The sequence below is a fragment of the Balaenoptera ricei genome, chromosome 3 (assembly GCF_028023285.1).
Source record: "Balaenoptera ricei isolate mBalRic1 chromosome 3, mBalRic1.hap2, whole genome shotgun sequence".
Lineage (NCBI taxonomy): Eukaryota > Metazoa > Chordata > Mammalia > Artiodactyla > Balaenopteridae > Balaenoptera > Balaenoptera ricei.
The window spans coordinates 169,908,101-169,976,289 of NC_082641.1; the positions used below are offsets into that span (position 1 = coordinate 169,908,101).

The 68,189-nt window shown below is 56.1% G+C and overlaps 5 protein-coding genes and 2 long non-coding RNA genes across 8 annotated transcripts in view; all 7 read left to right on the forward strand.

The window, feature by feature from the left end:
- The first annotated feature begins 988 nt into the window (after positions 1–988).
- Positions 989–13,042, forward strand: LSM4 (LSM4 homolog, U6 small nuclear RNA and mRNA degradation associated). The gene is made up of 5 exons (XM_059918095.1): positions 989–1,098; positions 5,148–5,189; positions 7,295–7,393; positions 10,253–10,436; positions 12,393–13,042. The coding sequence occupies exons 1-5, from the start codon at positions 1,096–1,098 to the stop codon at positions 12,482–12,484; spliced, it is 420 nt and encodes a 139-aa protein (XP_059774078.1). The 5' UTR covers positions 989–1,095; the 3' UTR covers positions 12,485–13,042.
- Positions 13,043–21,010: 7,968 nt separating this feature from the next.
- On the forward strand, positions 21,011–24,273 carry LOC132364001 (uncharacterized). The gene is made up of 3 exons (XR_009502681.1): positions 21,011–21,052; positions 21,778–22,116; positions 24,012–24,273. It is a non-coding gene; the product is annotated as an uncharacterized LOC132364001 (long non-coding RNA).
- A 4,445-nt stretch (positions 24,274–28,718) lies between these two features.
- On the forward strand, positions 28,719–30,546 carry JUND (JunD proto-oncogene, AP-1 transcription factor subunit). Its single transcript, XM_059918096.1, has one exon. The coding sequence runs from the start codon at positions 28,836–28,838 to the stop codon at positions 29,874–29,876; it is 1,041 nt and encodes a 346-aa protein (XP_059774079.1). The 5' UTR covers positions 28,719–28,835; the 3' UTR covers positions 29,877–30,546.
- Positions 30,547–42,855: 12,309 nt separating this feature from the next.
- On the forward strand, positions 42,856–52,782 carry IQCN (IQ motif containing N). Its single transcript, XM_059919159.1, has 2 exons — positions 42,856–46,329; positions 51,832–52,782. Exons 1-2 carry the CDS (start codon positions 42,856–42,858, stop codon positions 52,747–52,749), a joined length of 4,392 nt encoding a protein of 1,463 aa, XP_059775142.1. The 3' UTR covers positions 52,750–52,782.
- An 886-nt stretch (positions 52,783–53,668) lies between these two features.
- CIST1 (colon, intestine and stomach enriched 1) lies at positions 53,669–57,799 on the forward strand. Its single transcript, XM_059918098.1, has 4 exons — positions 53,669–53,843; positions 55,934–56,335; positions 57,396–57,541; positions 57,659–57,799. Exons 1-4 carry the CDS (start codon positions 53,729–53,731, stop codon positions 57,704–57,706), a joined length of 711 nt encoding a protein of 236 aa, XP_059774081.1. The 5' UTR covers positions 53,669–53,728; the 3' UTR covers positions 57,707–57,799.
- Positions 57,800–59,749: 1,950 nt separating this feature from the next.
- On the forward strand, positions 59,750–62,776 carry LOC132362921 (uncharacterized). The gene is made up of 3 exons (XR_009502519.1): positions 59,750–59,819; positions 60,209–60,273; positions 62,175–62,776. It is a non-coding gene; the product is annotated as an uncharacterized LOC132362921 (long non-coding RNA).
- A 5,047-nt stretch (positions 62,777–67,823) lies between these two features.
- The window catches only part of PDE4C (phosphodiesterase 4C), a 16,834-nt gene continuing 16,468 nt past the window's right edge, over positions 67,824–68,189 (forward strand). For both annotated transcript variants that reach the window (XM_059918099.1, XM_059918100.1), the window contains exon 1: positions 67,824–68,084. In XM_059918099.1, coding sequence (XP_059774082.1) covers positions 67,843–68,084 — 242 coding nt within the window. In that variant the 5' untranslated portion in view covers positions 67,824–67,842. The remainder of the gene's footprint in view (positions 68,085–68,189) is intronic.

Genomic DNA, 68,189 nt, shown 5'->3' on the forward strand with positions numbered 1-68,189 from the left:
GAAGAGTGGCCCCTGCTTGCCACAAATAGAGAAAGCCTGCACGCAGCAATGAAGACCCAACGCAGCCAAAAATAAATATAAACAATTTATAAAAAATAAAAGATAAAAAGAAATAAATAAACCAAAGACTACAAGGATTGCTGGGAGAGAGGCATGGGATGAATTGTGCCTCAGATCCTTCAGAAGGAACCAACCCTGCCAACACCTTGATTTCAGACTTCTGGGTCAAGTTTTATGGTTTAAAGCCACCCAGTTTGATCACTCTGTTACGGTAGCCCAAAGAAACTAATACATTTTCCGAACGATTTGTTTACCATCTGTCTCCTCAATGGGCTCCTAAGCCTCAGGAGGGCCTGGAGTTTTGTCTGGTTTATTCACGTCTGTGTTTCTAGGAGCGGGTCCATAGTAGGTGCTCAATGTTGCACACCCGTGTATCAAGTGCTTAGTATGTGCCAGATTCTGTTCTACGTGCTTTTCCGTGGCTTAACTCGTTCCGTCCTCACTGCAACCTTCTAGCGCAGACACTATTATTACGGCCATTTCAAAGGGAGGCAAACTGAGGCTCAAAGGGCACAGCCGGGATTCCAACCTACCAAAAGACGTGCCTTGGATAATGGTCAACTACAAATATGAGACTCAGGAGAGGAGGGGCCCGAAGGGAGACATTAAGCACATCCCAATAAGAACCAAAGAGCTTCCATTTCTGTCTCGAAACTGGCGGTAATAACCGCCTTCGCCCACAGCGTGGAGCCGAGATCCGCGAGGGTTTCGCCTGCGCATGCGCCCTTACCCACAAGGCCTCCTGCGCCTGCGCATATTGCTCCGCCCCCCCTTTTGCAGCACTCACGGCGGCACTTTACGAGTCTGTCCCTTATTTCTCTTGTGAGAACACGGCCCGCCCCGCCCTCGTGCTTAGCAGGCCTCGCCTTACTCTGCGTGGATTGGTTGTTCTTCCCACGAGCCCCTCTCTGACTGGCTCGCGTCGCTGCCACTCCATTTCAGCCTAGTGGCGCGCAGCGGGGCTGCTACCGGCGGGAACGTGAGCGGCGGCGGCGGTGGCGGAAGTGGCCGGGGAGCCCGGTCCCCGCCGACACCATGGTGAGGGCAAGGCGACGGGGGAGCCGGCCGCCAAGGGCTCTCGGGGCGGGTGCTGGGGCTGGGGTGATGCGGAGCGAGCGTACCATCCGGGCCTCGAGTTCCCCCCCCTCCCCGGCCCGAGGGGGTGGTAACTGAGACCGCGGACGGCAGGGGCTTCTCTCAGGACACCCAGCAAGTCGGTCTCAGGGGAACTTGTGACTGAACGAACGTGTAATCATAGTATAGCGGTCTGGCCGCAGTCTTCCCATTTTTCAGGTGGGGAAACAGGCCGGAGAGGAAGGGGACCCACCGAAGGGCCCGGTGAATGCAGCAGAGTGATTTTTCGGGCAGGGAAGTGACTCCTAGTGCATCCGACCCAGTCTAACCTCATAGATTGTAAAGCTAGAGTGTCAGGAAGTAGGGGGCCGGTGTGCGTTCTCAAATTAAACCAATTTAAGGAATTTCAGGGCTTGTAAGGCCCTTAGAATGCTAGCCGCACAACCTCCTGTGCCTGTCTTTTTCAGGCTGACAGACCCGGAGAAGGGTTTGCTTCTTCCTGTGTCATACAGTATGTCGTTCAGAGGGAGAGGGGGTATTTTGAGCTAAGGATGGACTAACTGCATCCTCCCAGTTCACAAAAAGAAAAATTGAGGCCCTGACAGGAAGCCTCCCCAGGGCCATGGCGCTCACAAGTTGTGGAAGTTGTCGATCTAACCCAGAGAGTGCCTGTGCCCCCTGCGTATGACAGGGAAACGGAGGTCCACACAGAGGAATTGAGAGCTGGGAGCTTCTTGGGAGAGTACTTGGCCCATCAGCACCTGAGTTGCTCTGAGATGGTGGCTGCACATTTTTCAGAGTCGACCATGAGGATTCACTAAATTCTCCTGGTCAGTGTAGGGATGGAGAGAAGGAAGCAGGTTCCTCTCAGCTGGAGGGTAGAGTTGGTCTGAGGGACTGGGCAGAACTGGAAGAATGCATCTTTTAAGTTCCATGGAGACAGGATCTTTGTTTTTTATCCTCATATAGTCCCAGAGCCTAGAACAGTGTCTGTGCGAAGTACAGATTCCTTCATTCAGCCTGTTCCTGCCTTCTGAGGAGTGTTCAGGAGTGGACAAGGCATGACACACTGCCTGTTCCCTGTGGTCAGGGCAGGGCCGGAAGCAGAGGTCTGGGCGAGGGAGTGGGTGGTCTGCAGCAGCTTCCTGAGTTGGGAGCCTCAGGATACCATTAGGTCTAGTCCTGGATTGGCCCAGGCCTGAGGGTCAGACCCCAGGCGTTCTGAGAAAGGCCAGAAAAAGGAATTCTCATGCCTGAAGCTTTTTTATGACTTTCCCGACTCCAGATGACCCTGTCTCCCACTGAACTGTGTGTTTGGCCCTTTCCTGTCTCCCTGGCACCTTCAAGTGTCTTCCATTCCCCCACCCCTGCCGCCGCCACCCCTTCCCCTTGGCTTTCAAGTTCACCGGGATCTTCCCCTTCCTTTCGCCTCTGTCTCCAGCACAGTTTGGGGACAAGGACGTAGAAGATGGCAAGATGTGACCACTGCTTGGCATTGCTGCCCCAATGCCACCTCTCCTTTGAGCAAGAATCCCCCCTGCCCCAAGTGCCTCCCTTGGTGGTGTGTGCCGTATTTGTTCAGAAAATATTTACTGAGTCCTTCACGTGTGCCTGGTCTGGTGTTCAGTGCTGGACAAAGTCCACACCCTCTGAATTTTCCAGTCTAGCAGGAGGGTTGTGGCACTTCCAGTCTAGCCAGGGAGACATAATAAATAAACAAGTTAATTAGAGACTGGCTACGTCCTATAATAGAAACAGCAGAGGGTGGCCCAGGTGGAAACCTCGTTCCCTCGATGGGGTTATAATGAGGGCCTGGCTGAGGGAGCAGCCACCAGCCTGGGGAAGGGCACCCCAGGCAGAGGGAACCGAGGAACAAAGCTTGGCCAGCAGCACCGGGCATGGTGTGTGAGGAGCAGAGTGGGCCAGTTTGCTGGAGCTGTGTCAGGCCTGGCTCTGTGGCCCGCCTAGGGAGCGGCTGCGCAGGCGAGGGTTGTGAGCAGGTGCTGGACCCATCTGTGTCGCGGCCGTATTCTGAGGGCACACTGCCAGCAACAGCTAAGGAGGCTGTGGGTCCTTCAGGGCTGTGCTGCCAGTAGCTGGGACAGGGTGGCAACCTGAGAGGGACCGGCATAGAGGCTCTGTATGCCATTGAAGGACGTCTGTGGGTCCCCTGCTGACAGGCATCAGCCTACTTTCCCCGGCTTTAGCGGGATCTTGCTCCGTGTCCCTGGGCAGGTCCCATCTGCTCTACCGCTGGTGCCTCATCTAGAGGGGCCTTGAGGGTACTGCTGTGACCCTTCCTCCACCTCTCAGCACTGAGTCCATCTTCATTCTCGCCTTCCAGGGCTAAGCTGGCCCTGTCCCCTCTCTGGTGGTCTGGGAGGAGGACCTAGGTGTGTCATCGCCCTGGTCCAGATTCCCATTGTGGACACAGAACAGGCTTGCCTAGCAAAGTGGGAGGCTTCTCCGTTGTAAAATACCCCCTGGGTGTGTGGCTCCCGCATGCGCGGCTGAGCCTCCAGCTCTCCGCACCCGGCAGCCTCACACAGATGCATTCCAGAGGAGAGGGCAGGAGCTGCAGGTTGGCCACATTGGGACCCCAGCCTGCCTGCCCACCCTCCTCGGAGCAGCCACCTCCTCTCCACGTGGCTCCTTCCTCCTTATCGTGCCCTTCCAGGAAGCCAGTGCAGGAAGTGGGCTTGGGCCTGGCTTCCTGCCGCCCCCTGGATCTTCCCCGGGTGGCTCTTAGGGAAGGCCCGTGGGATGTGAGATATCCCCCCCACCAAGCCCTTCCATAGGGAGCCATCCTCTGGGGGTTGAGGGCCCCTTGTGGCCTCCTGAGAGAGGCCTCACAGTCCCCACCACCTGGAGAAGCAGCTGCCCCCTATTGGAGGGTGAGGGTGGGCTGGGACTCCCCTGCCAAGAAGTCCTGGGGCTCAGGCCAACTTAGAATTCCAAAGTTGCTTGGGCAAGGTGTGGTCCTTGCTGAGGCAGTTTCCCATCTTGTGGGGCCCTTGGTCTAGAACCTTCACCTGGCTATACTGGATAGGCTGTCACTGGACCCTGGACCCAAGCACTGCCACCTGAGTCACTGTTCTGGAGACCCAGAGACAGGCCCCAGTGTATGGGTTGTGATTTGTGTACCCAAAATGACAAGAACTGATTTTTTTTCCCCAATTACACTCTATGTTTTTTATAAAAAAGAAATTCAGTAATAATGGGAAAAGAACTATCTTGAAAGTTCACCTTATCAGGAGGAGTTTTTAAATCCCATCCTTTATCTGCTCTCACTTGCAGTAACCACAGGCTTCTTCTGAAATATTTCTTCTTCTCACCTGGTGAATTTCTCTATGAACACCCAGCTCAGATGTGGCCTCCTCAGATCGGGAGGCCAGTTGCGCCTGGCCAAATCACTCTTGGTTCAATCAGGGCTGCCCCCTGAAGTGTGGGCTCAGCGTGAGCTGGCTTCTGGCAGATGGGGTCAAGTCAAGCTCCGTCTCTCACTAGCTCTCTGGTGCCGGGCAAGTTCCTCAGTCTCTAAGCTGCAGTGTCTCTGTCCATAAAGTGGGTGTGATGATAACCACCTACCATGCCGAAAATAAAAGGCCCGGCTAGAGCTGCATGTATCAACCTGGATGTATCTCAGAAACATCAGTGGAGCAAAAAATGCAAGCAGCAGCAGAACCCGTGTGCTGTGATGCTGTTGATAAGCATGGAGGGCTACACCTGGTCCTGTCAGGGGTGGGACTATATGCAGCCTGAGCTACAAAGAAATGCCCGGAATGGTCAGCGCCAAGACCAGAGGGCAGCTGCCTCTGCGATTGCAGGGGTGGGGGTGTTCCTGAGACTCTTCTGTCCTAAACTAGGAGGCAGGTATGTGTCCTGGGCTTCGGCAGAGTTTAGAAGCTGCGTTTTTGTCAGGGAATGTGTGCTCCTGGAGTCCCAGCCCTGCCCAGAGGCCAGGGCTCCACAGTGCTGATGAAACAAGTCATGTGCTTTTGTTTGCCTTTCAGCTTCCTTTGTCACTGCTGAAAACGGCTCAGAATCACCCAATGGTGAGTACGTGCCGGTCTGGGATGGCACATTTCAGCGGGGACCAGCCTCAGCACAGGGACAGGGACACTGGGCAAAGGGTGAGGAGCCTCCAGCCAAAACCACTTCCTGCCTGTCCTCTTTTCCCTCCCACATGTGTCAGGACCTGTGTCATTTCTGCTCCTGATCAAAGTAATAATGCTTATTAAAAGTGTCAAATACTGGAGATTCAGAGAAAGTGGAAGCCCCTCTTCGTTCATTTTCCCAACAGTTTAACTATTCTTTGATATATACACACCTGGACTTTTAATGTGTGTGTAAACGTGAATGATTTTTTAAAATATGGATAGGTTCATGCAATGCTCATTCCCTCAGCTGCTTTTGTCCTTTCGTGATACAGTGTAGTATCTGTCAATATGTTCTGTTGTCTTTTCTTTTTTTAAATTCAGACGTTATTTACATACCATACAATTCAACCTTTTGAAGTACAGTTTAGGGACGTTCAGTACATTCACAGTGTTGTGCAGCCACCACCTCTATGTAGTTCCAGAGCAATCCTGTCACCCCAGAAGGTGACCCAGTCTCCATTAGCAGCTGCTCCCCTCCCCCTACCCCCGCCCCAGCCCCTGGCAACCACTAATCTGCTTTCTGTCTCTGTGGATTTGCCTGTTCTGGACATTTCCTGTAAGTGGGATCACACAACATGTGGCTTTTCGTGTCTGGCTTCCTTCACTCAGCATGATGTTCTCGGGGTTTGTCCACATTGTAACGTGTGTCAAAGCTTCATTCCTTACGGCCAGGTGATGTTCTATTGTGTGGATACATCACGTTTTATTTATCCATTTGTCCACTGATGATGGACATTTGGGTTGTTTCCACTTTTTTGGCTATTTGTGAAGATTTTAGCTGCTGGGAACATCCGTGAACACATTTTTCCATGGATGTATGTCTTCGTTTCTCTTGGGCAGATAGCTGAGTTGATTCCTTTTTTTTCTTTTTTCTTTTCCAAACTTGAAAGTGATGACTTTACAAATCATATTTTAAATCTTAAAGTGGTTGCCAAGGGAAACGGGCAGAGTAGCTGGAAAATGTCTGCAGCACTGCAGAAGGCAGCAGGAGAGCACATGACGTCTGCCAGGTGGCCGTCCGGGGACTCGGCTGTATCGTCCTGCAGGCTCGCCAAGATCTCACCCTCGCCACGTCACTGTCACCCACCAGCAGGAACTTCAGCAGGAAGTCATAGGCACGGACCAGGCTGCCACTGGCGCTCATTATGCTGGCGCCTGCGCCCATGCCCGGCCCACAGAACGATGCAGAGGTGGCGGCTGTGAGCCCAGTGCCTCTCCAGCCCCGAGAGTTGATTTTTTTTTTTTTAAACTTTTTATTTTATGTTGGAGTATAGTTGATTAACAATATTGTTAGTTTCAGGTGTACAGCAAAGTGGTTCGGTTGTACATATACACGTGTCTACTCTTCTTCAAATTCTTTTCCCATTTAGGTTGTTACATAATGAGCGGAGTTCCCTGTGCTATACAGTACTTCCTTGTTGGTTATCCATTTTAAATATAGTCCTGTGTACATGTCAATCCCAAATTCCCTAACTATCCCTTCCCCCCACCAATCCCCTCTGGTAACCATAAGTTCATACTCTAAGTTGATTCTTTTTTAAGTCTCAGCCTTTTCCTAACAAAAGCCTGTCTTCCACATGACGTGCTTTTCCCGAAACACATCAAAATAAGCAAGTAGTTATTGCAATGAAAAACAGTTTTTCCAGACCACCAAGGATCACACGTGTGCCATCACCGGGCACCTGCCCGGCCCCTGGCCACCCTCACTCATTCCTTTAAAGATGTGGGGGCGTTTTTTGTCTGTTTGTTTCTTCCACACACAAAAAAATGGTTTCATCGTAGAAAGTCTACAATGCCCAGCAAAGCGTACCGAGATAACAGAGCGTGTCTCCTGTAAGGTGGGCCCCTGGGGGCCTGGGCACCGTGTGCTGTGGCCAGTGGGTCCCAAGAAGAGCCGAGGATGTGTCTGAATGAGGCCCGGTGGTGGTGGCCTGCTCTTCGGGGTAAGTCTGCACCTCCCTTGGGGCCTGAGACTGACGTGGGACCCGTTTTCTCTCCAGTTGGTGGAACTCAAAAATGGGGAGACGTACAATGGGCACCTGGTGAGCTGCGACAACTGGATGAACATCAACTTGCGTGAGGTGATCTGCACGTCCAGGGTGAGTGCCCTCCGCCCCGAGTCTGCACCCGCTGCCTGGGGGCCTTGGGGCAGCGCCGGTCTGGTGGGCACAGCGAATGGGGGTCGTGTGGCCAGGAATGCGCATTGGGACCTGGGGCTTTACAGAGCCTCAGCATCCTTGCTTCCAAGTGGGGTAGAAGCCCTTCCCTGGACGTGTGGGAGGAGTGGGAGGGTGCCTACCTCAGCCTATACAACCGGTCATCCTGCCAGGGGCGGAGCCCCTTGCAGGGGTGGGGCCCGAGGGACTGGGCAGGATGTTGTGGGGGGGGACAGCCGGACAAGGCTCCAAGTCTCTCTAGTGCCCTGGACTTTGCACCTGCGGGGATGCTGCCCGGCAGGTACTGAGCTGCTCCCGCACCCCCGGGTGCCACCCCTGACCAAGAAGGACTTGGGCCTGGGGGGTGCTTCTGGCCATAAATCCCTGCTCTACAGGGAGGGGGTGGCCTCCAGGGCAGGCCCCACCCTCCTTATCAGCCTCTGCTGCCTTTGGTCCTGGCTGTGGGCATTGCCCACCATGTGGGCCGTGGTGGCGTGACCATGGGATGTCCGGGTCACCACAGGGCGTGTTTCCCCTGAGGCCTGAAACCAGGAAGTGCAGGGCCGGGGTGGGGGAGAATGTTCCCCAGGGTCACTGGCCTTCCCCGCCTTGGGGTGATCCACAGAGTGATGAGGACAGTGAGGAAGGCAGGACTCCCTCCCCCTAATCTGCACTGGCTTCTGCTAGAGCTTTCCTCTCACCTTATTCCGGTCTCCGTCCCCCTGCCCAAGATAGCCCCTCATGTTACGGGGAGGAAGCTCCTGGGGGGCCCATGCAGGGCCCAGCTGTCTTGAGCCACAGGCAGTGTGCCCCCAGGGCTCGCCACGCCAGCATACAGCAGAGCACAAGGCAGCCACTCTCGCCCCGGTCTGTGCTCCTGGACAGTTCACACCCCAAAAGGCAGACAGAGGGCTGTGACCCCCTGCCCTCACCTGCTCGGCTCTGTGACCTGCTTCTTGGGACCGAACTCCTGGTGGCAGGCGTTTCCAGTGTGCCTGTGGCAGACTGTGCCGCAGTGCACAGCTGAGCACTTGTCCTTCTGCACACCGCCGTTAGGTCTGTGTCCGCTTCTGTAACCTAGAACCAATCACTGGGTCTCGGGGCAAGGTCCGTCCGGCACGGCCAGCCGAGACTGGACACGTGGCTCCCCCTGGGGAGTCCCCCTCTGTGACCCAGCGGTTGGGAGGAGAGGCTGGTGGGAGGTACCGTCTCACACAGGCCACCCGGAGTCCTCATCTGGAAACAGGTGATGGCAGCCCCTCCTTCCCTTGGGTAGCAGGTGGCTGAACACAGAGACCCCAGGGGCTGAGAAAGGACGGGAGAGCAAGGGTCGGGAGGCATTTAGCTGACCCCATGGAAAGCACAGTAAACCCTGTTCCTACAGGGAGCGCGCTGGGCTCGGCCTGCCCTTGGCTGAGGGAAAGCCTCGCGCTGAGCCGCCGGCCCCAGCCCCAGCCCTGAGCTTCCACACAATCATTGTTTCTGTCTGGCTGTACTTTGCATCCCCACGGACTTGGCCCCTCGCCTACCATTTCTGGGAAAGGAATGCTCTGAGGCCTCTTGGGGTTCCTGTATGGGTCGGGGGCTCTCGTGTGTGTTCCTGGGAAGAGTTGGCCCGCAAACATTCCATTTGTCCCTGCCGAGTACCTCCACTGGGCTGGACCAGATCGGCCCAGGCACCGCTGATGAGTGTCATGCAGGAGGACTGGGGGTTGCAGGGAGGCTGGAAGCAAGGCCTGTTGAGCGCTGGAGTTAGCCAGACATGAAAAGGTGGGAACAACGTGTGCAAAGTGCTGGGGGCCAGAAGCCCACTGTGTGTGTTCCAGAAAGTTCCATCTGGAAGGCACATCGAGTGCCGAGAGAGGGCAGCCAGGGTGGGGCTGGATCTCAGGCCCTCTGGAACCACACTGAGGAGTTTGGACCTCGTCCTTGGGCCAACGGGGCGCTGATTGGGATCTAAGCAGGGAGATGTCTTGGTCTGATTTCTAGGGGTGTGGGGGGAGGGGTTACCCAGGCTTCTGGCCTGGGCAACGGGTGGGGCCGGAGAATTCATCTGATGGATGAGGCTCCGGGCTCCCGCCCAAGGGCAGCAGGAGGTAGCGTGGAGGGAAGGCCTTGTGCTGGTCGCTGGGTATGTGGTGGTGGGGAGGAAACAGTCAGCATCCTAAAAACTGCAGGTTCGGCGTTGCTCAGGAGTCTGCAACTTTACAAGCCCCTTGTCTCTCTAGCTTCCATTAGCTCCCCTGAAAACTGGCATCACTGGGAGCTGCCCCTGGCTGGCCCCAGACCTGGCTCCCCACCCCCTCCTGGCCCTCTTCACCCATCACACAGGGTCTCTGTCCTGCTCACCTGTGTCCCAGGCCCAGCTCAGACCCTGCCACGAGATACTTGTGTGAATGAATGAGTCAGGGTGCCTAGAGAGGGTTCCAGAAGGTGAGTTCTGGAAGGCTGGGGGCAGGAGGGGGAGGAGCTGGGCTGTGGCAGCACCTGGCGCGTGGGACAGCCTCACCCCTCTCCAGGCTTCGGGCTGCATCCCCCACTGGAGGACAGGCTGAGGACGCGGAGGCTTCTCACGAGGCCCTGCCCCACCCTCTCTCATGTGTGAAGGGCTGCCAAGGATCTGGAGAGATCCTGCTGGAGGGCGGCCCCTCCAGTGTCCCGTCCAGGACGAAGAACTTTGCAGCCCGTGGGGGCGATGCCAGGTGCAGGCGGCCTGAGGGGACAGATGCTGCCCCGGCATCTGCACCTGCTCTGCAGGGACCCTACCCGCCACAGATCTGACACACACCCCCTCTGTCACAGGACGGGGACAAATTCTGGCGGATGCCCGAGTGCTACATCCGCGGCAGCACCATCAAGTACCTGCGCATCCCTGATGAGATCATCGACATGGTCAAGGAGGAGGTGGTGGCCAAGGGCCGCGGCCGCGGTGGCCTGCAGCAGCAGAAGCAGCAGAAGGGCCGCGGAATGGGGGGCGCCGGGCGAGGTATGCCCTTCTCTCCCTGCTTCCTCCCTAGCAGGCTGCTGGGGCCTCCCCATTGGCGGGGGTGACTGCAGCACGTGGCATCCGTCCCGGCCCAGTGTTGACATTCTTGGCTGGTGCCGTCATGGTGCCGAGGGCCTGGCTCTGAGCCCCTCCTACATGGAGCTGGGGGGCTGTGACTCATGGGGCTCCTCTGCGGAACAGCTGACGCTGCTGGTTGCCGCCTGCCCCGCCGCAGGAGCCCAACCCGGGGAGCCCAGCTGAGTCCTGGTGGTCAGTGCTGACCCTCACCCACCTGGGCCCTCGTGCCCCGCAGTGGCTCTCAATGCTCCCGTAGGTCCAGGTCCAGGCCCACGTAGACCTGGGACTTGAGCCCTGCCTGTGTTTCCTGGCAGGTGCTCTGGGCACCTCGCCAAGGCTTAGTTTCCCCTCTGCAGAGAGGGTCCCGCGGTGCCCACCTCACTAGACTGCGGGTGAGGACCCCAGCGCGGGGCCCCGGCATGGGACCCTTCCCTGCTATGACTCCTTTATACAAAGCCAAGGTCACGCCTTTTGGATAGATCCCACCACACCACCCTGAGATTATAAATCTGGCATAAAATTAAACTTGTGCAGTCAGCTGGGGCCTCAGCCCAGAGGCCATCTGCAGACCCTGCCCTTCCCCGCCTCCCCCGCCTGGCTCCTGTTCTTGGAGGGACCTGGCTTTGTCTCTTGCATCTGGAGGGGCCTCCTGTGTGCCAGGCCCGGGGCCCACCTTGGGGGCTCGTGGGCAGGGCTGGGAAGGACACAGGAGCCAGCCATGAGCTGAGGCTCACGTGACAGTCAGAAAGGAGCCAGACGGAAGAGGGCAGGAGGGCACCCCAGGTGGAGGGTAGCCTAGGATGGGGGTGAGCAGGGCCCCAGGGGTCCCAGGACCTGTCCCCAGGGCTAGACTCTTCACTGGGGGCCACCACTGTCAAGTAAACTGCCTGAAGGAGCAGGGAGGACGGGGAGAGCGGCTTGCTCGGGCGGGTCCGAACCGAGGCCACAGGGCCTTCCACAGCCAGTGGAAATCTCACAGGGTCCCCGCATAGCCAGGCTCCCCTTGGCAAAGCTGGTCTTGCCCCATGAGACATGAGGTTAGGCAGACCCTGCCAGCATTGGCTTCTGTCCCCAGAGGGCCCCCTGCACGTCTGTGGAGGAGGGGGGCCTGTGTGTACATTTCCATGTCCCCATGCTGCCCTGATCCTTCTGGGACCTCCCTGGGCTGGGGGCACGCCCTCCCTCCGACTACCCACCTCCCCCAACAGCAGTGCCGTTGCTCCACGTAAAATGTATTTTGGAAACAGGCCCACCACTGACTGCAGAGGTCAGGGCTCAGGAGGCTCCCCTGCCCCTTCTCCAGGCTGGACACACACAAACCACCCAGACGCTTCTCTCCTGGGCCAGATGCGGGTGGTGCCAGAGCGAGGAAGGCCCAGGTCCCCTGGTGCAGCTCCCAGCCTCACAGCTGGGGGTCATTGCCCCATCCCTGGACTGAGTCCAGGCCTTGTCCTAGCTCATGCCCCCCCTCTCCTCCTGGAAGCCCTTCTGGCTTTGTCCTTCTGGTTACTGCCCTCCACCTTGGCCCCCAGCCCTCTCTTCCAGGAAGCCCGCCCCAAGCCCCAGTGTGACTTGGTGCCAACCTCTGTCCTCCCTGGCATCCTTCGCACCCCTGGGGGGCCTGGTCTGGTCCCTTGTCACACTGAGAATGTTCTGGAGCACTGCCCATGCCCAGCCCTGGTCAACACTCCACCTCAGATTCTCAACCTGCCCTTCCCGCCAGAGGTAGGATCACTGCCCCCACTTTACAGAAGTGGAAGCTGAGGCTCAGAGGGATTAAACAACTTGGCCATAGTCTAAGGATTCCAGTTCCTGTTCCCAGTCCACAGTGGGCCTCCCAGCCCAGCTCTGCTGAAGCCCCTTTCCCCTGTCTCACAGGTGTGTTTGGTGGCCGGGGCCGAGGTGGAATCCCAGGCACCGGCAGAGGTCAACCAGAAAAGAAGCCAGGCAGACAGGCGGGCAAACAGTGAGCCGCCCCTCTGTTCCCCAGAGACTGAGCCGCCGCCTCCGAGCATCTGCTTCCACCCGCAAGGCCGCGTTTCTACTCTCCAGTTTATGAGTCTGTTCAGAACAAAAAGAAGAGGCAGGTGTTGGGGGAGGACCCCCTGCCTGTCATCTTGTGATCCTCCTCTTTTTTTGTCAGCCAGCATTCTACAGTTGGAAACGTTATTCTGTGCTTCTGGTTTTGTGAAGTCGCAGCCAACTTGATTCCTGGAAGATTCTGTGTTTAATGCATCTTTAAAGCCCTCCCTCTTGTTTTAAGGGCAGGCATTTTCCAAACAGGTTTGTTTTGCATTTTGTGTTAGATCCCTGTGTGGTGAACAGACGGGAGGTTTTTATTTTAAGCTGTTTGCACTGAGATTGACAGCCTGGAGAGTTTCCTGAAACACGGACCCCAAAATTGCCTTTTCAAAACGAATCCAGGCGAACGTATGCCTCAGAAGCTGTTCTGGGGGACGACGCTGGGCCCTGTCCCTTCACTTCCTCTGTCTTTGTGTTACAAAAATAAAAACAAATACAACTACAAACTGTAAGTCCATAATTCCTTTTGAACCACTGGGTGCATCTAGTAGGTAGTGTCCTCAGGAAATCACAGCCCCATGCAAGAAGTTTCCTTTTGTACCCTGTGGCCTCTCACTGAGGGGAAGCATTTCGTTGGGACACTGGTTCCCATGTCCCTCAGCAGCCTCTTAAAAAACGTGGAAGGCAAGACTGGGCTCTGGGCAGTAGGCGACCCCCTCCTCTCTTTGTGGGGAGGAAAGTCCCAGGTGGGAGCCAGCGGGACACCCACCCCGCCTGGCCTTGCCACCAGTGTTCTGCCCTCCGTCCCTGTTTTGCAAGCACCATTAACACCAGAGTTCACCGAGAGAGAAGCTATGACAGGCGGCTGCTTCGAGGAACACATGAGGAAGGTTTTCGTGAACCTTTTACCTCTTCTTCAAGTCAGGGTACTGCCTCTCCACAACCCCGTGATTTGCCTGAGACGCTGAGCCAGCACTTGTGAAAATGTTTCCGGTGACGTGGTCTGCTGACCGATATTCCTGGGAACCGCAGAGACAGTGCTGGTGTTAGGAGGCCGATTCCTGTGGGTGCAGGTTCTACCTGTCACGGGGTTGAGACCGGTTCTGAGGGGTGATTGGAAGAAAAGGTGGTGGTGCCTGTAAAACTGCCACTTATCAGGTCTGCAAAGTGCTGGCCTAGCTAGCTCGAAGACCTCTGACTAAGATTTCTCAGCCCCATCCTATCTGGAGAGTGCCGTTCCCTGCCACCACTCTCGCCCCCATCATTGCTTCTTCCCCGGGCCCCCCCTCCAGGGACCTGCTGCTGCCTGAATCCTTGCCTAGTGACAAAGCAACACTTTGGCATAGGTTGAGGACACGGGTGTGGGGTCTGAGTGTGACCTGGGCCCTGAGAACCCACCTTCCTCATCACAGACGTGGGCTGTGCAGGGGCCCGGCTGACATGAAGGTGCAAGAAGAGAAGGACGGTTGGGGAGGGAGGGGGCCGTGTTCACAACTCCCCTCCCCCATGGCCCTGGACGCAGAGTCCCATTATGGCCTCCGAGGCCTTGGTCTGGGGGGCTAGGTCTCGCCCCTGCCGGGTGCGGGTCGTCTCCAGTCAGGCTTTGATGAAATCCGTGGGGCTCTGGTGTCCTGCGCGGTTGTGAATGGGAAACCCTTTAGGAGCCCCGCCCCTTCCTGCTCTTCGCAGTTTGGTTTTTCTTCCCTTACCCAGCTCTGGACCCGGAACGTGTTCAGACGTCCCCAAGGGCCCATTCGCAGCTCAGGGTCGTGGGTCCCAGACGCGCCCCGTCTCCGCGCGGGGGCGCATCCCCGGCGTGCGTAATCGCGGCTTCCCGTCGGCGCCGCCAGCCGCGCCAGGCAACCCTGACCTTTCCAGCCGGGCAGTCCGGGCTCCCAGTTCTCTCCTTGCCCGCTGGTGATATGAGCCGCTTCCCCGGCCCTGGCCGCTTAGGTGCCGTGGGCTTCCGGAAGGCGTCGTCCTCCTGAGCTGGGTGTCAGGACAGGCCCGTTTTCCAGTCTTCCTGGTTGGTTTCAAGAAACCAGCCTCAGCCCCTTCAACAAGAAGAGAAACCAAAAGTGCTGGCCTAGTTCCCACAACTCGGCCTCCTTCTTTCTGCCCTTCTGATGGTCTGTCCCCAGGGATTTTCACCACCGTCAGCTGACTGCTGCATGACCTGCAGCCTGCGGGCTACCTTAAGTGTAGGTGGTTAAGTGTAGGTGGTTCCTGTAGGCCCCGACCTCCTCCCCTTGGAGTTTGCTCCAGCTGCTTCAGGTCAGGGAGACCCACACACCCAGGGTGTGACTCAGCCTGGGGCCAGTGCCAGCCTGGATGGCCCTGCTGCCTCACCCTGGGGCCCATGAGTCCATTTCAGAGACCTGGATTCAGCGGGCAGCCTCAAGCGGCAGCCCCGCAAGCTGGTGGCGGGTGGGAGGGTGTCTCTTGCTTTCCCGCCTGCACACACTTCTGAGCTGATTCCTCCTCTCTTGGGCCTCACCTGCTTCTCCAAGAGCACCTCCCCCGGGAAGCCCTGCCCCCAGACTGCTGCCTCCCACATCCTCCAGGCAGGCTTGACGGCCGGTGTCCTCCCCACCCATTCAACTGGACCCTGGGGTCCGCATGTTCTGGCATCAGCAGCATGTGGGCCCCTACTGGCTCAGCATGTGCTTTGCTGTCCTCTGACATCTCTCTGTGGACAAAGGGCTGCTTGGCCTGTGGGAAATGGTCTGATGTCCACTCAAACGATCTCAGTGGGAGAAGCTGCCTGCCACAACGGGAGCAGAGGGCTGGCCGGGGGCGGAGGAACTGGGGCCACAGCTCCATCCCAGGCACTGGAGACTCAGCTGTGAATTAGGCAGAGAGTCCCCACCATGGTGGCCCTTACCTTCCACGGGGGTGAGCTGGCAACAAACAAGCCGAATGCATAAATTCAGAGTAGAAAGCAAGGGTGGGGGAGAGAGGTGGTCCGGGCAGGCCAGGGGGTGACCTTTGAGAAAAGGGTTTGAGGGAGGCAAAGGAGCCAGCCATCTGGGGGAAGAGTGTTCCTGAAAGGGGAAACAGCCTGTGCAAAGGTCCTGTGCCAAGTGGTGACAGGAGCAAAGTGAGAGGACAGGAGATGGGGCGGGTGCAGGCCCTGAGCGAAATGGGAAGCCACAGAACGTTCTGGAACAGACTGAGGCAAGGGTGAAAGCCAAGAGACCAAGAGGAGGCAGTGCTGGGGGCTCAGCCCAAGGTAGAGGCCACAGAGGTGACAGAAGGGGCAGGGGTGCCGTGAGGGCCCAGGCAGACAGGCTTGTTGTTCTGCAGGAAGCTTAGGATGCTGGGGTGGGTCCTCTCCAAAGAGTAGAAGGGGGACGTGGTCAAACCAATTCCTGAACAACGAGAAGCCTCTGGCCTCGAAAAGAGAGCAGGGAACAACAGGTAGAGGGAACAGCAAGTGCAAATCCCCTGAGCTTCCATGGCCTGCTTGGGAAGGGCAGAGAGGATGAAGAGACCCAGGGCCGTGAACTAACAACAGTCTAGCATGTGCCAGGCAGTGCCCAGGCGCAGACACAGAGAGGGTGAGCGACCCTCCCCAGGACACACAGCCCCCAGGACACACCGCTCCAGAGCCTCCTCTGAGCTCCTCCCTCTGTCCCCTCCTTGAACTTGGAGGATCCATTTACCTTCTCTCTGGTCAGTTGTGTCAGGTGTAGAATTAGGAATGGGGGCAGGTGAAGTCGGCACCTGTTTGTGTTTTTTTTAATATTTATTTATTATTTATTTTTGGCTGCACTGGGTCTTAGTTGCAGCACACGGGGTCTTCGTTGCAGTGTGTGGGGTATTTAGTTGCGGCATGTGGACTTCTTAGTTGCGGCATGCATGTGGGATCTAGTTCCCCAACCAGGGATAGAACCCGTGCCCCCTGCAGTGGAAGCGCAGAGTCTTAACCACTGGCCAGCCAGGGAAGTCCCTCATACGTGCCTGAAAACATAGGAGAGGCGCTTCACCGAGCACCTGTGGAGTGTCTGAAACCTCACCCGGGACCCTCTTTATCTCCATAAGCCGTGGGGTCAACGTGATTTGCTTGCTGTCCAGAGGGGACCTGGGCAGTGGTGCCACGCTACAGGGAATGGCCAGGCCACTGTCCTCTGTACCCTGGAGCCCAGCACCAGACGCCTGGCCCCGGGCCAGGGAGCCGTCACCCTACAGGCCCAAGGTCCTGCCCTGAGAGCCCCCTCCTGGTCTTTGCCCAGCCACCCAGCAGTGACTCACCCCCACTCTGCCCCCGCTGGGACCAGGCACCGAAATAGTCACCCAGCTCATCCTCTAGGAGTGGCCATGGAAATATTTCAGGGCTGCATTCAGTGCCTAAAAATACTTGGCGAGTTCTCATGCATCTTCCCCTCCCTCATTCCCTTCTCTGTTCCTTTGAAGACTGTCCCTGTAAACACCCCCAGGACCTGTCCCTCCAAGCTGCACCCCTCCAGCACGTTAAGCGTCCAAGGCCAGCAGGGCTGTGGGATGTCCCCAAGTGCCCAAGTCCGTGTGAAATGTGGCGAGGTGGCCTCCCTCCCTCCCTGTTGCCATGGAGAGACTCGACAAGGTTCCCCAGAACTCTCTGGAAGGGCGAAGCCTTTTCCACAACCCCCAGAAGTCTCGGTTCCTGGATGGGGAGGCCCAGGCACAGCAACACTGTCCAGGGAGATCTTCATTACTCAGCAGTTTTCCTTAAAAATTAGAAAATGGATCTTGTTGTTTGTGTTCATGAGGCTGCTAGAAGCAGGCCCCTAGGACAGGGCCCCCAGCTGGACTGAATTCCATTGCCTTCCCTGCCCACTTGCTTTGGGACCCCACATAGGTTACAGATCCTTCTCCCTCCCCCAGGGGAACAGACCGTTCCCTCCAAGGGACCCAAATATCTTTGATGTCATCCCAACCACTCAGCCTCCCGGGCACACTCCATCCTAACCACCAAGCCCCTTGACCTTTCTTGTGGCCACAGGAAGGTGAGGGAAGCAATTGGAGTCAGACTGTGCCTTGGCCCCCTGGGGTCTGATCCAGCTTCTATGTCACTTGAAACCTCCAGCTAGAGGTAACAGAGGGCACAAAGGCCCTGGGGAAGATGCATGCTGGGTGTCTTGGAGACACAGCAGGTTGACCATTATTGCCTAAAGTCCACACTTTTTTTCAGATTTCCTTAGTTTTTACCTAATGTCCTTTAAAAAAAAAATGGAGGTAACATTCACTAACATAAAATCAACCATTTTAAAGTGAGCAATTCAGTGGCATCTAGTACATTCACAATGTTGTGCAACCACCACCTGTATCTAGTTCCAGAACATTTTCATCACCCCAAAAAGAAACCCCACACCCACTCCCTCCTCCTCAGCCCCTGGCAACCACTAGTCTGCTTTCTGTCTCTATGGATTTGCCTGTTCTGAACATTTCACATAAATGGAATCACATACTATGCAGCCTTTTGTGTCTGACTTCTTTCACTCAGCGTAATATTTTTAGGGTTCATACATGTTGTAGTGTGTATCAGTGCTTCATTCCTTTATTTGGCTGAATAATATTCCGTTGTATGAATGGATCACATTTTGTTTATCCTTCATCAGCTCCTGGACATTTGAACTGTGTTGAGTTTTTACTCTGCGTTGGGCACAGTTCTGAGCACATAATCCCCACCCCCCACTATAAAGTCATACTGTGCTCACCATGCCAATTTCACAGTTGGAGAAGTGAAGGCATACCCTGGGGGGTAGAGAGATAATTGGGAAACCAAGAATTAAAGAAGATAAATACACAGGTGAAGACCCTAAGGGTCTTTCAGGCAGGGAGAGCAGCATGTGCAAAGGCCCTGAGGTGGGAATGAGCTGGTGTGCTGGAGGAAAACTGCAGAGGCTGGCGTGGCTGGAGTGGAATAAGTAAAGAGGGTGGAGGGAGGTGGGCAGCAGCTGTGGGGCCTGAGGGGTGTGGGGAAGGGTCTGGGCTGTACTTTGAGATGGAGAGACAGAGAGAGAGACTGAAAGATGCAGGAAGAGGGGGAGAGACTGAGAGCAGGAGGGAGAGAAGGGGGCCTCAGCATCTTGAGGCCTGGACCCAAGTGGCCGGGGGGTTTTCACCCACATCCTCCCAGCCCAGACCCCTCTCTGATACCTTGACTGCATGGGCATGAGGTAACTGCCCTGTGCTGAGAACGATGTGGGCACACAGGAGGTGGTCCATAGATGTTAGGCGGATGTATGAACAAGGGATGGACAGAGAGACAGACAGATGGGCAGGACGACAGGTGGATGCAGGGAGGAAGACCTGGTACCCAAGTCAGTGCAGTGAGAACATTGTCCCCCACCTTCCAGCAGGTGATTGGATGGGGGTTGTGGAGGAACTTATCCAGCTGCCACAGGGACTCACCCACCCCTCTCTAGTCTCAGAAAATGAGTGGAGTGGAGTGGAGGCTACAGGGTGGGGGTTGGGGAGGGTGCTGTGAGTGCAGAGGCGGGCCGGCTGGGTACCAGATGCCGCTACCTGCCTCTGCCTCTGAGTCAGCATCACCATGGCAACACGGGCCCTGCCGGATGCTCCTCTGGGCACATCCCCCATCACTGCAGCCACCATCACTACCGCCTCCTCACAGGGGGCAGGGGCAGAGGGGACAGCTATTTTTACCCAGGTTCAAGGACCCTGATGCCCACCTTCTCCCATTTCTGTCAGCCTCTCTGTCTCCTAAGCCACCCCCTCCCTGCAGAGCTTGCAGCCAAACTGGGGGTGAGGAGGCTGAGTGAGGGGCCCAGTGGCATTGGGGAGCCAGCCAAGGGAGAGTCTTTGGGCTCTGCTCGGTAGGGGAGCTGCAGAGTGTTTCCTGAGGCGAGCACTGGTGAGGGAACATCATGGGCAAGGGTTGGGTGGCTCGATGACAGCAGTGGGCAGAGAGCTAAGGGGTGGCAGGGAGATGGGCAGGGAGCCACAGAGAGTGTGAGGAGGCCAGCGTGGCACTCACAGAGGGCAGAAGATGGATCCCTGTGACCCTTGGCAGTCCCTATGCCCCCTGTGCCTCCCCTGCATCCTCTGGAACATGGACACTGGTGGGGAAACAGAGGCAGGGAGGGTAGTCACGGGCTCTACCTGGGCTGGCAAGGACTCCAACTATCCCCCACTCCAGCTGCTGACAACATGGATGCCCCTGTGATTCCCCCCGACCCTTACCTTCTCCCATCTCCCCTTTCCTCACCCCACTCCAGGCCTCTTCCTTGATTCTCTTCCAACACACCTTGCAGCCCTACCTCAGGGCCTTTGCTCTTGCTGATCCAGCTTTCAGACACATCCTTCCCAGGTGCCTCCTCATGGCACCCCTTTTGTCTGCAGGTGTCAAGGACCCTCTGTATTCACCACTCCCCTCCTCCCAGTGAGATTTCTTCATAGCTCTTGTCACTGCCAGATATTATATTATCTATGTTTTCACTTATTTCCACCCCAAGAATGTGGGCCCCTCTCAGAACCTCAGTTTACCCAGCTTGACAATGGCAGTAGCCAGTGTGCGGAGAGAAGGGGAAGCCAGGCAGTGAAATACCAGTGTCTGGGTCCTCTCCACCTGACCCAGAGCTGCAGGGGCATGGTGGGGACTTGGAGTGACCTACAGCTCCCTGGGCATTTCAGGCCACAAAGCCCTGTCAGAGGTCAACGAGCAGTGGGTGAGCCAGGCTGGGGCCGAAGCCAGCATCAGGGATCCTGCCCTGTGAGCCTCCAGGACAGTTGGGGCCTCCAGCTCCCGAGGTGGCCTGTGAGTCCCTTATCACCACACATACTGATCATCCCTAGGAGACAGTCACTATATTTTCCTTGTACAGATTTATAATGTCACCTTCTCTTCATGCCAACGAGACAGAAGACTGGGTCCAGTCCCCAGCCAAGGGCCCTGCATCCCAGTGAAAAATGTGGCTTGATTTAAAAACAATCATTTGTCTCTTCCTGTGTCTCCTGCCTTCTCGAGCTGGTCTCTCTTCCCACCTCCTTTCTCTCTGGTCTCTGTCTCTGTGTTTCTCCACCAGAAACACTTCTCTTCCCTCCCTCTCCCGCTCTCTCTCCCTCCATCTCTGCCTTTCTCCCTTTGTTTATTTCTCACTCACTATAATTCCCTTTTCCCTTCCACTATGTGCCCGCTCCAACCCCCCTATTAGGAGGCCCTGATAAATCCGGCCTTGCCCAGAACCTTGGGGCCGGCCCCTTAGCCTCTATCTACCCATTCATCAAATGGGCTTGTCCTAGGACCTGAAGTCCTGGGCGGAGGGGAGTTTGGCAGCGGACATGTCCCTCCCTCCCCGGCTGCAACAGCACTTCACGGCCCGGCAGGGAGGGGTTAACCGCGTGCCGTCCCCCTTCCCCCAGCCCTGCATTTAATTAGCGGCCCCGCGGGGCTGCCGAGCTGGGCGTGGGGCGAGGGGGGCCGGGCCGGGAAGGGAGGGAGGGAGGAGAGGAGGCGGGGAAGAAGTGGAGGGGAGAAGAAACGGAGGGAGAGGGACGAAAGGGGGCTGGAGGTAAGGAGGGGGTGCCGGGAGCCAGCCGGGGATTCGAATCCCGCCTGGCTAGTGTCCCCAGCTCGTACCTCAGGGCTCTCGGTTCCCTTCCCCGCCCCTCGGGGTGGGAATCCCCTCCTACCCCCCCTCCCGAAGGCCGAGCCCGGCGCCCGCAGTAAATGTCAGCTCTCTTCCCATTGTCCGGTGGAGGAAACTGAGGCCCACGTAGATGTGGCGACTAACTAGGACACGGCTCGGGGCCGCCCAGCGTTTATCTGCGTTTGTCTGCGTGCTGGAGAACAAAACCAAAACACCAGTTCGTCCCAGCCAGGCGACCCCGGGGGCGGTCTCGGCTTGGGAGACTGTGACCCGGTGGGATAGAGGTGGGCTGGGGCAGAGGGGCGGGGGAACCTGGAGCCCAGAGGCCCAGGGTTTTCCCAGCTAGGCCACGCCCCTCGGGCCTCAGTTTCCCAGTCTATTTGCGCAACGTCGGGGAAACTGGAGGGCCGGGCCCTACCCACCACCACACCCACGGTCTCCCGCGCTACAGGGGCGCGGGCCGGGCGGCCAGAGCACCCGAGTCTACGCCGCTCCGCCTCGCCTTGACGTCGGTGCTGACGCCACCCGCCCCCCTCGCCGCCACAGAGTCCGGTCGCCGCGCGGGGTTAACTCTTGCGCTGCCACCCGCCGTGCCGAGACACCCCCCCCCCCAACCCAGTAACCTTTCTCTCCCCTACCCCCGCCAGAGGAGGGGCCAGGCTGCCCGGACCGACGTGGGACAGGTCCTGGACAGCCCAGCCGCCAGGCGAGGCGAGAGGCCCCGATCGGCATCCAGGTCTTTGCCTGCGCCTGGAATGCGCCTCCCTCCCCAATGCAAGTCCTTGTTTACTGCGACATCCCTCCCTCCGGCCCGGCCCTGACCCCTCCAGGGCTGGGCGTGTCCTTGTCCGGCTGCGTCTCCACGCCCCGGGCTGGGGGCTCCTCAGGCCCGGGGCGGGGACCTGTCACCCAGCAATTCGCTGTTTCAAGGTTCGAGTTTCTTATCCCCATTTTTAACATGAGAACCGTCGAAGCCTAGAGAACTTGTAAGTCACCCAGAGGTGGGCCGTGTAACCCTGGCCGAGTCCCAGCTCGTGCGGCTCCCCTGCCCCACCCCTGAGGGGGCGGGGGCTCGATTCCCTCGACGGGGGAGGGAACCCTGCAGGCCCCGCCCTGCCCCAGGGGAAGTGAGAATGGGGGGCCCTCCCCCGCATCCTCACCACTTCCTCCCGGGGAGAGGCGGTGGCGGAGGGGGCAGGGGGGAAGGGTGGGAGGCGACGGGCGAGGGAGTTCAGAGGAACGGCCTCAGGTTCAGAGTGGGGGGGTCTCCCTGCCCCCACGCCCAGGAAGGGCACGACTGGCGTTAATATATACCTCGCATGCAGTCCCCCCCCGCAATCTGCTCCTTCCTGGGGGGCCCCTTCCCAAGCGACCCGGACTCTGCCTGCTCCTCCCCACCCTGGGGGCCCCCGCCGCCTCCTCCCTGCTCCCTCGGCCGCTTGCTTCACCCCCATTCGATCTACTCCCCTACAGGAGCCTGATCCTGTAGGGCTGCCGACCAGCTGCCGGCCCACAAGGTCCTTCCCCCCGCCCCCCGCAGGCTTGAGGTCCAGCCCCATCTTCTCTCTGCATCAGCCCAACTCCCTGAGCCTTGTCTGCCTGTAGAGATTCACCTGGATTCCAGTCTTCCCTCCAAAGATTGGACCCATGCTTTGCTCAGAGCCTCAGTTTGTTCATGTGAAAAATGGGGACAGGTGTCACTCTTCGCGGTGCTGCTGTGGGGTTTTAAAGGAACAATGTCGAGAGTGGGTTTCCCATCTTGGCAGCATGGAAGCATCTACTCATTACTTCACTAACTCATCCACTTATTCATTTAATTACTTATTAATGTATCCATTGATTCACACACACACCCTCCCCAATCCCAGGCAGCTTGGGAGCGACCTCAGGGGCCCAGAGGACTGTGGGTGGGGACAGCCCCAGGGTCTTGAGGCAGAAATGGGAGCTTCCACTTAACCAACCTGAAGCCTCCTCAGAGAGGCCCCTGGGGTCCCACCCCCAAGAGGCCTCTGCCTGCCACTGCAGCCTCCACCTGTCTCCCCAAACAGGTCGGTACGTCTCAGGGCCTTGGGAAGATTCCGGCTGATGCAGGCAAACCCCACGTCATAGGTGCTCATCACCAAGGCTGGGCACATTATTGAGCTCCTACTGCGTGCTGGGGTCCTCCCCTTGGGGACAGGAATGCTGGGTGGGTCCCTGTGGCCCCTCCTGCCCTCTGGACACACATGCCCCACTCTTGTTGGTTTGGGGCTTCCCTGCTTTTAATGCTTTCTGGATACTGGGACATTCGGGGTCCAGGACGGGCCCAGAGTGTCCCTGAGGAGTGAATGCCTGAGTTTTGCTCTCATTTCATCGTTTTTCGGTTTCTTTCTATTTATGGCAAGAGAAAATGGTTTTCCATTCCTGGTGGTGACTCGAAGCTTCCCTCTTGAAATGAAATGTATTTACTGAAGTAGAAACAGAAAAGGGGTCGACTTAAAGGAAAAAATTGTGACATTGACCTAAAGCGGGCTTCTATGTTATGGTGGTGGTTTCCCATCCCGGGTGAGAGTCTGGTCAGCTCAGAGGTGATGAGGGATGGCCCCAAACCCTCCCCCAGCACACAGGCCTGGGCATACAGCAGGTGTTCAATAGAGGGTGGTAGAATGGATGAATGATGGTGCTTGCACTTGACCAAAAGCAAAAAACAAAAACAAATAAGCTTCTGAAGCTGGTCTTGTGAAATCGAACTCACCACCCTCTGACCCCCAAATCTTCTGGTTCCCCAACGTCGGCCTGTGAAAAGGCCTAACCTGGGTCTGGGCATACAGCAAGTGTACATAAAACGTGCACTGGGGCTTCCCTGGTGGCGCAGTGGTTGAGAGTCTGCCTGCCGATGCAGGGGACACGGGTTCGAGCCCTGGTCTGGGAGGATCCCACATGCCGCAGAGCAGCTGGGCCCGTGAGCCACAACTACTGAGCCTGTGCATCTGGAGCCTGTGCCCCGCAACAAGAGAGGCCGCGACAGTGAAAGGCCCGCGCACCGCGATGAAGAGTGGCCCCCGCTTGCCGCAACTGGAGAAAGCCCTCGCACAGAAACGAAGACTCAACACAGCCAAAAATAAATAAATAAATAAATAAAATTTAAAAAAAAAAATGTGCACTGGATGAGTGCAGGAGTCCTGCCTGTCCTGGGGGGTGGAGCTCAGGGTAGCATAAGAAGTTATTTTCTTGTCCCATAGCCCTTATGGACTCATTCAATCGATCAACAAGTATGGGATCTAGTGACTCTTCTGAGCCTGCGGGAGCCTCGGGACACCACAACCTCGGGAAAGAGTCAACAGGGCCACCGGTCATAAAGCAGGCTCTGCCCGGTGTCCATCTGGTGCTGAAGGGGGCTGCCGGCGCATCAGCTTCCTCGTCGGTAAAATGGTCTTGTGAGACTGGAAAGAGCCAGAGGGCAGGGGCTGAGTCCTCTCCCAGCGGCCTGACAAACACCTGCACTGGACGAGGGAGGAGGGCGGTTCCTGCTCCAGGCGAGGGCGGAGGCGGGACAGGAGGGGAGGGGCCGCTGCCTGCGCCAGTAACCCGATCCTCAGGAATGCGCCGGGGCCAGAAGCGCCCCCAGCCCGAGCCCGGCGCCCTTCCCCCGGCCCACCCGCGGGGTTCTGCCACCCGGGGACGGTCTCCGCAAGTTCCACCCCCACTAGACCTTGGGTCCTAAGCGCCGGGGGACTGTCCGCAGAAGCCCCATCCGGCTCCGCGGTGCTCTGAGCACCCCGGGACCATCCTTGGCAAGAGCCTCTGCCCCAGGACCCCTCCGCTTCACTCCCTTGGGTTTCCTGCTTAACTCTTTTTCTTTGGGGCTTTCCGTTTTATTAAGTAGATTTTAGGTCTCTGGAGCTTCAAATAAAGACTAAACATTAAATCGAATTGCAGGTTGCTTTAAACAAGAAAGCAAATCTCTTCGCGCTGGGGAGAGGGCAGAGCTGCGGAGGTTTGAACGCCGGCGAGGGGGCGTTATGTTCAGCCTCCATTTGGAAGGCTGGGGTGGGAATGGGGCTGAGGCCTTGGCTGTGTGACCCAGGGCAGGTCGCGTGCCCTCTCTGGACGCTGCTCTGGGAAGTGGGATAATGTCCCAAGACTTAAGAAGCTGCAGGGAGAGTAAAGGCGAAAATGAAGAGTCCCGACCTAGCCCTGTTACCCTCTGGTCCCTCAATCCTATCCGCCACTTCTGCTGCCCTTGAGACAAATACCACCTAGGTTTCAGGGGACGTACCTCCACGGCCCCCCTTGCCTTCCTTCTCTCGCTCTGGCTCCCCTTGGCTCAGTAAATCCAGCCCCACTTGCCTCTCTACCCTCCATCGATGTGGCCAGCAGGTTCTGCCCCTGGGCCTTTGCACTTGCTGTTCGCACTGGGACACTGCCCTCAAATGAATTATCTCATGATTTGCTCCAGCTCCTCCTGTATTCAACATCACCTCTTGGGGTGACCCTCCCAGAGTACCCAACTCTAAAACACTACCCCCTTCATCCTCCATGAAGGAGGTACCATTTATTTTCCTTGAAGCTGTGCTTGTCAGGTTCCTCCTTCACACTGTGTGTCTGAGAGGTTGCTGGTGTTTGTGTCACCCATGTGAGTCCCCATCACTAGGCTCACAGTAGGTGCTCAATCATTGTATGTGGAATGAATGAATGAATGGGAGTTTTCCCTAGTTCACTGCATGGGACTGTTGATGGATTTCAGGCCCCCCTTGACCTGCCTGAGAAGCCCCCTGTCTGGGAGTACTAAAGCTGGACACAGCTGCCCCCCAGCTCTATGGGGTCAGCGCTGGTCCAAATGGAGGAGCAGGACTGGAGTGTCCCAGAGGGAGGAATGAGAGGTTGGGGAAGGGCACTGGGTCACAGGGAACAGCAAGTGCACAGCAGAGGAGCCTGAGGCGGGTAGATATTGGAGAGAAGGATGGCAGAGGCTGCCAAGGGCAGCTCCCCACACTTAGAGGCCAAGACAGGTCTTCCCCACCTAGCTCCAAGGACCCTCCTGGGGCAGAGAGAATCAAACACAGAGTGGACAGGGCTTAGTCAGATGGAAGGGTTTAGGGGAGTCGCTGGAGGCATGGTTAAGGAAGACTTCTTGGAGGAGGGAGTACTGGAGGTGGGTTTTGAAGGATGAGTAGGAGTTTGCCAGGAGGCTAAGGAAGGGCACTCCAGGCTGAGGGTACTCCAAAGAACTGCAGTTAAGTTTGGCCAAATGATAATAAAGTAAAACAATTATTATAGAGAACATTTATTGAGCCCTTACTATTTGTTCAAATACTTCCAATAAAAGTCACAATACTCCATGAAGTAGGTGGATTATTTGCTCCATTTTCTTAAGCAGTAAACACACTCAGAGAGGTAACATGCCTTGGCCTTCCTGTGCCTCCATTTCCCAAAGCCTGTCTGTTGGGTGACCTCTCAGCTCAAGCTGGCCCTACCCACAGCTTATCAGACCATCCCTACCTATCAAAGTCAAGGCCCAAGGTCAGGGTGGAGCCTCCCTAGGCCACCCACTCACCCTCCTGCCTTGGGGAGAAGCATGATCCCATCTCCTTCAGTTTAGCCCCACTGCACAGGCCCAGAGAAGGGTCCTAGGGCAGGGCTGGTTACAGGCTGGGGGCTGCATTCGCTCCATTTAGGGGTCCCTTTGCCCAGGCTGATACCCAAGAGGACAGGTCTGGAGGGCACAGAGACCCACATTCCTGGAAACACAGACACATACATCTACACACACACACACAGGTACATAGATCCATATGCATGGATCCACACGGGCACAGACACCCACTCCCATGTGTGAACACATTTGGGTACACTGACCCACGCATGAACACACACAGGCACATGTGGGCACAAACAGACATAGACACATACCCATACCCCCAACCGTCTGCCAGCCAGGCCAGGCTTCTTGCTTGTGATGACAACCTCCCTCATGGCCTTCTTGCTCCACAGCCCAGTTAGGGGCAAGGCCAGGTGAGGAAGGGAAATAGAAGAACAGGTGCTCATGTCCATAGGCCAGTCAGACAAACTGAGGCCAGAAACTGCCACAGCAACCCCACCAGCCAGTGTTCTCCTTTAACACTGGCTATTGGATGCTAGGCCCCATGCAGGAAGCTGGGGACCCATCAGGCTCAAGATAGACAAGGTCCCTGCCCTCCTGGGACTTATGGTCCATCCCATCATTCTAGATGGTTCTGAGAATATAACGGAAACAAGGTGAGTGGGAGGGGCCTCTCTGAGGACAAGTGTAAGCATGGGGTGGGGGGAGGGATCACCAGGCTGAGGGCATAGCACCTATCGAGATGAGGCAGCAATGAGTTGGGAAGACAAAGCTCAGAGAGGTTGAGGGTGATAGGTTAGAGGGGGTCACCCGAAGGAGCAAAGGAGCGTATGGGGCCTCCACCAACTGCTTATGGACTGGGCGCCATCCTGAGTGTGGTGAGAGCCATGGAGGGGTTCTGTGCAGGGGCTGTAGGTCAGATCCAGATGTCCCGAGGAGCTCTTGGGAGTGTGGGGAAGGATCCCTCCCACCTCCCTCATATCCCATCGCCAGCCAGCCTTTATGGAGGCCCATTAAGCCTGACCTGACAGTCATGATAATAGTAATAAACAGGTAATAATTACCAGCTGGAATTCCTGCCTTAACAACCCAGTCCGGGAGTCACCGGGGTACCCACAGGAGGCCCTGGCAGACGCAGAGATAAAACGTAGGCGGCTGCCCAGGGGCACGGACGCCTGGGTTCTACCAGATGGATAAGAGCTCAGACCCGGTCACAGCTCTGGCCCCGAGGGCAAGTCACTCCACCTCGCAGAGCCTTAATTTCCCGTCTGTAGAGTCAGGAAGTCGGACTCCCGCGCTTTAGACCCCACCCAGTGAAGAGTAGCAGGATCAAAGCATTTCCAGCAACTTCTGGCTGAAACCTCCTCTCCCCTCCCCCATCTTCCTGGGGCAAACACACCACCGGGGACTGGGGCGGGGGTGGGGGTGACATGGGGACAGATCTGGCCCACAGCTCCCTCAGGCCCGCACAAAGCCTAGGCAGAGGTGCGCTAAGGAAGGCACAGTCGGCACAGTGGAGCGGGAGGCGACAGGGAGTTATTTATCCATCCGGAGCCCCATCCCCCTCCGGTCTCCGGAGGTCGGCACCGCCCCCGCCCGGCCGGGGCCCCACGCGCGGACGCGGGGCGGGGCCGGGCCGCGGGGCGGGCGGGCGCCGGGCGGCCGGGCCCATCACGCCACCCGGAACGTGCCTTGGCGGGAGGCGGCGCTGGGGGCATTGGTCGTACACAGCACTCCTGGGGCGGAGTGACCGGGCCGGGCGCGCTGCTCGCCCCCATGACGTCAACCCATAAGGCAACGCGCTGTTGTGCCGTTTACCGCGCGTCACCCGGACAACGGCAGTCGGTGGGGGTTGAGGGGGGCGTCAGTGACTTGGCCCCGCCCCACCATGCAAATGAGCGACGTCACTCGTGCCCAATGGCGAGCAGGGACAGTGAGCTCATCGCGCCCGGCCGAGGCTATAAGGGGGCGCGCGGGACGCGCGGCTCAGGAGCCGCCGCCAGCGGAGGGCCGGGCGCAGCGGCCGCGGCGGGAGCAGGGCCGAGCGGACGGGGGGGCGCGGGCCCCCCGGGCGGCCGCGGCCACTCCTCCCCCCCCGGACCAGCGCGGCGGGGGAGGCGGAGGATGGAAACACCCTTCTACGGCGATGAGGCGCTGAGCGGCCTGGGCGGCGGCGGCAGTGGTAGTGACGGCAGCTTCGCGTCCCCGGGTCGTCTGTTTCCCGGGGCGCCCCCGACGGCGGCGGCCGGCAGCATGATGAAGAAGGACGCGCTGACGCTGAGCTTGAGCGAGCAGGTGGCGGCAGCGCTCAAGCCTGCGGCCGCGCCGCCCCCAACCCCCCTGCGCACCGACGGCGCCCCTGGCGCGGCGCCCCAAGACGGTCTGCTTGCCTCGCCCGACCTGGGGCTGCTCAAGCTCGCTTCGCCTGAGCTCGAGCGCCTTATCATCCAGTCCAATGGGCTGGTCACCACCACGCCGACAAGCACGCAGTTCCTCTACCCCAAGGTGGCGGCCAGCGAGGAGCAGGAGTTCGCCGAGGGCTTCGTCAAGGCCCTAGAGGACTTACACAAGCAAAACCAGCTGGGCGCGGGCGCGGCCTCCGCTGCCGCCGCCGCCGCCGGGGGACCCTCTGGCATGGCTGCGGGCGCCGCGCCTCCCAGCGAGCTGGCCCCGGCAGCGGCCACGCCCGAGGCGCCCGTCTACGCGAACCTAAGCAGCTACGCGGGCGGTACCGGGGGTGCGGGGGGTGCTGCGACGGTCGCCTTCGCCGCGGAGCCCGTGCCCTTCCCGCCGCCGCCACCCCCAGGCGCGCTGGGGCCTCCGCGCCTGGCCGCGCTCAAGGATGAGCCGCAGACGGTGCCCGACGTGCCGAACTTCGGCGAGAGCCCGCCACTGTCGCCCATCGACATGGACACGCAGGAGCGCATTAAGGCGGAGCGCAAGCGGCTGCGCAACCGCATCGCTGCCTCCAAGTGCCGCAAGCGCAAGCTGGAGCGCATCTCGCGCCTCGAGGAGAAAGTGAAGACGCTCAAGAGTCAAAACACGGAGCTGGCGTCCACGGCGAGCCTGCTGCGCGAGCAGGTGGCGCAGCTCAAGCAGAAGGTCCTCAGCCACGTCAACAGCGGCTGCCAGCTGCTGCCCCAGCACCAGGTGCCCGCGTACTGAGCTCGCGTGCGGGGCGCATGCGCGGCCTCCTCCCAGAGAGGCGGGCTCGCGTGGTTGGGGGGGGCGTGGGCGCCCCGGACTCGCAGAGGGCGCGGCCCCGGGATCCCCCCCTTGAGGGTGCCAGGAGTCGGAGAGGGCGCCTCAGACTCGACAAGCTGGACCCCCTGCTGCCGGGGGGCGAGCGCATGACCCCCACCTCCCCCGCCCTCGCGCTGCCTCTGTCCCGGGCGCGCGGCCACCCAGTGTTGCACAAACCCGCGCGTCCTGGCCGCCCCTTTGTACACACCGCCGCCGAAGGAGGCTCCGAGGGGGCGCAGCCTCAAGCCCTGCGTTTTCTCTTCTTTTACTTTTTTTTTTTTTTTTGACTTTGGAAGAGAGAAGAACAGAGTGTTCGATTCTGCCCTATTTATGTTTCTACTCGGGAACAAACGTTGGTTGTGTGTGTGTGTGTTTTCTTGTGTGGGTTTTTTAAAGAAATGGGAAGAAGAAAAAAAAAACTCCCTCCTTCCCTTTCCTCGCTCTCGCTTCCCTTCCATCCCTCCGACGCCCCGCTCCTCCCGCCCTTTTTCTTGTGTTTGTTTTTTTGTTTCGTTTTGCTACGAGTCCACATTCCTGTTTGTAATCCTTGGTTCGCCCGGTGTTCTGTTTTCAGTAAAGTCTCGTTACGCCAGCTCGGCTCTTCGCCTCCTTCTTCTCCGGCCGGGGCCTGACGAGGTGGGCGGGGCCTGGCCCGGTCCCCGTCCCCTCCTGCCTCCTTCGCCTCCTCCCTCCGCCCCTGCTCAGAGGAGGGAGTCGGCGTCCGGGAAGAACCTGCACATCTGGCGCTCAGCGAGCGCCATCTAGGAGCGCCTGGGCGCGGGGCCGACTCATGTCCGAGTTGGGCGGGGGACATTGGGGTTTCCAACCTGAGTTTGGAACTAGCCAGCCCGCGGGTGTCCCCTTTGTCTCCCCTTTGCGGAGGAGGGACTGCGGGAGGGAAGGGGGACAACTTCAGCCCGAGGCAGGGAGGAAAAGGCAGAAACTAACTTTCCAGGCTTCTGTTTGCCTGTCTGTAAAATAGGCAGAGCAATGGTAAACTTGTCCTATAAAGTTGTGAGGATTAAGACAGTTCGTTTACAGAGCAGTTCTTGGCTTACAGGTGGTGCTCAATGTAAGCTTGTATTATCGTTTGTCGGATGATACGTGAGTCTCAGGAACAGAAGGAAGGTTGGCACAGGTAGGATCTGACCCAGGCAGTCTGCCTCCGGGACTGGAGGTGTGGTTAGGTTCTGTGGGACCACTGACTTGGAATCCAGGATTTTTCAAGTACTGTCTGAAACACCCATCCCCCAACATCGTATTCTCCCATTTTGAAGAAACTAAGGCTCAGAGAGGTTGAGTGACAGGCTTCAGGTCACACAGCCTTTTTTAGGAGACCGTGCAGGGACATTTGCACCTTGGGTTTCTCACTTCCACAGCCTTGACTGCCAGGTTACCCTCTTCCCCTGCCTGCTTTGGCCTTTGCTACTGTGGGGGCAAAAGACCCTGGACCTTGGGCTTCTGCCTCACTTCGGGCCCGAGGGACATGAGCATTGGTGGACAAGGACACAGGGAAAGAGGGCAAGTGAGTTTTGAACTCCAATTGTGTACCCAACCCTGATAGGGAAGGTGGGCAAATCATGCCTGTTTTACAGATGAGGAAACTGAGGTGCAGAGAGGTGCAGAGAAGAAACGCCTTGTGCCCACAGTCCCTCAGCCATCGAAAGAGTGGGGCTTCACCACATACAAGTTCCCTCTTCCTCCGGATCACCCTGGCTGCCCACCTTTCAAGGCTTCAAGGGCTGCTTTGGGGTTTGTTTTTTTTAACTATGTGACCTCTCTTTGGTACCACCTTCAGGCAGATGTTTCAGGAGAGGGGTTTGAAGTGAAAAGAGGGCTGATGCTGAGTTTGGGATGTCCACACAGAGGAGACCAAGAACCATGCTTGGGGATCAGAGCTTCACTCTTCAGGAGACTTGAGTCCCAACTTGGGTGCCAATTTGCCCAATTTGCCTCTGTAACCTCAGCCAAGTTCCCTCCCCGTTCTGGCCTTTACCTACTGTGCTGTGAAAAGGATATGTTTCCCGTGTCCAGGTAACATATCTCAGCTCAGAAGTTGGAAGTGCTTGGGAGATGAAAAGCAGTGAAATAGAATTCAGGCGAGGCGTACACTGTGCAGCCCCCAACCTATAGAGAAGGGGAGGCCCAGGGAGGTTACGAGATCTACCGGATACCCCCTGAAATGTTTTTACTCACAGCACTTCCGACACCAAATGAGTGGGTTTTTTTTTTCCCCCACACTAACCAGTTCTCCAACTGCAGACACCAGCTGGGTATCCTACAATTCAATTCTGACACTCTCTGCCTGGAGTTAGCACGGACCACACAGGTGAAGAGTTCAAGACTGCCCCACTTCAGACGCCGATCACAGGTCCCAGGTTGCCACCTGTGCTTCTTTTTATTAAAAAAATTATTTATTTTTGGCCCTGGGCGGCATGGGCATGCAGGGATTAGTTCCCCCAGCAGGGATCGAACCCGTGACTCCTGCAGTGAAAGCGCTGAGTCTTAACCACTCCGCGGGAATTCCCCCCGCCACCTGTACTTCTTAAAGACCGGCTATAAACCCGAGGGCTCCCATCAACCCCTCCTTAGGTTCAATAATTTGCTAGAACCGCTCACAGAGCCCAGGAAAGCACTTGACTCACTCTTTCCAGTTTATTTTAAAGAATACAACTTAGGGACAACCAGATGGAAGAGATGCTTAGGGCAAGGTATGGGGGAAGGGCAAATGGGGGAAGGGCGAGGAACTTCCATGACCTCTCTGGGCACCTCATCTTCCCAGCACCCCATGAGTTCACCAATGCTTGTGCAGGATTGATGAAATCACTGGCGTTTGGTGATTAACTCAATATCCAGCCTGTCTCCCCTTACAACCCTCTAATCATGCCTTGGTCTTTTAGGAGACCAGCCCCCATCCTGAAGCTATCTAAGCTTGGCCTGGCCACCGATTATCTCATTAGCATACAAAAGACACTTACCACTCCGGAGTTTACAAAAGTTTTAGGAGCTGTGTGCTAAGAACCAGGGACAAAGATCCTGCTAAATGGCAGCACAGGGGCTCAAACCCAAGCCTTTTACCTGCCTAAAAGGAGACTTGGGGCTAGGTGGAGGCCCTGTCTTTTCATTAGCATGTGACCTGAAGGGCTTTTTGGAAACCATAGATCTGGCCCCTACTTGCCACTTTTCTGGAAAAAAGGCCTTGACTGCACCTGGCCCTGGGCAGGTCAGTGTCTCTTTCCAGGCAGCTCCCCACCCGAACTATTTCCCTTCCTTCTGGCCTCGGGACCTTTGCACAGCTGCAAGCCTGATACACCTCTTCCCTCAGCCGCCCAGCTGAACTTCACCTCTCAAGCTCTGCTGCAGATGCCCTTATTGGGCTCCATCAGTGCTCTGTGCTTCCACTATTATTGCCCTGATCACCCTGGATTTGTGTTTGGCTCACTCAGGTCATGGATGGGAACTGTCCTGGTCACTGCTGAAATGAAGGACATAAGTCTTTTCCAACTCCCATATCCCTGGTTTTGCCCAAAGCCACACCCACAGTGTGGAGAAGACAGGGGATCTTTGCAGAGGGAGGCTGGGTGTCCCTGTTGGCCTCTCGTTCTGATGCCCCCCAGTGGCTCCCCAGGGAGGCCAGGCAGAGGCCTCTGGGCCAGGCTGTGTGGCTTTGGCACGACACTGCTGAGCTGAGGCCAAAGTGTGTGTCAGCCGTGGCCCAGCCAGCAGTGATTCACACCAGACCTTGGCCCAGCCCCAGGAGGTGACCGGGGATGGTGGCCTCACTTCCCCTTCCAGGCCTGTGGCTCAGGGTCAGTGCCCACTTTTGCCAGGCAGTGGGAAGATCCCAAGGGGCCCTGGGCCTGGCACTACCCTAAGGAGTCCCCATCCTCAAAGCCAGACACTCTAGGCCCTTTAGGATGTAAGTCAGAGCACAAGAGCCTGGCTTACCCCTCACCTTCTCAACAAAACCCAAACTCCTATAGTCCTCTCTGAAGCCCTACCTATACAGTCACCCTCCCTGCCCTCTTCTCCCTCCCTCCAATGACTTTAGCCTCCTCCATGTTCCCTAAACATGCCCAGCTTGTTCCCACCGCAGGGCCTTTGCACATGCTCTGCTGGCCACCTGGGATGCCCTTCCCACAGCACACCCCCAGCCAACTCTTTTTTTCTCTCTGTGGGGCTCAGCCCATCCCACCCTCGCTTTGGTTCCCTCGTAACAGTTTCACACCCCTAGATTATCTGAGTTGTTTGTGTCCCCAGGTCCAGATCAGGTCCCAGCACAAAGTAAGTGCTCAGCAAAGACCCAAGGGATGAGACTGAGGCCACCTCCAGACACATGGAGGGGGAGATTTTGGGGTCCCCTCTGTGCTCAGAGCCCTAACTTTCTACTTAGGATGGGCAGGCAAGATGTAGCAATCACCATGCCCTCAACCCTGACCCTGACCTGGGTCCTGCCCCCTCCCCCACCCCACTGAGTCAGCCTTCTAATACCCCCTCCCCCCAGGAGATAGGATTGGCCAGAACCTGGCTGTGAGTCACAAAGCCACTGTGGCACCAGTGCCCCAAGGCCAGCCGTCGGGCTGGTGGGTTCAGCTTCAAGGGCAGGTGAGTGAGGCTGGTGGCAGGTTTGGTGGGGGGGTAGTACGTGGAGACCTGGTCATTCTCCCCTGGCCCCTAGTGCCTTCAGAGTCCTCCTGGGCCCTCCAGACTGCTTTGAGAGGTGGAACAGCTCCACAACCTCTCACAGCAGGGGTGCTAGGGGCCCCCGGAGGCCTGATGGTGGGTTTGTCTGCCTTGGGGGCCCAGCCTGGAGAGCCTATCATGTCTTCTTGGGAAGCTGGGAAAGTGGTCTGAGCTCATGTGACACATTTGGAAGGCTCAGAGGGGTTTACTCAAAATCGCCTAGCTGGCCACTGAGCTTATGTGTCCGCGGCTCCTATTCCTTCTTTTCATTTCCTGCCATCCTGTTTCTCTCACTCTGTCCTTCCTTTGTCTCCTTATTCTGATTGAGTTTATCGAAAGGGCTGAGCCATGTGGTTGAGAAAACCTCAGAACCTGGGATGGACCAATTTGGATCCTGAAGCAGCCGTCACCAAGTTCTGAATCCTGGGCCACATTCATCCATCCATCCATCGATCCATCCATTTATTTATCCTTCCTTTCATCCTTCCATTTATCCATAAATATCTCTTGAGCACGTACTATGTGTACTGTTCTAGACACTGGGACAAGGGTAAACAAAGGGTCCTCCCTGGTGGGCAGCTCACAGTCTAACGGGGGAGGCAAATACGAAACGATATAAAGAAGTAAGACACGGTATGTTGGTACTTCCCTGGTGGTCCAGTGGTTAAGACTCCACGCTCCCAATGCAGGGGACCTGGGTTCGATCCCTGGTCAGGGAACTAGATCCTGCATGCCGCAAGTAAGAGCCCGCATGCCGCAACTAAGACCCGGCGCAGCCGAATAAATAAATAGATTTTTAAAAAAAGAAAAGAAAAAAAGACACGCTGTGTTGCCTCAGGTTCCTCCTCTGACATGGGGGCAGTGACTGTGCCCACCTCTGGGGAGCCAGCTTCAGGCCAGTTTGCTGTTACGATTCAGTTCACATTGACGCCCATTGTGCCTGGGGCCTGGCCCATCTTGGGGCCAGATATTCTTTTTTTTTTAATAAATTTATTTATTTATTTATATTTATTTTTGGCTGTGTTGGGTCTTCGTTTCTGTGCGAGGGCTTTCTCCAGTTGCGGCGAGCGGGGGCCACTCTTCATCGCGGTGCGCGGGCCTCTCACCGTCGCGGCCTCTCCCGTTGCGGAGCACAGGCTCAGTAGTTGTGGCTCACGGGCTTAGTCGCTCCGCGGCATGTGGGATCTTCCCAGACCAGGGCTTGAACCTGTGTCTCCTGCATTGGCAGGCAGATTCTTAACCACTGCGCCACCAGGGAAGCCCTGGGGCCAGATATTCTTGAAAACAAATCGACTGTGATCATCTCTGCCTTGAGATGTTTAGTTCATTATCATATCAATGATTAATATGATTGAATTTAAATCTACCATTTTACTAGTTTCTGTGGTCTCCGAATTTTATTCCTCTGTTCCCCCACTTCTGCCTTCTCTTGGATTATTTGAATCTTTTTCAGAATTCTATTTGAAATTAACTACTGAGTTTTTTTTTTTTTTCCTTTTTAGGGGCTGCTCAAGGAACTGTAATCCTTAACATATATCCTTAAGTCACAATTGACTTAGACTTACTATTGTTCTACTTCACCTAAAATGTAAAAATCTTCCAACTGTATAGATCCTTTTACCCTCACCACTGTGCTTTATTCTCTTTGTCATACGAATGACATCTACCTAGATTATAAATGCCACAAGACAATGTTTTAATTTTTGCTTATACAGTTATATGTGTTCTTTAAAAGAGGAAAATAATAGTCTTTCCTATTTATGAGGTATTTATCATCTCTTATGTGTTCTTCATTTCTCCCCAAAGATCTGTTTCCCTCAAGTGTAAATCTCCTTCAGCTTGAAGAACTTTCTTAGTAGCATTTATTGTAATGCAGGTGTGCAGGTGACAAATTCTTTTAGTTTTCTTTTACCTGAGAATGTCTTTATTTATTTATTTTTTTTCAAAAAAATTTTTTTATTGAAGTATAGTTGATGTACAATATTAAATAAGTTATAGGTATACAGTATAGTGATTCACAATTTTTAAAAGTTATGCTTCATGTATAGTTATTATAAAATATTGGCTATGTTCCCTGTGCTATATAATACATCCTTGTGGATTATTTTGTACATAATAGTTTGTACCTCTTAATCCCCTACCCCTAGATTCTTAGGAAGCTAAAGGGACACATCTGAGAAGGTATGGTGGCATCAGACCCTCTAACTGATTAATAACAAGACACATCAACAAGTACTTACTCAACAAGCAATCTGTGTTGGTTGATTATGTGCCAAGCTGGCAATAGAGCTGGCGACACAGCAGTACAGCCCTTGCTCTCCAGTTAGCATGGTAATCATGGAGGTAATCACCCATGACTGCCGTCTGGGCACAAAGCATCTCTCAGGGCATAGGAGCTACACAAGCCACATAAACCAGGTTCTTTGCACATTTTGGACCAAGCAGAGATGACCAGTCAGGTATCATCTTGCTTCTCTTTCTTTCTTTCTTTCTCTTTCTCTCTCCCTTTCTTTCGTATCAAAGTATAGTTGACTTATAATGTGTTAATTTCAGCAAAGTGATTCATATATATATATATTCTTTTTTAGTTTCTTTCCCATTAGAGTTTATTACAAGATATTGATCATCTTGCTTCTTTTACTTCCTCTCTGAGGCAGAATTGATTCTCATTCTTTGCACACTACTTACAGAACCACTTTTGTTTCTGAGGAGTTTAAAACCTTTTTACGCAGCTTGAAATCTCTGAGTATCTCCGTTGGCGGCTATTATTTCATAGAGTCTACAGAGAAAGGTGTGCATGAGATTTCTTTGAGTACCTAGCCCACCAACCCCACATTGAGGGGGGGAATTCCACAAAGCCTATCCATTTTGAAAAATTTCAGTGATGCTTTGTGTCATACAGTCATCTCTATTCTGGCTTGCAGGACTTCCCAAGGGGTAAATTGACCAAAAAAGGGCAGCAATTCAAGATGCAAGTCAAGGATTTCCCTGGTGGTGCAATGGTTAAGAATCCGCCTGCCTATGCAGGGGACACGGGTTCGAGCCCTGGTCTGGGAAGATCCCACATGCCACGGAGCAACTAAGCCTGTGTGCTACAACTACTGAGCCTGAGCTCTAGAGCCCGCGAGCCACGACTGCAGAGCCCGCGTGCCACAGCTACTGAAGCCTGTGCGCCTAGAGCCTGTGCTCAGCAACAAGAGAAGCCACCGCAATGAGAAGCCCGTGCACGGCAACGAAGAGTAGCCCCCGCTCGCCGCAACTAGAGAAAGCCCGCACGCAGCAATGAAGACCCAACGCAGCCAAAAAAAAAAAAAAAAAAATGATGCAAGTCACGGAGGACCAGCTTCTGTTTTCTGTAAAATGTCTTTAACTTTACTCTCAAAGGACATTTTCACTAGATATATAATTATCAGTTGGCAGGTTTTTTTGTTCTTTCATCACTTAAGGTGCACATCAGTTCTCAATTTATTACATCTTGCCTCCAAATGTACCTTTCAATATGTCCATTACTCTGTAATATACCAAGGAGTTCCTTTCATTGTCTCCTTTCAAGTCAGTGTAATGTTAATCTTTCTCAGTAGAGGGTACTGGTGAAACATTGCAGGAAGTGTCAGTGGTAGAGGTGTGAAGATTCCTGGTGAACCTGCCCCACTCATGGGTCTACAACGTCATCCCTTTGCGACTTTGCAGACATGACCTGGTGAAAATCTTTCTGTAGCCTTCTTGACTCAAAACCCAAAGCCCCCCCGGTAGCCCACACACTCTGCAGGCCTTCTGTCCCCACCAGCAACTGGACTCCTGATGTGTGCTCATATCACCAGTTACTGATCACCTGTTCCTCCACGTGCACTTCAGGAGGTGGCCTTTTGCTTGCCTGGCAACTCCAGCCCTGCTTCGGTCTGGCCAAACCAGCAAATATCTCTGCCATCTGGTGGGTCAAACCACATCTTCTCCAAGGGAGTTTAACCTCTTCCAAATTTGCCCTTCCTTTGGGATACTCCCTCAGCTCTAGGAAACCACATTAGAGTTTCCTTTTGGCTGCGCTGGGTCTTCGTTGCTGCGTGCGGGCTTTCTCTAGTTGCAGTGAGCAGGGGCTACTCTTCGTTGCGGTGCGTGGGCTTCTCACTGCGGTGGCCTCTTGCTGCGGATCATGGGCTCTAGGCGCGCAGGCTTCAGTAGTTGTGGCACGCTGGCTCAGTAGTTGTGGCTCGCAGGCTCTAGAGTGCAGGCTCAGTAGTTGTGGCTCACAGGCTTAGTTGCTCCGCGGCATGTGGGATCTTCCTGGACCAGGGATTGAACCCGTGTCCCCTGCATTGGCAGGCAGATTCTTTTTTTTTTTTTTTTTTTTTATAAATTTATTTATTTTATTTATTTATTTTTGGCTGTGTTGGGTCTTCGTTGCTGTGTGCGGGCTTTCTCTAGTTGCGGCGAGCGGGGGCTACTCTTCATTGCGGTGCGCAGGCTTCTCCTTGTGGTGGCTTCTCTTGTTGTGGAGCACGGGCTCTAGGCGCATGGGCTTCAGTAGTTGTGGCACTTGGGCTCAGTAGTTGTGGCTCACGGGCTCTAGAGCGCAGGCTCAGTAGCTGTGGCGCACGAGCTTAGTTGCTCTGCGGCATGCGGGGTCTTCCCGGACCAGGGCTCGAACCCGTGTCCCCTGCATTGGCAGGCGGATTCTTAACCACTGCGCCACCAGGGAAGCCCCAACAGGCAGATTCTTAACCACTGTGCCACCAGGGAAGTCCTGGGCTGTTTTTTATTTTTTATTATTATTTTTTAAATTAATTAATTAATTAATTAATTTAGGCTGCGTTGGGTCTTCGTTGCTGTGTGCAGGCTTTCTCTAGTTGTGGCGAGCGGGAGCTACTCTTTGTTGTAGTGTGTGGGCTTCTTGTTGCGGTGCCTTCTCTTGTTGTGGAGCATGGGCTCTAGGTGCGTGGGCTTCAGTAGTTGTGGCACATGGGCTCAGTAGTTGTGGCTCACGGGCTTAGTTGCTCCGCGGCATGTGGTATCTTCCCAGAGCAGGGCTCGAACCTGTGTCCCCTGTATTGGCAGGCAGATTCTTAACCACTGTGCCACCAGGGAAGTCCCCTGGGCTGTTTTTTAAAAAGTCAAGTCCTATGGTGCCTGTGGTTTGCAACTTGCATTTTTCATTTAAGATTATGCTCTGATTATTTGCTTACCTCATTACATATTCCTCAACATCACTTAAGAGTATTTTGGCCTCTATATGAAGGTGATGCAGAGAGAAAAGACCCCAGGTCAGATTTTCACAATCCGAAGAAACCGACGTGACTGGTCTCCCAAACCCCCTCATGTCCCCTCCCAGTCACCCCACCACAAGGGCAATCCCACTGTCCAGACTTTTAATAGCAGACCTTAATTTCTTCTGTTCCTTTTTAAATGTCCTATAATTGGAATAACCAATCTGTCCTCTTTTATGTTCAGCTTCTTTCACTCAAAACAATGTATGTGAGATTTCTCTATAGTGTTGACCTCATTATCATTGATGTGTTGAACGGGTATAAATAAGTCAGTATTTCTATTTCTATTCGTTCATATTAATATATTGATGAATATACACTTGATATTCATTATTCTGTTGATGGGCATTTGGATGGTTTCTGGTTTGGGGTGAGTATAAACACTTGGACCTCTTGAGTATATTTGTCAGGGTGGAATTGTTGAGTTCCCTTCAAGATATGGATCGTTTCTGCAAGTGGTTGTGACATATTCACCTTTTAAATTTTAGCCATTCTTGTGGGTCTGGACAGCATTTCTAATGGCTGGATAGCATACCACTGTACGAATGTTCAACTGATTAATTTAAACCACCATGTGGGTTGTTTTCAGTTCTGACTCTTCTAAAAAATATAGTGATGAACATCCTTGAGTACTTTTCTTTATGCGCTTGTAACTGCCCCCTAGCAATCACCTTTTTGGTTATTTCCAGTTTTGTTTTTAGGTACAAAATAGCACTGGATATATGTAAAATAGATAACCAACAAGGGCCTACAGTATAGCACAGGGAACTATACTGAATACCTTGTAATAACCTATAATGGAAGAGAATGTAAAAAAAGAATATATATGTATATATGTATATACATTTATGTATATATAACTGAATCACTTCTCTATACACCTGAAACTAAGACAGCATTGTAAATCAACTATATTTCAATAAAAATTAAAAAAAAAAAACCACTGGAATAGACTTCCTTGCACATTCATCTTTTTGGTTTTTTTTTAAAACCCAAAAACATGTGTGTGGAGGAGATTCACTGACAATTGTGGCAGAAGTGCCAATTTTTAAAAAAAATAATTAAGTTATTTATTTTTGGCTGCATTGGGTCTTAGTTACTGCACGTGGGCTTTTCTCTAGTTGCAGCGAGCAGCGGGCAACTCTTCATTGTGGTGCGCAGGCGTCTCACTGCGATGGCTTCTCTTGTTGTGGAGCACGGGCTCTAGGCACACGGGCTTCAGTAGCTGTGGCATGTGGGCTCAGTAGTTGTGGCACGTGGGCTCTAGAGTGCAGACTCAGTAGTTGTGGCGCACGGGCTTAGTAGTTGCTCCGCGGCATGTGGGATCTTCCCGGACCAGGGCTCGAACCCGTGTCCCCTGCATTGGCAGGCGGATTCTTAACCACTGCGCCACCAGGGAAGCCCAAAAGTGCCAATTTTTGATGATGGCTTTATCCTACCCTTTGGCCTAACTGGTATTTCTCTAGTTTTACCTCTGAATGAGCGAGATTTGCAAAGAGAAAAAAAAAAAGTTTGTTTTTTTTTTAAGATAATTTAGTTTTTTTGCTTTTAACATCTCTTTTCGTTTTGGTCTCGGGGACAGAGCCAGCCCAGGGCAGTGTTGCTGCACAATGCATGGGATGAAGTGCTGAAGGCTGCTTCCTCTTGCAAGCTGGCTTCTCAGATTGCACCTTCTCTTCCTGCTTTTCCTCCAGCTCTATGACCCTCCAAGGTATGAAGTCTGGCTGGTCCAGCCAGAAGCGGGTACTTCTGCAAAGTAAGTGTTTTATGCTCCAGGTTATACATCAGGGCTGCTTGACAGTGTCTGAACTCTCTCTGCATCAAGGTACTTCTGAAAGCCAGTCATCCCCTCATTCTTCCCTCTACCACCCTTCCATATGTCATTGATCTATCCATCATCTATGTTATCCCCCATTCATTCACTGATCCATCCAGCCATTCATCAATCCACCTTCTATTCATTGATCTCTTTACCAATTCCTTCAGCTTTCTTCATTCACACACACATTTATCTACTCAGATTTCATCCATCCTTCTGCCCACTCATCTATCTTCCCTCCCTCCATTTATCCATATATCCCGCCACCCACCCACCCATCCACACATTTATCCATCCACCCACCTACTCATCTATCCATCCATCCATTCCTCCAACCATCCATTCCTCCATCCACCCACACATCCATCCATTTATCTGTTTACTCGCTCATCCATCCGTTCATCCATCCATCCATGTGTCCATTTCCTTATTTACTTATCTGTTCATCAATTCATTCATCAACTTCATTTACTCATCCATTTGCAACCCTACCCTTCATCCATTCCTCCAACCCATCCAGCATTCATTCGTCCACTGATTTATCCATTCAGTATCTAGCCATGCGACCATTTATCCATCCAACTTTCAATCCACTCACCCACTCACTTACTGGTCAAGCTAGCCACCCAGCCAATACCTGTTCAAAACGTGGAGCCAAGCCCTGTGACTGAGATAGGGCCACAGAAATGACTCAGACTTGGTTCCCGCCCTCTAGGAACTCACAGTCGATGGAGAAAAGCAAATAATAACACCAGGCTCATGCACACACAAACAGGATATTTCCAAAATACTGTGATCAGTGCTGTACTCACAGTATGTTCCAGATACAGAAGAAGGTCGAAAAGCAGATAGGTGGTCAGACATTCAGGTGAGAACGTGCCCTGTGTGCTGATGTTGAAGTAGCCACAGGATGATGAGGGAGACACGGGTACCAAAGGCCACCTGGGCATGTGGCTGGGAGAGAGAGGGCCTGCAAAGGAGAGCAGGAAGATTGCAAGGTGCCAGGAGCAAGAAGATGTAGGTTCTGGGGTGAGTACCCCCCCCAGCCAGGAGGCCTCGTGTGTACATTACGCCTCTCCCTGACCACCTTCCTATAACCCCCCCACAGGCAGAGCTGAGCCACCTAGGAACCAAGACAATGCAGCAAGCAACACAGCTACAAGTGTCACCCAGTGGGCAGAGCCCCTATCAGCCCGTCCGCAATCTCCAAGGCAAAGCTGGGACACTGCGTCCACAGCTACAGGTGTCACCCAGTGGGCAGAGCCCCTATCAGCCCGTCCCCAATCTCCAAGACAAAGTGGGGACACCGCATCCACAGCTACAGGTGTCACTCAGTGGACAGAGCTCCTATCAGCCCGTCCGCAATCTCCAAGGCAAAGCAGGGACACTGCGTCCACAACCCCAGCATGAGCCACCTGCATCCAAGGAGACCCTTCTGCAACAGCCGGGCAAGGACAAGATGGTGACTCATCGTATCCCACGCCTCCGGGCTGTGGTGGAGAGCCAGGCCTTCAAGAATGTCCTGGTGGACGAAATGGACATGATGCTGTCCCACGCAGCCACCCTCATCCAAGCCAAATGGAGGGGCTACCGGCTCCGGCAGAAGCTAATCTCTCAGATGATGGTGGCCAAGGCCATCCAGGAGGCCTGGCGACGCTTCAACACCAGGTGCCTCCTCCAGTCTGGCAAGACGGTGGAGAAAAAAGTGAAGGTGGAGGAGGGGGACATCCCTTACCACCCGCCCCAGCAGGTGCGGTTCCAGCATCCGGAAGAGGGCAAGTCCCTTCTGGCCCAGCCCACCATGGTGAGCAAGGAGACCCAGTTTCCTTCCTCCAACAGCCTGGCCGCTTATACCCACCAGCTGGCCCTGCTGCAGTCCCAGGGCATGTCACAGCCGGGTACGTGCTCTGTCGGAGGCCCCAGCGTCGCCTTCCTTCCACACCAGACCGTTGCCATCAGACTTCCGTGTCCTGTGAGTCTAGAGGCGAAGTGCCGCCCATGCCTGCTGACAAGAACCGTCAGAAATGCCTGCCTTGTCCACGTAGAGGGGGACACGATGAAGACCAAGCAAGTAACTGCCAGAGCCAACAAGGCAGGAGCCCCAGGGCCACCACCACCCGGAAGGTGTGCCCAGGCAGTTCAAGGACAACTCAAGATCCAGACCCAGGCCCACATGGAAGCAGCGGTCCTCGAAGGGCCACCACAGACAGGCCCAGCACCTGTGATAACCAAGACCCCACCCCAGCCGGTGCCCACAATGACAACGACCAAGACCGCACTCCAGATGTACCCAGCGGCCCCGATGACCAAGAGCCCAGCCCAGACATGCCCGGCAGCCACAATGACCAAGACCCCACTCCAGCCGTGCCCAGCGACAACAGTGACAATAACCAAGACCCCACGCCAGGTGCACCCTGCATCCCCAGTGACCAAGACCCCCCCCCAGACGTGCCCACAAGCCACGGGGACCAAGACTCCACTCCAGTCGTGCCTGGCGGCCATGATGAGCAGGATCCAATCCCAGCCGTGCCCAGTGCCCGTGGTAACAATAACCAAAACCCCACCCCAGCCCTGCCCAGCGACCCCAGTGACCAAGACCTCAGCTCAAATGAGACCATCAGCCTCGATGACCAGCACTTCACCCCAGACACGACCAGCAGCCACGATGGCCAAGATCCCACCCCAGTTATGCCTGTTGCCCTCGATGAGCAAGTCTCCAACGCAGACACGCCCTGCAGCCACAATGACCAAGGCCCCGCCCCAGACGTGTGCAGTGCCCGTGACGGCCAAGACCCCGCCCCAGGTGCGCCCGGCAGCCACGGTGACCAAGACCCCACTGCGGACGTGTCAGGCGGCCACGGTGGCCAAGACCCCATCTCATCAGACACTCCGAGGCGTCTCGGTGACCAAAGCTCCTCCTGCCCAGACACGCCTGGCGGCCATGGTAACCAAGACCCCAGCTCAGTTACGCTCGGTAGCCACCATCCTCAGGACCCTGTGCCTGCCCCCTCCAGCAGCTGGAAATCTCAAACCTTCATCTTCAGCAGCGGCGGCAGCTGGAATTCCCGACACCTCATCCCACACGTGTCTAAGTGGACCGAAGGCCAAGGCTGTGGTGAACGCGAGGCAGGCAGCAGGGGTGACCAAGGTCTCATCCCACTCATACTTGACTGAGGGAAAAGTGAAATGCTTCCCCCCATCACATCTGGGGGCTGGGGATCCCAAGGCTCCAGCCAGGCCTCCTTCGGAAGGTGAGAAAATCAAGGCCTTCTCCCAGAAACGGGTGAAAACGGAAACAGCATCTAGCATCAGTGTGGCCATGGAAGTGCCCGTGGTTTCGTCCTGGGCAAAAGTGGCTGAGGACGGGAACAAGCAGGCACACCTGAGGACGGACGTCGTGAAGGCCCTACCCCAGGTATGTGAGCCTATAGAAACAGCTGTGGCACATCTGGGTACATGTCTGCCTCGGGCACAACCGGCCCCGTGTTCAACCACAGGCTCGCCCCAGGCACGTCTGCTGGCCGAGCTGACCAAGCCCCTGTCCCAGGCACATGTTTCTACCAAGCTGACCAAGGGCCCGTCCCAAGGACATCCACCCCCTGAGCTGACCACAGCCCTAGCCCAATCACATCTGGGCATGTGTCTGTCCAAGGTGCAGTCCCAGGCACATCTGCCCACCAAGCTGACCCAGGCACAGTCCCAGGCACATCTGGCCACAGAAACAGCCAAGAGCCTCCACGCAGCCCGCCAGGCCACTGAGCTCAGCAGCAAGACCCAGTCCCAACCGCTCCTAGTCGAGTTCAAGGCCTCCACCCAGCCCCGCCAGCACATCGGCGCTCTGCCCCGAGCCAAGCCAGAGGACAGACTGACCCAGCTCCTGTCCCACAGCTACGTGCAGGGCCAGGCCACCCAGGGCCCACGCCAGGGGGCCTCTGAGACCCAGAACGTGCTGGTGCCTCTGCTGGCCTCTGCTGGACACACCACGTGCCATGTCGAATCCTGGGGGGACAGGGGGGCCGCCTGGGCCCAGCCGTCGACAACCAGCCCAGCGCCGCCCTCCCAGCTCGCTTCCCTGTGTGCCGAGCTGGCTGCCCTGCTGGGCTCCCAGGAGAACCTCCGCGCCCTGCTGGCAAAAGCCCTCTCCCAGGGGGACGTGAGGGCGGCCCTGAACCAGGCCCTGTCCAAAGGGGTCTCGGGAGCCACGATGGCCAAGGCCCTGCCCCAGGGCATCCTGGGCACGGCGCTGGTGAAGGCGCTGTCCTGGGGCAAGCTGGCCACCAGCCTGTCCTGCGCCCTGTCCCGGGGCGAGCTGCGGGCGGAGCTCACTAAGGCCATTCAGGGCAGACTGGCGGACGAGCTCAGCAAGGCGCTGACGGAGGAGGAGCGGACCACCTTGAACCAGGCCCTGTGTCAGGGTGAGCTGGGCGCAGTCCTCAGCCAGTCTTTTCCTCAGGCGGCCCTGAGGTCTGGAGTCGTCCTCCCCAAGGCTGCCGCGAAAACGGCGGGAAGCAGGGTGACCGCGATGCCGACCCCAGTGGAGGTGGACTGCAGGGGGAGCCCGTCGGCTGCATGGGGGCCCACCCTGGGCCCCATGAGGCTACAGCCCAGCAAGGTCAGGGTTCCCTGGGGTGGGGCCTGGGAGGGTTTCATCACAAGCTGGCCCTCCAGGCTCTTGGAAGAGGTGGGGGATGGGGCCATGCTCGGGGGGGCCACCCTGCTCATCGGTGGTCTCTGTGGGCGCCTCCTTGACTGCTGGACTCCTTGACCCCTTGACCATTCATCAGTATCCCCTGATTGCTGCCCTGGACCCCACTCTGTCACAGGAGATGGGACCCAGCAGAGACACCCTAAATCTGTACTTGACCCCCAAGGTCCGTGAGGCAGATGTGTGCCTGCACCCAAGGGCTAGTGAACTGGCATCAGATCTCAGTCCCATGGTGAGTGATGTGGACCCCAATTTGCCCAACTCGCCCCACCAGCAGCCGCCCCCCAGTCTATGGCAGCCACTCATTGCCAATGGCGTGGGCCCAAGCATGAGCCGGCCATCACTGGCCAGTGGCAGCACGACCCCAAGCGCCCACAATCCACACGAGGTCAGCAGGGTGGCCCCATGTCCATGGGTGTCGTCGGGGGAGGGCAGGGTGGTGGCACCGGGCAAGCTTCCCGGCACTACAGGTCGTGGGAGGGGCACCCACTCCCACCAGTGTGCCGCCGCCTATGGGGGGTCGGCTTGCGGGTGTCAACCCTCCGGGGTCAGCAGGGTACCTCCTGGTGTGTGTCGACCCTCAGTGGCCAGAGGTCCGCAACAGCCATCTATGGTCCCTGAGGAGACCATGCAGAGAACTCGGTCCCCAAGTCATAAACGAGCCTCCATGGGCACTAGGGAGATGACCAACAAGGTGACCCCAAGTCCACCACATGCCTCCACGGTGAACAAAGCACAACCACAGGCCCCCAAGGCCTGTGTCATAACCCCAGATCTCCGGCCCGGCTCCTGGTCATCGCTGGGCACTCAAGACTCAGGTTGATCCCAGTCTGTTCCAAGCCTCCCCAGGCAATAGGCTGGCACCCACCCTTCCCCGTACCGCCATCCCTGGGCAGGAGAAAAATCAAACACGGGGTACCATTTCCAGTGTTCACTGCCCACAGGAGCTGATGACTAGCCATATACTTAATGAACTGGTGTCCACTTTGCCACAGGGTCCAGACAGTGACCTGGCCAGAAGCTTCTCCCAGGGCTCCACAGACTATGGCCCCAATATGAGCAATTCCCAGAGCTCACTGCGCAGCTGCGGTTCACTCAGCCTTTCCACCAAGTCTGTGGCCAGCATGACTGCTGTTGACCTGGTGGAGGAGGAGTCCTGGGAAGCCAGCTTGGACAGGGACCTTCATCTAGATCCTCTCCTCTCCGGGGCGCCTGTGGAGAGGTCCCAGGGACCTGGGAATATGGAAGAGACTGAGAGAGCAGGCCATAGGCACATGACCCCAAACCTCCACGACCAGTCTTCTGCAGCCTCAGAACTGATCCCCATTCTGCATCACAGTTCAGTGGCCAGTCGCATGACCTTGAGTGTCCACTGGGGCTCAGATGATGAGGGAGATATGTCCTCAGGCCAAAGCTCCATGAATCTGAAGGAGAGCTTGTCCCAGAAACCCTATAGGACTGGGTTGACCAGAAGTCTGTCTTTGAGTAATGTGGTCCCTACGGTCTATTGGCGGCCATCTGTGGCCAGTAGGTTGACCCCATGCCTATCCCAGCCTACAGTAGCCAGTAAGGTCGCCCCAAACCCAGACCAGCTCTCTATGGCCAGTAAAGTGATCGCCAGCCTATCTGAGCCATCTGTGGCCAGTAAGATGACTCCCATCCTAAGCTTTCCATCTAAGGCCAGTAAGATAACCCCCAGCCTAAGCCAGACATCCAGGACCAATAGGGTGGCCCCTAGCCTAGCTCAGCCATTGGTGACTGATGGGGTGGTCCCCAGCTTTGCACAGCCATTGATGGTCTGTAGGGTGGCCCTCAGCCTAGCCCAGCCATCCATGGCCGGTGTGGTGGCCCCCAGCTTAGCCCAACCACCTGTGACTGGTGGGGTGGCCCTGGGCCTAGCCCAGCCATCTATGACCACTGGGGTGGCCCCCAGCCTTGCCCAGCCACCTGTGAACAGTGGGGTGGCCCCTAGCTTAGCCCAGCCGCCTGTGACTTGTAGGGGGACCCCCAGCCTAGCCCAGCCACCTGTGACCAGTGGGGTGGCCCTGAGCCTAGCCCAGCTGCCTGTGACTGGTGGCAGGGCCCCTAGCCCAAGCCAGTCACCTATGACTGATGTGATGACCCCCAACCTAGGCCAGACATGTAGGGTTGGTGGGGTGGCCCCCAGTCTAGCCCAGTCATCTATGACCATTGGGGTGGCCCCTAGCCTAGGCCAACCATCTTTGACCATTGGGGTGGCCCCTCGCCTAGGCCAACCATCTTTGACAATTGGGGTGGCCCCCAGCCTAGGCCAACCATCTTTGACCATTGGGGTGGCCCCCAGCCTAGGCCAACCATCTTTGACCATTGGGGTGGCCCCCAGCCTAGGCCAGCCATCTATGGCTGGTGCGGTGTTCTCCAGCCTAGCCCAGCCATCTGTGGCCAGTAGGGGGACGCCCAGCCTGGCCCAGCCATCTGTGATCAGTGGTATGGGTTGTGCACTCTGTCAGCCAAGTTGGGCCCGTAGGGTGGGTTCAAATCTACTGTCATCAAGGGTGAATGCAGTGGCTCCCAGTCAGTGTCATTCATCTTTTGCCATTGAGGTCACCTCATGTGCACCGTATCCATCAGTGGCTAACAGCGTGGTCCGGGGTCTGAGCCAGCCAACTGTGTCTACTAGGGTGGACCCATGTCAAGATCCTCTGATGGTTAGTGGGGTGACCCCAAATCCCCAGGCCCCTGAGTTCAGCAAGGTGGCCCTTGGATTTCATCAGCCATCCAGTATCAGTGGGAGGCAGCCAAGCATAACTGAACAATCTGCTGTCACTGTTTCAGTTCCAAGTCTCTACCAGGCATCTGCGGCCAGTGGAGAGGACTCTTGTCTGGGCCAGGGAACCAGTATATCTCAGGGGATTCTGCTCAGGGGCATGGCTACAAGCATGTCCCAGGACACCATGGCTGCTGGCATGGTCCCAAATGTGCCTCAGGGGACTTTGGCTGCTGGCATGTTCCTAAGTATGTCTTGGGTACCTATGTCCCCTGGCATGTCGGGGAGTATGGGGTGGAGAAGTGTGGTGACTGGTATGGGCCCAAGCCAATCTCAGGTGACCAGGGGCATGGCCCCCATTACATCCTGGGCTTCTGTGGCTGGTGCCCCCTTGATTCATGAACCAGTCTCAGAGGCGGGACCTGGCTTCTCTCCGGCTTCAGTGCCTGGTGGATTGGATGTGAGTTCATCCAAGTTTTCCCTCACCAATGTGGGCCCCGGCATATCTCAGGTCAATGTCGATCTCCCAATATCTTTGGACCAACAGTGTCCTTCTGTGTTTACAATCTCCAAATCCAGTTACCAACAAGCAGATGCTGTCAGCCAGGAGCCTGGGATGGGCATGGCCAGTGGTGTGGTGCCAGGTTCTGTAGCCAGTAGGATGACCACAACTGTGGCCCTAGGTACTATGGCCGGTGGCATGACCCCTAGTCTTTCCCCAGGGTCCGTGATCAGGGGTGTGGGCCAGAGCCTTCCTCAAGGGTCCACGATGAGTTGTGTGGCTCCCAGCCTTCCACCAGGTCATATGGTCAGTGGGGTGGTTCAGACCCTTCCCCCAGGGTCCGTGATCAGTGGCATGGGCCAGGGCCTTTCCCCAGGGTCCATGATCAGTGGCATGGGCCAGGGCCTTCCTCCAGGTTCTGGGGCCAGTGGCAAGGCCAGAACCCTACCTCTGAGTTCTGTCACGACTGCAGTGTCCCCCAGTCTGATTGCAGCATCCCTTGCTGGTGGGAAGAGGCAAGGTCTCTCTGTAAGACCCTCAGCTAGTCTAACTGCTCCAAGCCTGCTCCTAGGTTCAGCGGCAAGTGGGGTGGGCTCAAGTATCCCTCCTTGTCCTGTGGCCTCTAGTGTGGACCCAGCATCTATGCCTGGGGGACTGGATCAGAACCTAGTTCTGGAGTCCATGGCTAGTACAGCTGGTCCACCCTCCATAGTTGGAGGCGTGGCCCAGAGCCTTCCCCAGGGGTCCATGCTGACTGAGATCTCTCCTCGCCCATATCACGGAGCCCTGGCAGGAGAAGCGTCCACAGCCTCCTTCCAGGCATCCCGTATCCCTGGCCTGGCGCAAGCTCATCTCCAGGAAGCTAATGGCACAGCCAAGGGAGTGTACCAAGTGCCTACGGTTCTGCAAAGAGCCTCACAGTTGAGCCAAGCTCTTGGGATGATGCCATTTGAGACCACAGGCCACCAGACTGTGATGAAGCCAGAGGACCTGGACAAGGCTTTGCCCCAGGGGTCCATATCCAAATGGGAGTCCGAGGTCCTTGAGGCAACCCCGTGGATGTCCCATAGTCCCCTGGCAACTGACATGGACCACAGTCAAGAATTCCCTGCAGAGGATGAGACTCTTCCCAAAGACCAAATGCCGCTCTTGGAGGAGGTGTCTCCCAGCCAAGCTATGTCTATGACTGGTGGCATGGCCTCTGTCCCTCCCCAGTCCCCGAGTTTTGCCAAGCACTCCATGGCCAGTGGTGGCACCCCAACTCTGCATCAGAGGTCAGCCAGCAATTGGGGGGCCCCCAGTTCCCACCTTGTGGCTGCTAGTGGGGTCCCCGGTGTGCAGACAGGGTCTGTCAAGGGCACTTTTGCTCATCAACAGACGTCAGTGTCTCACACTGTACCCCGGAGCCCCTCCGTGGTTTATGTTGTGCCCCGGAGCCCCTCGGCTTATCAAAAGGCTTTGGAGGCTCACATTATGCCCCAGAGCCCCTCGGTGGCTCACATGTCCTGGAGCCATTCCCATGGGATGATGGCTTCTACTGTCACCTCAGGGTCACCCAAGCTGACCCATGGCAGTACTATGGCAACCGGTTTACGCCCAGGGTCTGTGGCTGGGATGGGGACCCCAAGCACTTCCCGGAAGTCAGGGGCCACCAGCGTGGCCTCACATGTGCCACTTCATCCACCCCTGGTTAGAGGGGTGGCATCCAAAGGGCTCCAGAAGGAAGCCATCCCCCGCGCGCTCCAGAAGCCAGTGTCTGGGGGTCTGATTCAGGATGCCCATGAGTCTCTTGGCCCTAGAAAATCCTTCAGGGCCATGCATGATGTCCCTTCCCACAAATGCCAGACAATTCTGTGGCTGGGACTGTGCCCGCCCATCAGGAGCAGGACGCCCCCAGGTCCTCACAGGAAGTTCCTAAACATTCCACAGGTGCACCGCTGGCCATAACGCCAATAATCCACACTGGTGAGGTGGCACAAGGGACGGTCATCCCTAGGCTGAATCCGGGGGTTCGGAGGGTGTCTCTGGGCTATGAGTCTTCACCGAGTGGTTCCCGGCGGGCCCTTTTTAACCAGGAGTCGCCGCTGGTGTCTCGGAATTCCCTTAGCTCCGGGCTCCTGCAGACAGTCACGGGGCATCCCTGACTCCCGCTGTACTCCAGGGTCCTGAGGACGCTGGCGTGTCTGGCGGCCAAGCGTGGAACTCTGCCGTCCCCAGTGTAGCGGTCGGGCCCAGGAACAGCACTGCGGTCCCTGGCGGCACGTGGGAGCCAGCCAGGAGCACTGTGCCGTGGGATGTCATGGCGGCGGTGGATCCCAGACGGCCGGGGGAGCTGGTGGCGTCGGTGCAGGCTGCGGAGAAGATAATCATCCATGCGGTGGGCATTATCCAGGCGTGTACACGTGGCTTCCTGGTGCGCCGTACCATCAAGGTGTGGCATCAGTGGGCCATCACCATCCAGGCTGCCTGGCGTGGCTACTGTGTACGGCGGGACCTGGCCCGGCTCTGCAGAGCTGCCACAATCATCCAGGCTGCGTGGCGAGGCTTCTGCATCCGCCGGAGCTGCACCCAGCAGATGCTGCTCCCAGGCATGTGGGCTGAGACGGGCAGCGGGGCCAGGACAACGTCTGACCACCGCTGCTTTCAGTCCTGCCGGCTACAAGTCTGTAGTCTCTGCCAGTCACTGAGCTCCGGGCTGGGGAGCCCACCCAGCGCGGTGATGCTTGTGGGTTCCAGCTCCCGCACATGCCACATGTGCGGCCATACCCAGCCCACCCGGGTGGTGCATGGCACGGGTCAGGGTGCTGCAGGCCAGGCCGGCATGCCACGGGGCTGCACCACCCGGTCAAACCCCCGGAGCCCCCGGCAACCCCATCACCAGAACAAGGCAGCCACGGCCATCCAGTCAGCCTGGAGGGGCTTCACTGTACGCTGCCGGCTGAAGCAGCAGCAGTTAGCAGCCAAGATGCTTCAAGCCACCTGGCGCGGCCATTGCACCCGGGCCTCTCTCACCACGGATGCGCTCTTGGGACCAGCAGCGTGGGACAACTCACAGCACACGCAGTGGCCAGGTGTCTAGGACCTTGGCTTACCAGTGGGGGAACACCAGGGGAGGAGCCATGTGGCTCTCTGAGTCTAATGAATAAAGCCCTCCACAGTCTGGGTCTTGGTCTACCTGTGCTTACGGGAGTGTCTCGGGCATGGTGCGAGGGAAAATGAGAGGGATCTGGAACATCCTGGACAGGAGGGGCCCCAAACTTCCAACCATGCAGTTGGCACCTAGGGTCTGTGGCTGGGTTGGGGACCCCAAGCCTTTCCCGGAGGTCAGGGCTGCCAGCGTGGCCTCATGTGTACCATCATATTCATCCACGGCTAGCAGGGCAGCATCCAGTCGGTTCCAGATGGAAGTACTCCAGAAGCCAGTGTCTGGGGACCTGGCCTAGAATGGCCACCGTGAGTCCCTTGGCCCTGGAAAATCCTACAGGTGCATGCATGGGTGCCTCATTCAGGAAATACTAGAGGGTTCCAGCCACATCCAGATTTGGGGGGATGCTAGGCCCACCCCCAAGGGGCCCCGATCTGGGTGAGAGAGAGCCGTACACAGACATCCCCAGCTGGTGGGATCAGGGACAGGGCAGAGAGGGAGAGAGGGGGCTCGGAGCCCCCAGAGGGGGCAGCCTGGCCAAGAGGAGGGGTAGAGGGGGGTGACAGCGTGGGTTTGGCGCAGCCATAGAGGGGGCACAGAGAGATGGGGGTTCCAGGGGGAACTAGAAGGGGCAGAGGGTGTCCTGAGGGGATAGGCAGAGTGTAAAGACTTCAGGGTCATGAATCAGGAGGGTTTGTTAGGAGAGGTGGAGGGGTCCAAGTGGAGAGGGGGGTCAGGAATGTCGCCCCTGGTGAACCGTAGCGCCCCCCAGAGGCCCTGCGTCCAGAAGCCCTGCCTCCGCCTCGCCCCTGAGCAGCTCCGCGCGCCGCCAGCAGGGGGCGCACAGGTGTAAAGAACAGGCACCTGGCCACACACCTGTGCGGAGCCCGCAGTCCCCCCTCCCCACGCAGGAATGGCGGGCTCCCAGCTGCCGCAGCCGCTTCTGCGGCTCTGGTGCTGCTTGCTGGCTCTGGCGCTGCTGCTGAAATCTGGTGGGAGTTCCGGAACTACCAGTGTCACCTCTACAGGTAAGAACAAGTAAGAAGGAGATCCAGCTTCCAGGAAGCTGGAGGGGGCATATGGCCTAGCCACACACCTGGCATCTGGACTCCTCCCTTAGACCACGCTGCTCTGCCACTCCATCCCTCCCTCCCCCCAAAAGGGCTGCTCCTTCTCCCAGAAGCAAGGTGGGGAGGTCGTGAGAACAGTGGGAGCACCACCACCCTTCCACCCCCCGCCCCAGCCCTGAGGCTGCCAGTTCCACCACCCCAGCATAACCTGAACCAGCGAGAGGCTGGTGAATGCCTCATACCCAGTTTGAGGTTCCGTTTCAAATCTCAGTTTTTCTTAGCCAGACCCCAAAGGGAGAAGTGTGAGGTCCCCAGGACCATGGGGGTGCGGGCGGGAGAAGGGCTCACTTCCTGGTCACTGAGCATCTATGGCTCCCAGGAGAAGTTCCTGGCCCCTGACTTAATTTCTTTTTACTTCCCTATAAGACAGTTACCAGGGTGGAGAAGTCATCGCTCTCTCTGACCCATGTCCCAGCCCCAAACCTGGAATATCAGAGTGGAGGCCACCACACGTGAGACTCTTATAGCAGACAAGGGCTTCACTCAGAAGTCACCACATTTATCCCCATTTCATAGCTCTGGAAACTGAGGCTCAGGCAAGCTGAGTCTCCCAGCATGTGCCAGACCCAGATTAGAACCAGTTGACTTGGCTCATGCCAGTCTCCTGGTCTAGGAGTCTCTGGGCAAAGCAAACTCCTGGCACAGTGCATAGAAACAGCCCCATTTTACCTTCTGGTCAACTCTCCAGCAGCTCGTGAGTGCCTGCTCTGTGGCAGGCACTCAGTAGAGTTTATGTCCTCAACAACCTCCTCCTTGCAGGCCCACTAGTTTTCCTCAGTTTGCTTTAGAAGTTCAACTCCTCAGAGGTCTAGCTTGGCTTGGGATCCACTGTGGCCCCTGAGTCATCTTCATTTCAGCAGAAACCTCTTGTCATCTGTATTCCTCCTCAAATAATGGTGGGAGGCATTTTGGGGAGGCTGAACTCTTAGTCCTTGACTCCTTGGAGGTCTTTGAGGGGCCTTCTTCCCATTTTCCAGTCACCTGGGGCCAGACTCTCTACCATTATGAGCCTCAGTTCCCCACCAGTAAAATGGGGATGAAGTCAGGCCAGTGCACCATGCCTCTTCTAGACTCATCTGTCATCCCCGCAGGGCCTGGGAAACTGGACAGAGAAACAGGGTCTGCATGTGGACCTTGCCCCCTGCTGGGGCCAGTGCCAGATATTATTTCCGCATTTCTGCTGCTTGGGGTGAGGCAGGGGAGGAAGCACAAAGATTGGTCCAGGGCAGAGCAGATGGGGTGGGGCAGGGAGTGGTTGATGAATGAACTTGCAAGCAGTTAAGGTGCCCAGCAGCCTGGAACTGGGAAGGAAGTAATTGTGGGGGGCAGCCCATGAAATCTTTACCCACCCTCAGCCTGGCCCCTGGGCTCCGTGTCTAGGATGGGGTAGAAGCTAGGGAGCAGCTGGAGCAAGGTAGTGGGGGTTCCAGAGTCTTAGAGCCCAGGCCTCTGTGCCCCCAATAAAACTCTGAGTTTAGCCATGGGGACCTTCCAGGTACCTGGGGAAGGAGATTAGGGCTGATCCTCCTTGGGAGCTCAGAGGTGGATCTCTGCCGTCAAACATCACCTTGTACCAGACCTGCGTGAGCTCTCAGAGACTCTGACTTCCTGTGATGTCCATTTTACAGACAAGGAATCTGAGTCCCAGAAGGTTTAAAAGAGTTGCTCAGCATGCTGCTTGGGTTGCAACCATTCCCTATATCCAGAGATTTCTAGACCCCTGAAGCAAGAGTAGGGGGCAGGGAAGGTCCACCCTGAACTGGAACCCTGGCTGTGGGAGTTCAGATAAGGAAATTCAGACAAGGGCACCTCAGTTTCCCACTGAGCACTCACGTGGTGCACTAAATCCTCCAAGTCTCCCTAAGTGCTGGGCGTCGTCTCTCTGACATAATAGGGAAAGAGGCATCCAGAGGGGAGTCTGGGCCAGGGTCACAAGCCCTTGTTCCTAATCATCTCCTCCCTGCACCCCAATGGTGTTTTCTTTTCAGGTGTTGCAGTCTCAGAGATGGAGGGCTTGACTTCCAATCCTCTGACTTCTCCCTCCAGCCACCCCTCCCCTACTTCAGTGGAAAACCTCAACAGCCAAGAGAGCACAGAGAGAGGCTCCATCCCCCACCCTAGCACCCCTAGTTCAGAGGCAGATTCCATAACCCCCTCAAATTCAGAGGCAACCTCCACCATGCAGCCCACCTCCTCACAAGCAGAGACAGTCACCCACTCCAGCTCTGGCTATCCCAGTTCAGAGCACACCCTCACCTCCCACTCTAGCCCCCTGAGTTCCATCTCCTTGACCACCCTGCATCGGAGCCCCACTCACCCCAATCCCAGCACGGTGCCTTCCTCCGTGTCCTCAGCCACCACTGACGGGACATCCGTGGCCTCTGACCTTGGTGAGTATTGGGACATTTGGGCAGATGGGGGATGGTTGTGGATACCAGGGTGCAGTTCTGAGATTGACCACGAGAGGGAGACACAGTCCCAAGAATATGCTGGGAAGGGCCTCGTCTCCCACCCCAGCATCACCTAAACCTCTTCAGACTTTCTTCATTCCAAGCACATTTTATTAAGCACCTATCCTGTGTCGGGCCCTGTGAGACACAGTTATGTTGGGAGACAGGTTATAAGTAAATTACATATTTGTTTATAAAAGAACAAAGTAGAGCAGGATAAGGGGTTGGAATGTGAGTGCAAAGGATTTGAAAATTTTTAAAGACTATTCAGCCAAGGTCTTGGTTTGAAGGAGGCAAAGGAGGGAGCCACGCAGGTAGCTAGGGGGAGAACAGCCCAGGCAGTGAGCACAGCAAGTGCAAAAGCCCTGAGGTAGGACTGTGCCTGGTGCATCTGAGGAAGACTGAGATGGCTGGAATGGGGCTAGTGGGGGGCAGTGAGGGTGGGGAAGTTGCAGGGTGTGATCATACAGGGCCCCAGGGGTCCAATAGAGGCCAAGCATTTTCAGAGGGTCTAGAAAAATCTGTCATTCAAAATAATACATTGTCTCCAAAACATGCAAAGAAGAGTGCAAACATGAAGCGTAATAACATTTTGCTTAAAGTCACAGGATATAAACCATCTTCACGAAGTGTCAAATTTTGCACGTATCCTCAGAAAGTCCCTGCATTTGGGAACAGAGTTCTAGGTTGGATCATTTCTTTCACTTTGCAAGAACTCCCAGAAGTGGCCAACAATAGCTGTGGAAACACAGTGAACAAAATTGATTGCTTGTACACAAATATATTCAAAAGAAAAAGAAAAAAGAAAAGAAAAGAAAAGAAAAACAAGAAAAACAAAAGTAAAAGGATAAAAATGTGCTTGAAAAAATGGTTACAGCAGATACTGGAGAGGGAATTAAGCACAGCTTCCTGAGAGGGGACTTAAAAGGCACTGGGCCCTGGTGGGTGTCTCTGCCTTAGAAGGGATGGGGTCTAGGGCTGACTCAGAGCTCCCCTCCAGGTGACACTGGGGCCCCCGAGTTGCACAGGAACCCAGGTGTGGTGGTGGCCGTGTGTCTGCTGGTGTCTGTTTTGCTCATCGGATGTGTGATAATGGCCGTGAGGTGCTGCCACACAGGCGTGTCTGAGTTCCAGAAGCTGGATGAGGTATCCATGGGGGTGGGGGGAGGCTAGGCTGGGGGGATTGCCCTCCCAAGCAGGGCAGGCCCCTGCTGCAAAGCCCACTGGTGCCTGAATAACCTCTTGTGTGTGTTCCTCCTTCAGGGGCTTGTGAGCCGAAGGTCAGCTTCTGCCTATCACACACTGGAGTGATCCTCAAGAGGCTGGGATGGGGGGCTTGGATGGGACTGGGGTGTCTGGAGAGGGGCAAGGCTTGTGGGAATAAAGCCCCTGCTGTTCCTCTGAGGCATCCTGAATCATGGATTCATTTGACAAACATTCTTGAGTGCGTACTATGTGCTGGGGTCACAGTGGGGACCATTTCTCCACCCTTATGGAGCCAACAGTCTCAAGGGGAAAGACTGACAACAGCCAGGGGATCAAGTGACATAATTTCAGATGGCTGAGGGCCAGAAAGTCACAGATTGGGGTTGTGGCTGGATCCCAGGGTCCCATGTGTACAGGTTTGCAGAGAGGGTAGGGAGGTCTCTCTGGAAGGTGCACCACGTGGCTTGTGGGATCTTAGTTCCCTGACCAGGGATTGAACCCGGGCCTTTGGCAGTGAGAGCGCAGAGTCCTAACCACTGGACCACCCAGCGAAGTCCCTAGAAGGTGATATTTGTGCCAAGACCTGAAAGGGCGAAGGAGCCATCCTGGGGGAAACCAGGGAAGGTGTCCCAGGAAGCAGGCACGGCAAGTACAAAGGCCCTGTGGTAGGAAAAACTAGGGGTGTTTGGGAAACAACAAAGAGATGAGCAGGGTCAGAGCTGGGTGAGGGAGGGATCTGTGGGGCACGAGGTGGGCTATGGGAAGAAGTGTGAGTTTTAGCCAGAACACCATGGGGGAGTCTCCAGCCAGCAAGTTCCAGAATCCGACCGGTCTTCTTTCAAGCCTTTAGGAGGGCAGATCGGCAGGGACAGCTTGTGCAAAGGCTTAGACGCTGGAAAGGGCCAGAAGCATGCAGAGAACAGGGAGTCAAAATGCCCTCTCTCCTTGACTCCCATTGCCTCAGTCCTGTTTCCCAGGGTCTGAGCATGGGCGTCCACTCTCTTCCCTCCCATTGTACAGGAGGGAAAACCGAGTTTGGGGAGGGGCAGGCCTGGGACTGGGGACCCTGGTGGGTCTGTGGGTTCTTCCTTCTACCCACTCCACCCCCAGGGACTTTCCAGGCTTCTCTAGCAGATTGGGACACGGAGGCTCCAGGCTGGGTCTTGACCGTGTGCCTTGGCCATGACTCAGGCCTGGAGCTGCCCCCTCAAGGCTGAGTTTAACCCACAGTGAGATGGGTGGTCAGAGAGGCTGGGGGTCAAAGTCACCCAGCACATCGAGGTGAAGCCCGCCCAGGGGAGGGTCATGCTCTGATGATTCTTGGGGCAGAGGGGACAGCAGGGCCTCCCAGGCAGGCAGCAGGTCTGGTGAAACATTAACTCATGGCAGCTTGGGAGGTGGCAATGCCACATGAATCCTTTTCCCCTGGCCACAGCCCTCCTCACCCCACAGCCCCTCCTGGGGGCCCCAGGTTCCTGCTGCAGCTCCAGCCTCCACTGTTTGTAGAGAGGGTGTTGACCAGAGGACCAGAGAGGGTCATCAATCTGCCTGGGGCAGCAGAGCATGGTGGGCAACTTTCCCGGAGCCTCCAGGGACCTCCCGAAGGCCATCTTCAGACTCTTGAAGACATACCTCATGGGCTCTGGCTGTGAAGCCCATGTCCCAGACCCCAAGCTGGTAAAATCCTCCTATTCTGACCTCAAAACTGCACCTCTCTCTGACTCTCTGTCTCTCTGCTCTCTTTCTCTGTCTCTGTCTCCATCTTTCTGTCTCTCTCCATCTCTCTCCCCGTCTCTCTCTCCTCTTCTCTCTCTGGCTCCCTCCCTCTCTCATAAGCAAACACAAGAACAATTCAACTTAACACCTGCCCACTCTGGGCCCGCCTCTCCCCCTCCCCCCCCCCCCCGGCTCCCCCCACAAACACACGTGGTCACGCGCTCCTGGCCACTCTCTCTCACACCTTCTTGGTGACACCCTCACACCCTCCCAGTCGCTCTGCCCCCCACCTCCCGGCTGGGTCCTGAGGGTAGTATGTGGGTGTGTCCTGCTCAGACCTGGCGCTCAGACAGTTAAGGGGCTCCACTTGGGCGGGGACCCTGGGCCGCCTCTTGGGCAGGCTAAGTCCTCCCCTCCCCCGCTCCCTGCGAGGTCACAGGACTCAGGCAGGACTCAGTGGTGGCAGTGAGCGTCAGGCCTGCCCAGGCCTCGCAGAGCTGGTGTGAGTTTGGGGGGTTCTCAAGCAGTGGGCTGGGGTCCCTGCACCCTCCAGAGCTTGGCTGGGAGCTAAATGGATCTCCCATGGGGCCAGGGGACTTCTTCCTGAGGGTCCTGATGTTCCAAAGCTGCTGACTTGGGCAGGGAGTTGGGAGGGGGCTTGGGGAGTATGTCTGGGCACCGAGCCCACTGCCCTTCGACGGAGGCCCCTGCAGAGGGCCGGGTGGTTGCCCCACACTGGTGCCTGTGGTCTGGCCCAGGTTACCTTGATTGAGTATCTGCGGGCTCCAAGAGAGGATGCGGGGTATGGGAGTGGGCCACCTGTCTGGGGGGGCTCTCACAGGAGTATAGCAGGGCTCTCAGAGCCCAGAGGTCTCACGTCCATCTCCCCAGGTTCAGAGACACCTCGTGCTGCCATGCGGCGCAGCAGAACAGCGCTCTCCTTCCCGCTAAACGAGGTGAGCCGTGGGGAGCGGGCTGCGGCTGAGGTGGGGTGCCCTTGTCCAGGCCATAGGGGAGGGGGGGTCCCAGTACTTGGAAACACCCAGAGCTGCCTGGAAACCCACTTACAGATGGGGGAACTGAGGCCCATAAAGACCACTAAGACTCGATCCAAGTATCCAGCCCAGGGCTGCAGCCATTGCTTTTGGGAGCAGGGGACCGGGGTGGGGGGCATGGGGGAGGGAGGGCACTAGGGACCCCTTGGGTCTGGATGCAAGGTTTTTGATTGCCCAAGGGAAGGGGGCCTGGATGCCCTCAGTCCAGGGTGGGGAGGGTGTGAGGCCAGACATTCGGGGCAGGGAAACTGAGGCAGGGGAAAAAGACAGTAGTGAGTGCGGAACTGGGCAGAAGCTGGATTTGAATCCCAGGCTGATGCCTGAGTGGCTGGTAACTTCTCTGGGACTCTATATGCTTGTGTAAAAAAAGGGGGGGGCTAAAATTTTGTGGCCGGAGAGAAGTCAGGACGAGGTGGTCCCTGGCAACAGGCAAGGTCCCACACGCTTTAACTCATTTAGCCACGCCCCAGCTGTCTGCGGGAGGAGGAGAAAGATAAGGGTAGCCCCAGTTTACAGATGAGGAAACTGAGGCCCAGAGAGGCTACCTCTCCCTTAAGGTGAATGGTTGAGCAATATTTGAACCTGGGTCTTTGGGACCCTTGTCTGTGCTCTGAACCCCTGCCATTGAGCTGAGCCCCCAACTGCTCCAGCCGCCCAGGACAATCCCTGGCCCTCCTCTTTCATGTGGTGTGTGACCAGGCAGCCCCAGTGAACCCTGGCAGCTGGCTCCCTCTCCAAGTCGCACCTTCCTCCTCTGCAAAGTGGGGACCACATTATGCTCCCCCAAACACTCAGTTTACAGCATCAGTCATTCCACTAGCACGTGGCGCGCCAACTGTGCTGGGCCTGGGAACATGGAGGCTCACAGGCTGGGCAGACAGAAATTAAACCAAGATAACCTCTGGAGGTGGGTGAATGTGAGTGAGGCTGCCCAGGCTGGGCAGGGAGGGCTTCTCTGAGGAGGTGACTTTTGAGCTGAAGAATGGATGAAAACAAGCAGCCAGCCACGGGGAGAGCTGGGGGAAGGGAATTTCCTACAGAAGGCACAGCCTGTGCAAAGGCCCTGAGGCAGGTATAAGGAGCAGCTACGACAAGGCTGGTGAGGCTGAGGCAGGTTGAGTGAGGGGAGAAGAGGAAGGTGAGAGGTGGTGGAGGGCAGGGACTAGGGCACGTGGGGTCTTGGGGGGCTGCGGTGAGGGGTGTGGATTGTGATCTAGGGGTGCTGGAGGCCACGGGAGGGTTAGGATCAGTCAAGGGACAGATTTAGGGTTTGTCTTAGAGGCAGGACTTGGGGTCGCAGCCAGAGCTAGCTGATATCAGGATTTCAGAGACAGGAGAGATGGACAAATCAAAAGACAGCTTCTCAGCCTCCCCGCAATCCCTTCCCCACCCAGGGCCTCCCGCCAGGCCTTCTGTCCCCACTCCAGACTCTCAAGGAGGAAGGCAATTAGTCTGGAGTGGCAGGTTGATTAACGCTGCAGCTGAGAGGCCCGGAGGACCCTCCCCTCCCCCACCTGCAGCTCTGAGAGCCCCCATCCTTACCTTACACCACCCCGGGGGAGGAGCAGCCGGGCTAGGTCCTGGGAGTCGGGGCTTGCTGAAGAACCCACCACCCAACCCCCTGCAGATGCTGTCGACTGCTCCCCACAGGGCCTGTCTTGTCTGTTTCACCCCAAAACCAGCCAGGCCCCCCACAAGCCCAGACCCAAACATCAAGCTGCCTCCTCTGGCTCCCCCTGGGGGCCATGTGGAACCTGAATTCACCAGATTGTGATGCTTCCTCCCAAATCTTCCCCATCTAGGTCATGGTGGCCCCACTCATCCAGAGAACTGTGTGACAAGTCACCCATCATAATCACGAGTTGCCCTTGAATCTCCTTGAACACCCTATGGCCATGGCCCATCTCTCAGCCACCAAAACATGTCCCGCATCCACTCATGGGCCCCACCCTGGCCCATGTCCCACCCAGGTGCTGCCCCAGCCTCTATCCTTCCCCAGTGATCCCTGATGCAGACACAGGAGACTTCTTAAAATCATAAAGCAAGTGTATCTCTTTTTTTTTTAATTTTTAAAAACTCATCGGGGGCTTCCCTGGTGGTGCAGTGGTTAAGAATCCGCCTGCCAATGTAAGGCACACGGGCTCGAGCCCTGGTCTGGGAAGATCCCACATGCCACGGAGCAACTGAGCCCGTGCGCCACAACTACTGAGCCTGAGCTCTAGAGCCCGCGAGCCGCAACTGCTGAGCCCACATGCCACAACTACTGAAGCCCGCGTGCCTAGACCTCATGCTCTGCAACAAGAGAAGAGAAGCCACCGCAATGAGAAACCCGTGCACCACAACAAAGAATAGCCCCCGCTTGCCACAACTACAGAAAGCCCATGCACAGCAATGAAGACCCAACACAGCCAAAAACTAAATAAATAAAATAAATAAATTTATTTTTAAAAAACTCATTGGTGTTTATTTATTTACTTATTTATTTTTGGCTGCGTTGGGTCTTCGTTGCTGCGTGCAGGCTTTCTCTAGTTGCGGCGACTGGGGGCTACTCTTCGTTATGGTGCGCGGGCTTCTCACTGCGGTGACTTCTCTTGTTCTCTTGTTGAGCACGGGCTCTAGGCGCGCGGGCTTCAGTAGTTGTGGCACATGGGCTCAGTAGTAGTGGCTTGCGGGCTCTAGAGCAGAGGCTCAGTAGTTGTGGCACACGGGCTTAGTTGCTCCGCGGCATGTGGGATCTTCCCGGACCAGAGCTTGAACCCGTGTCCCCTGCATTGGCAAGCAGATTCTTAACCACTATGCCACCAAGAAAGTCCTGCAAGTGGCATCTCTTGAAAGCTCTCAGTCCACTCCCAGGACCACCCCTGAGGCCCCACATCAATTCCCCACCAACCCACCTCCCCACACTCCACTCCAGCCTCCCCTCGCTGTTCATCAAACCACACCAGCTTGTTCCCACTTCGGGGCCTTTGCACATTCTGTTCCCTCTGCCAGGTATGCTATTTTCCTAGTTCTCTCCTGGCCAGCTCCTTCTCCTCTTTCCAGTCTCAGCTCAAAGTCATCTCCTCAGAAGGGCCCCTAACTACACCTGAGCAATATTACTGGCCCCTCGCCCAATCACTCTCCAGGCCCTAACATGGTTTAATTTTCTTTCTAGCACCATACGAACTATCTTTTTGTACTGAATGAATAAATGAATGAATATAAATGTGGGCAAGTGGTTTTCCCATCTGGAGCTCAGTTTCCTCAAGAAGAAAACAGACAGCTGACATCTCAGTGGGCCTCCTGCTCTGGGAGGGGCCCACTGTCTCCACACACCCCACCCTCAGCTGTCCCTGCACACCCTCCCAGCTGCCAGGAATCCTCCCCGGGGAGGCCTAGGATGGAACACTTCGATTTCTGCATTAGAATTCAGGCGCCCCTGGGGGAGGGTGGTGACGGTAGTGCTCAAATGGGGTGTGTGTCAGGAAAGAGTCAGGTATCCTAGGTCCTAGGAGGAGCAGATTCGTGCAAAGATCTGAAAGGGGGGCGGGGGGAAATGAGCCACCCCCAGCTGTGTGACCCTCAGCAGGTCATTTCCTCTCTGAGCTTTAACATCCTCCTGTGTGATATGGGAATAAGAAGATCCACCTCATAAGGAAGGAAATAAACATAGTAGATGTTCAACTGATGTCCCCTTCTCTCATCTTCTTCCTCACCCCCCTTACCCTGGCTCTTCCCTGATCAGCCTTGTGGTCTTGGACCTCAGTTTCCCCAGCTGAATGTTGAGTCTGATGGTGGAGACGGGCTCACTTGTGAGGTGCAGGGGCAGAGCAGGAGAAGGCTGGCTCTGAGTTCTGCCTCTCCCATGTTTGTTCCTTTGGCTCCCACTCCTACCCCCATGGCTGTGGGTTCCAGTTTTGGTGCCACTTCCTGGGGTCAGCACTGCGGACAGCTCCCAGCCTACAACTGGCCCGTGCCGGCCGAATCCTTTTATTATCAACAACCCCAAGGAATCTGTTTGGATTGCATCACTGGTTCACAGATGGGGAAACTGAGGCATTCTTGGCCTAAACCACATGGCATGGGTTGAATCCAGATCTGTTGGGCTGATCCCCCGATTCTCATCCCGATTCTGTTTGATCTTTAAATGTCCCAAGTGTTTACCCAGCACATGCTTGCAAACACTATCTCATTTAATTTTTCCTGTAAAGTCCTTCCTTCAAGAAATGAGTCACCAAAGCTCAGAATCCGGAATCCCATCTCCACCATTTACTTGCCAACTGCAACCTTGGGCAAGTTACTTAACTTCTGAGCCTCGGCTTTCTTGTTTGTACGATGAGGATAATTGTATAAAATGGCCTCATTGTGTTCTTGTGAGCTAACCCATGAGGGATGCTTAGAACACCACCTATGTGGAGCGAGTGTACAAGAAAGATTAGCTATTGGTACTGTCATTATTCACTTGTTTACTTATTGCATACCTTATTTTTATATTTTAATAAATAATATAATATGCTAGAATACAATTACAGTGACTATTATTATAATAAATAGCAATATATTATATAATGTTATAAACAATGAATATACTGTGTATTAATTGATTGATAAATAAATATTTTTGCAAAGCCTACTGTGGGCCGGGCCCTATTCATATCCTGCAAAGTTGAGATCCACATCCCCATTTCATAGATGAGGAAACTGTGGCTCAGAGAAGGAAATTCACTTAGGGAATAAGTAGGACTGAGATACAACTCTCCGGGTCAGTCCAGGAATCTAGGTGAGGGCGTCTCAGAGTCTCATGGTCCCCAGGGTCCCTGAGAGGCCCCAGGCCTGGGAACTTGCTCATATTTTGTCACTCTCTCCCCAGTCAGTCTGGGAGTCGGCGGATTCTGGCTTGGCCCCCATGAACCCCCTTGGCAGTGGTGTCATCCGGAGGTGCTTCTCAGGGACCCCATTGCTGCCACCACTGTCGAGCCGTCTCGGGACCACTGGAGACTTGGAGCCCAGTGCCTGTGTGGTGTTCAACATCGAGGCTGGAGGGAATGAGCAAAGCCACAGCCTGGCCCCAGGCAGGTGAGGAGGCATGTGGGGATCAAGAGGGCCTGTCCCAGGAGAGGGAGAGTACTTTGTCTAGCTGAACCTTTCTTTAACTTGTTCAGCAAGCATTTATTAAGCACCTACTGTGAGCCAGGCCCTGTACTGGGAACACAGCCATGGGCAAGTAGGTGTTCACAGGGGGATGGTGGAGATAGACTCATACTAGCTGGAGAGATCAGGGCAATATGGAAACCCAGAGGAGGCTTCTGACCCAGCGCTGGGGGGTGGGGGGGGGGAGGAAGGGCTGGTTGGAAGAATTGACATCTAGGCTTAGCCTAAAGGATGAAAAGAAGCCAACCAGGAGGAGCACAGGGAAGTGTGTGCCAATTAGAAGAAACAGAATGTGCAAAGTCTTGGACTCAAGAGTATCAGACGCATGAGGAGTTGAACATGGGTCACTGCGGCTGGAGGGTAGGAGGGGAGCCTGGGGAGGTGGGCAGGGGCTTGACCACACAAGACTTCATGGGGTGTAATGGGGAGACATGGGTGGGTTTTCAGGGGATCGAGATTGGCATTTAAAAAAATTCCCTGCGACTGCTGTAGGCAGAACAGTCAGGAGCAGGAGTGGAAATAGCTGGAGCCCAACGAAGAGGCCTGGGCAGTTCTGGGCAGGAGAAAGTGGTGCCTGGACCAGGACAGGAGCCATGGGCTAGAGAGAAGTAGGTTATTTATGAAGTAGACACATCAGGCATTGGTGGACACCAGCAAGGGGTAAGAGAGAGGGGGCACTGGTATGGGCAGCTCCTGGTCTTTGACCCTTCACATGTGACATTTCTTTTCATCCTTGCAACAATGCCAAGAGGTGGGAATACCATCATTATTCCCATTTTCTGGAATAGAAAACAGGTTTGTGGAGGGAAAGTGACAGCCAGCCAGTGACAGAGCCCACATGTCCCACCACTGGACCAACTTGTCTCCCACTGTCAGCTTTGGAGGACAGGGGACTGAGCCATATGTAATGGACAGAGAGAAGCAATTTGTTTTGCATCACCCAGCAAGGTGTGGTAGTACTGGGGCTGGAGCTCGGTCTGCTTGACTCCCTGGCCCAAGCATTTCCCATTCCTCCAACTTGGGGACACAACTGGAGTAGAGGGTAGACAGTCTTCATGGGAAACATCCTTGAGATGTCCTTGTGAGCTCTCTGAAAAGATCGGGGCTCTTCCTCTCCCAAATCTGCTGCACCAAATGGCTGCAAATGCTTCCCTTCCCCAGCCACACCCACCTTCTCAGCCCTGCTCTTGTCCATGTCTACTTCTGTTAACCATGATGATAGAAAATATTCTCGCCCTCCCTTTGCCACTTCCCAGGAAATTACCCCTGAGATTAGAATGTCTTGTGGTCAGGGCCTTGAGTTTCTAGCACTGTGGAAGGGAGGGGCAGGCCTGGGATTTGAGGGCAGCAATTGTGACTGTGAGGTGGGACCCAGGGCGTCACAGGGCGAATGAGATCCTGCCATTTCTGCTGAGGATCTGGGTGTCGGTGTGGCTATAAAAGAGTGCCCCTCTCTACCCACCCCCACTGTTGGCAATCCCAACCAGAGGCAGCTTCTGTGTGCCCATCCCAGGCATTGGAGAGCCCTGCCACAGCCCTCCCCCATCTCTCTTTACTTCCCGGATTCCTGCCCTTCATGTATGGGGGTTTTAAGGTCCCAAAGAGACCCCATCTGGGGCTGAACCGCTAAGCCTACCTTCCTGAGCAGAGAGACTGCCATCTGTGCCTACCACTGAAGACCAGAGCCCTTGACTCTGCTTCCAGACTCGTCTTTGCTACAGTCATGGGGGAGGGTTGAGGACCCACCACTGCTTTCAGCACCTCCTGGGCAGTCGGCACCCTGGTCTGAAGGTTCTCCTGAACCCCTGTCTGTCTTCCTGCCCTGCCTTTCAGAACCGACAGGTTGCAGACAGCTCCTCTCTGTCTCAGCCACCCGGAGCTCCTGCATCTACTACCTTCTTTCCTTTCGGCATCAGGAGTCGGGGCAGTGCCTTGGTGTTGGGGGTCTCCAGAGCCCCTGTTTTCCCGCTCTCCATTCAGCAGCAACCGGGAGGATAATTTCTGTCTTCACTCCAAGTCCGTGTCTTGCCCCTATTTCGTTCAGCACTAGAGGGGACGTCAGGCCATTCTTGGCGCTGGGGATCTCCCCACACCCTGTCTTCAACCCTCACCCGCAAGTTCTTCTTCCCCTGCTATCTATCCTTCAGCACCATCTCAACGAGGACAGCTCCTTGATGTCAGCCCCACCTTGAGAGCCCCTGTTTCTACCTTCTCCCGCCTCAGCACCGCCGGCGCGGACAGCTCCTCCACCCCCGGCTCTGGCCGGACCCGGGCTCAGACACTTCGCTCCCGGGGACCGCTCCCGCGCCCTGCTCTCTGCCTGCTCCCCGGCTCGGTCGCATGGAGACCCCGGGGGTCCAAGAAGGGGTAGAGGCACCCCGCGAGCTGAACCGCGCTCGCAGCTGCCAAGGCATAGCCAGGGCTCCGAAGCACCTGTGGCGGCAGCCCCGGCACCCCATCCGCATCCAGCGGCGCTTCCACTCAGACCCGGACAAGTCTGTGGGCCGCAGGGAGCGGGACCTGAGCCCGCGGCCGGCGCTCGAGAAGTCGCGGCGCTCCTGGCCCTCCTCCTTCCACAGGCGGTAGGTGGGCGGGGGCAGGGCCCTCCCGCGGAGTGGGGGAGGGGCGCGCAGGGCCTGGCGGGAGTAGGGGAGGGTCTTTGCTTTTCCAGGGGCGGGGGTCTCTGC

Excerpts from the sequence above, each read along its gene's own strand:
- LSM4 (XM_059918095.1), top strand. Across the intron at positions 7,394-10,252 it reads AGGTGATCTGCACGTCCAGG|GACGGGGACAAATTCTGGCG; the intron begins GTGAGTGCCCTC and ends CCTCTGTCACAG. Across the intron at positions 10,437-12,392 it reads AATGGGGGGCGCCGGGCGAG|GTGTGTTTGGTGGCCGGGGC; the intron begins GTATGCCCTTCT and ends CCTGTCTCACAG.
- IQCN (XM_059919159.1), top strand. The coding sequence starts at position 42,856 with ATGCAGCAAGCAACACAGCTACAAGTGTCACCCAGTGGGCAGAGCCCC. Across the intron at positions 46,330-51,831 it reads TGAGGCTACAGCCCAGCAAG|GGTCCTGAGGACGCTGGCGT; the intron begins GTCAGGGTTCCC and ends GCTGTACTCCAG.
- JUND (XM_059918096.1), top strand. The coding sequence starts at position 28,836 with ATGGAAACACCCTTCTACGGCGATGAGGCGCTGAGCGGCCTGGGCGGC.
- CIST1 (XM_059918098.1), top strand. The coding sequence starts at position 53,729 with ATGGCGGGCTCCCAGCTGCCGCAGCCGCTTCTGCGGCTCTGGTGCTGC. Across the intron at positions 56,336-57,395 it reads ATCCGTGGCCTCTGACCTTG|GTGACACTGGGGCCCCCGAG; the intron begins GTGAGTATTGGG and ends GCTCCCCTCCAG. Across the intron at positions 57,542-57,658 it reads AGTTCCAGAAGCTGGATGAG|GGGCTTGTGAGCCGAAGGTC; the intron begins GTATCCATGGGG and ends TTCCTCCTTCAG.